Source organism: Spermophilus citellus, assembly GCF_964194105.1.
Source record: "Spermophilus citellus genome assembly, chromosome: 8".
Classification (NCBI taxonomy): Eukaryota; Metazoa; Chordata; class Mammalia; order Rodentia; family Sciuridae; genus Spermophilus; species Spermophilus citellus.
The window spans coordinates 11,392,823-11,464,911 of NC_138189.1; the positions used below are offsets into that span (position 1 = coordinate 11,392,823).

Below are 72,089 nucleotides of genomic sequence, written 5' to 3' on the forward strand. Positions count from 1 at the left end.
AGAAGTGGAAACCATTAATCCTGGTTTACAGATGTGGAGACAGGCTTGCCCCACACTGAGCAAGTACCTGATGGCAACATCACAGCCAGCCGCCCTCCCTGAGCTGCCTAGAGGGGCACAGATCCTTGACATGGGTCATCTGGGTTACCCTGCCTGCATCCCTGACAGCCTCACCTCTCTGGTGCGGATGGCCCCAGGTGCCTCTTCAGGGGGCCTCCATGTCCTCTTTTCCCTCTTCCAGAAAATAGCTGATAGCATAGAGAGGGAAAGTGCACCAGCTTGGGGACGGGGCTGGCCTGTCTGCTCTGTTATTTACTACCTGCAAGTAAGTAAATGACAAATGGCTGAACCCTTCTAAGGTGCAGTTTCTTTCTTTTTTTTTTTAACTTGTAGAATGAGATAAAGTGTGTACTTCACAGAGATCTAAAGATTAACTGAAAGTTAGGTGAGCTTAGCACTGAACATGAAAACAGAAGCTATTAGATAACAACCCTTTATGAGGCCACCGGCCTGCCTTTTCCAACACATTGATCTGATCATAGCACTAAGTATCTTACAAAGATTTTTCATTCATTTGACAGTTGTAACAATCCAACTTAAAATCCCACTTACACTCCTCTGTCCTTTGCCTACAAGATCAGAGCTAAGATCCTGAGCAAGAGTTACCTCACCAATATCTAGCCCCTGCCTGCATCTCCACCTTGCTGGACTGGAGCTTTCCTCCTCACGGTCTCAGCCCCAGGCTGGCAGTTACGCACCTATGTTTACCAGCCAATGGCTGAACCCATGCAGTTTTCCGCCTTCCTCCATGCCAGCCTCGTCCTTTCTTTCCTCCTCATCCACCCAATTCCTACTCCTTTTCCAAAGCAGTCCAAGTACACATCCTCTACAATGGTGCCTGTTTTATTCACCCAATACTTATTGGCTGCCTTCAGGTGCTTGGGCTACAGCAATGATTGTGGCAGAACCTGTCTGAATGAGGCATTCTGCAGTCAAAGAGGCCTCTGCTCATGATTGCACCCCAGTTGCTGGGTTTGTTTAGCAAATGGTCCCCTGACTAGACCACAGATAAGCCACATGATCACAGAGCATTGCTTATTTCTGTGCTTTGCAGAGATTGTGCAACTAATACATATGGTATAAGAAGTCTGACAAGAAGATATTCGTGCATTTTCCTTGTTATGCATTGCACTCGCCTGCTTAACCTTAACATCAGCTATTTCTGGCCTTCTCAGTTTACATTCTTACGTAGACGTATCTAAAGTGAAATGAGAATGTGCTTCCTGAAAGGAGTTAGTTTCGAAATTAACCTTAAGCTCGCTGCTTTGCAGGTTGATCACCTGCAGGAGGTTATTCATTCTGTGATTCCTGCTCTAGTCACTCAACTAAAATGCCCAATGTGCTCTATCCCCGTTTTCTCACCTGCCAAAATGAAAGTTGCATGTTAAAAGCAAAATGCACAGCTACAGATGCCTGCCTTCCTTCACGCTGCATGCCTTTACAAACAGCCTGAGTGCGGGTTCCCTGCAAGGTAGAAATGGGCCTTCCCCTCGCTTGACTTATGTTTACCTAGCTTTTCTTCTTGTCATTTAGAAAGGCAATACCTTGTTTGCTCAGCGTGTCAGTATCAGCTGCTTCCTACAAGCCAGCTTCTCAGGCCACTGAGACCACCTTAGAACGCCTATCTCTTCTGAATGCCTCCCCTTTCCATCACACACATTCCTTGTGCCAGGCCACTCCAGAGCGGTCCCTTCACGATGGCTCACAAGGCCCAGTCTACCTGGGCAGGGAGATGTACTCTCCTGGCTTACTCGGCCCCTTTGCTCCCACTTCTCCAAGCCTGGGCTGCACCCACAATTTGCTCTCTTACTGTGGACTTCCCTGAGAGATGAGCAACAAGGCATGTCTTTAGTTAGGTAAGGGTATATGAACAAACAGGGCTCTGCCACTTCTGAGCAAGTTCAGCGTTCAGTTCAAAGGTGCTGGGAGTCTGACCTCGGACAAAGTGGGGTAGAATGACCTCCACCTTCTCCCCTACAGTACTTTCAGAAGCGCATGTTTGAGAGTTAGGTCTAACACCTCTTCTTTATGTGAGGATCTCGCAGAAGACCCTTTCACATTCCTCAGTGTACTAACCGGGGCTTCTTTGCGTTAACACTGACCCGCCACACTCAGTGGCTTCAAGCCAAAGGCATTTCCTGTTTCTCCCCTCTCACATACAGTCTGAGTTTTCTCAGGTGACCAGCAACTCTGCTCTTCACAAGCATCAGGGACCCAGGCCCTTTCTCCTGAATGACTTGCCACCCGAAGTGCATGCTTTTATCTTAAAATCAGGGAGAGGTCACCACCTTCTCTAGTAGCTGGTAGGAAGGTGAAAAGGATCCGTCACTTAAGGTTTCTGCCCTGAGAATGGCATACATCCCTTTAACCGAACCCCCTGTCAACTAGTCACATGGCCACAGGAGACAGCACGAGGGGCTGGGAAATAGCCCCTAACTAGGAGGCTCGAGGCCCAGCTATGACCCTATGCATATGTCCAGGAGAGATTCTGGGAACAATTAGCAGTCTTTAGTGAAAAAGCACTTTTTAAAAATTTCTAACATTTATTTCTTTTCTACCTGTATTAAAAAATTATTTATTTACTTATTCTAATTAAGTATATATATGCATTCTGATTCATTGTATACTCTTTCTAACATTTCTAACTTTATATAATTATCTTACTTTAATAAGCAGATATAACAAGAAAAAAATCAGCTGTATGTAAAAATGTTAACAAGCTACATTTATCTTAGGGCTGAAACAAGCCTGGGAGGTCACTTGGTATTGCACTGACTTGTTGCTGTCAGTCTTCGCCAGGAGGTAGGGGCCTTGCTCGTTGCTGACCCTAATTCTCAATGGTTTCGGACACTTGGGTTTCTAAACAAATCTGTGTGGAAAAAATAAATATATGAAGTTGAAAATCAAACCATAGTGATTTTAAATTACATTGGAACTTATCACCTCTGCTGAGTTATTAGAAGTGGCAGGACAAATTCTGAGGAGCTAATTATAGCAAGTTTCTTTCATGCTTATGTATCATGAGTATCAAGTCTAAACAAGAAGCCTGGACAACTCATGAACAACATATGGTATTTGCACTTCCATTCCAAAGGAAAGGCTAAGAAGGGTCCAAATCATGCAGGGCCTAAAGCCCTACCCTGAATGTGGCTCCCAGATATGGAAAGCAGCACATGTGTGACATTCAGGACCCCTGCAAATGTAGACACCTTTATGTGCTGAGAGGTATTACAAGGTCTTGGCCAGGTCCAAAACTATCCTTTCAAAGACAAAAATGAAACATTTTGCCACCATCCAGGACAAAAGAATAATTAAGACAAATTAAGATTGTCAAATTAAGACAGTCCTATCATTTGTAAATTAGGAAAAAATTCTTATTGTAGAGTGAGTGGGAAATCCACTCCATCAACACAATAGTAAACGTCATTAAAATAAATTCAGTGACCTTTTTAAAAAAGATTACAAAATTGAATTTATTGAGTTTCACACAAGATGCACTTATAAAATTAGTACTGAATGCCATTATGACAGAAGAAACGAGTATCATCCCACACTCCCAAGGGCATCTGCAAAGGAAACGAAAATCTGAAGATGACAGCACAGTAACAGTCATTCAAACAGAACTGGCAGACCAAAGCCACGCTCTTGCTCTGAGCCGGGCTGTGTTGGCAAAAGCTCTCTCCAAACCATTCCTATTCACCATGAGCGTTGCTCCTTTTGTTGGTGAGAAGGAGATGGAAAAAAGGTTTTAAAATGGGCTACACTGAAACATACACAAAGCAATTAAAATGTTCATTTTTAACTTAAAAATACATCTTGGTTTTGCAAATGTATATCTGTACAATCTCTTCAACATCAATCTTCAGATTTCTTTAGTTTAGTGCAAAACATTAAAATTCACTTTTGTACTTCAAATGAACAAGCCAAAGCATTAAAGCTTGCTTTATATTTTACCCAGGAGAGACAAATCACCCCAAATTTGCCTTTTGCATAAATATACTTGAAACATTTGCATAAAACAATTTCAAAAATGAAACACCAATAGAAATAAAGTGATCAATACCATCTTCTGGACAGTTCTGTAATCAGAAGTGGTCCAATTTTTATAGAAATGCTGAAAGGATTCTCAAGATAAAATGGGGTGGAAACAACCTGTCCTGTAATGTAGGCTGTGACAAGCAGTAAAGCAGAAGTGGAATCTTAATCTCCAATAAAACCAAAAAGCACCCTCTGATTGCTGTTCCCAACATCCACAAATGCCTCCCACACCCAGACACCCCCATTCACTTTTACAAGGGGCCCTCTCCCAGCACAGGCTGGCCTACAGTGTAGGCACGGTCCCTGGCACCTGCCCATGCAGAACCCAGACCCCGCCTGGGCACAGGTGCACTACTGACGAATGAATGAAGAATGCATCTTATAAGCCCAAGCAAGAGGATGGTGCCTGATCCACTTGGAATATTTACTTTGAAACTGTTACTTTAAAAAATCCAGTTAAAGTTGATAGTTTTGAATTTTGTACACTGACAATTTTTCAGCCTATTCAACACCGAATCCTTTAGCTGATGAAATGATTAGTTTTAAAGCAAAACCAGTTAACTCTACCTTAAAGTTAACACTGCTCTGCCTTTTCAGTAAAAAAAAAAAAACAACTGCCTTTTTATAAGGAAATTTCTATTTTATCCTCTGCAATTAAATGAAACACAGCTCACATTTTGCTTTAAAGAGTAACCTGAAAAATTATAAAACATTTTCTCAGTGATGCATAACCTTCATTAATTAATTATTTTTTTTTAAATAAATGAAATGGCTTAGGGTGTTTTTTTTTTCTCTATAAAATGCTACTATTCATCATGTCTTATTTAAGGTAGCCTTTTATTCTGATTAATTCAGATATATCTTCAAGGATTATTTTGGTGGTAAGAAAATTTATCTTGACTTATGTTTAATAATTTTAATGCTTTGGCAGATGAAGTAAAGTCTGAAAACTGTCTATGAAAATGGTGTGACTGGAGAGTCATCATGGTAAGAGCTCCACAGCTGTCCAGGTGTACATCTGCATTTTGAAGAGGCCTGGAGACAATGCCACACTCTGGGAGCCCAGGTGACAAGCCAAGAGCTCTTGCTCCTGGCCACACAGGGGAAGTGCTTGTCTCCGTCAAGTTTCCCAGAGTCGAGGCCGGAGGTTGCTGCTGTTCCGTGATCGGACCTTTGGCCAGACCACATTACTGGAAGAGAGATACTAAGATTTGCTTGCCATTAATAATTTAAGTTTTTAAATAAATATTCAAGTGCCATGTTTAGCATCGGTCTGTCCTGGCAGCACAGCACTTGCTGCCCAGGGCCAGCATCCTCAGCACAAGCCACGGAATTCAGTCAATTCTGTTTCCACAAATTGTGAACCTGTCTATCTCTAACAAATCTTTCTTTGAGGATCTGTGTTTTAATTCAGAATTTTCTTGTGTTATGTCCTTTTCATCACCATCTGGAGTTGTCAGAAACTGATCAGAACCGCTGGTCACAAGTAGTGGTATGACATTTTCCTTCTGATGAGCAGGCTGGCTGGTGACTGAGGCAGACAGGTTTTCCTCTGTGGAAAGTCCTATGGAAAAGGAGAGCCACTGAATTAGAAAACAGGTTCCCCTCAATTTACAGTAATCATGAGCTCCTCAATACCTGTGTTTTCAGTAGTGCTGAAAACAGTGTCCATCTCCCCTCTTTGGAAAAAACAAATGACCAAAGTGCACACTGGATAAGCAGCTGTGATTTACAATAAAACTCAGAAGCTGCCCTACTGCTCACTCAAGATTTTCCGGAAGGGTGCATTATTTTGATCTCGTCACACAAAAAACACTGTCACCCTGTTCTGAAGAGACCCAACTCTGATACCAAGGCTACTTCCTAAATGGCCGTATCCTAATGTGACTGTGGCCAGATCTGAAAAACAAGCCTTGGCTCCTCCACGCAGGCTGCTGTAGTCATTGTAGCTAGACAGAGGGCAGAAGCACTGCTCCAGAAGTCCAGGTCAGTGGGGAAATCCACCCATCACCCAGTCAAGTCCCCAGTGTTTGAATTAAGCCACAGGGATCCCCGAGCGTGGCCCTGAGGACAGTGGGGCTGGGCTTGGGCATGTACATTTAATCCTTTTGAGATTGTCTTCTTTGGGCCAAAAAAGGAACTGCTCACAAACTGCACTTATTACAAGTGCGATGAGTTTTGCCATCTGCATACACCTGTTGAACCACAGCCATCATGGAGGCAGTGTATGCACCCAGCTGTCTCTTGGGGTACCCTCCCTCTAGCCCTGCTGTATTCTGTTTCTTTTAGAATGAACGGGGTTAACTCTGACGCTGTCTTGAGCACGGCCCCCATCTACCCTTTCCTGCCTGACTTCATCGCCCTCCAGAATGGACTCTTAAGTCTGTGGTCTCCTGACCTCTAGGACATTCTTTGCAGACACTGGTCTAATTTGTACTGCCCACTACATGAGCCCTGATCCGACGGCCTCACATTTTATATGCTTCCAAGTTTTATCTGCCCCTGTTAGAACCCTCTTTAAACAAGACTGACACTTATTAATTTCTTACTATACATAAGAGAACGTGTGCAGACCCACTATGAGCTATCTAGTTAGGTGAAATAAATGCAATCTTACTAACAATACTTGATATATTCTTTTTTTTGTGTGTGGGGGTAGGGGATTAAACTCAGGGGCACTGAACCACTGAGCCACATCCCCAGCCCTATGTTGTATTTTATTTAGAGTCAGGGTCGCACTAAGTTGCTTGGTGCCTCGTTTTTTTGCTGAGGCTGGCTTTGAACTCTCCATCTTCCTGCCTCAGCCTCCTGAACAGCTGGAATTACAGGCATGCGCCATTGCGCCCCGTTCAATATGTTCTTTATAATGAAAAAATTAATTGCAACTTTCTATTCCAGCTGTTCAGCTCCCCATGAGGCACATGCAATGAGCACAGCCTTTGCCTCTGCCCAGACTCTGGCCCAGCTGTCTCCCCTGCCGTCGAGAGCTCCCCAGTTGCAATACAGAGCTGCCAGCTCTCTGGAACCTCCTCAGGCCTCTGTGACTTCAGGTAACGCTGGCCCCTTCCCTCATTATCCTTCTCACCAGACCCCACATGGCCTATTTCTTCTCATCTTTCAAGATATAGTCCAGGCAAGGCCACCTCCAGGAAGAATGTGCTCCCATGCCCATCAGTCCTCTCACCCATCTGGTTCTCACTTGTGTCACCTCCCACTGGCGTGGAGGTTCACCTGCATTACCCCGCACACACTGGCTCCACGCATTTAAAAATAAACCATATAAACTCAAAGTCGTATGAGCTGACACCTATGTTAAGAGGGATGCCATCCAATGCAAACATTGAGCCTGGCCTCTGCCCTTCCTTGGAACCCTCAGGCAGATACCTGGAACCACCCTTGCTCTCCTCTCTTCCTCACACTGTATCATCTACTTACCAGAGTCCTTCCCTCATCTTCCAGACCTACCAGAATGTGGCCAGGCCCTTGCTCATGCCACCAGACCCTGCTTTGCCAGGCAGCCTCCGCTCTGCAGCTGGCCTGGGTTACTCTCCTGAGTCTGCTCTCCACCAATTTGAGAATGATCCTCTGGGAACACCAGCTGCACGTCCACCATGCTAAACCCTGCCTTGGCCCCTTCCCACTCTGAGACCAAGCTGAGGTCTCACAAAGGCCTGGCCTTTGTTGTCCTTGAATGCACCAAGCAGCTCTGCTCAGCGCCGTCCCCACAGCCACAGCTCTTCCCTTTGAGGGTCCACCTCAGCTCTCTGCAGCTTTCCACCGAGCCACCTGGCAAGGTGTATACTTTTTTCTTTCCCCTCCTCCCGACCATGTAGCATAAGCTCCACCAGAGAGGGGCACTGCCATTCCCTGCAGATCTCCTGGACCTGGCATGTAACAGGCTCAGAGGTACCTACTGACAAATGAACGAGCCAATGTAAAAACTCAGATCTCTGTGTCAGTAGATCTCTGATATAACTGTTAAAAAACCCAACTATTTAAAGTGAAAAAATTCTTTAAAGTCTGCTACACATTGTCAAACAGCGACTTTCATTAGAAAGAGTTCAGACAACTGGCTGAAAATGGTTAGGGGTGATGAAAAGCAGCACATGTACCTTGAGAGGGTCTGCATTTGTTGTGTGGTTTGCTGGATGGTTTGCCCGGAGCGCTGGCTGGGGGAGGGTCGAACAGCTTGTCCTCCATTTTGGCCTCCTTCACGTACTGGCAGGACTTCCCCAATAGCACGATGCTATTAAGTATTTTCAGGGATATCAACCTAACAATGGAAACAAAACAAATGACCGATGTTAGAATTCATGGAAACACCACGCCTGCCATCTCCTATTATTGCTAACAGGAAGGTGGGCCTGGTGAGAAGGGGTGGGCCTGTGAGCCAGGACCTAGCAGAGGACACAAGTTCTTCAACCAAAGCCCAGAGTCCCCAAGGCTTCTGTCACCAGGGAAAACTTTTGATAAAGTCCTTAGTTCTGTGCCATTAATCATTACCAGTTAGAGGTTTTACCACTATTAAGTAATTTAACATTTATTCTCTTACTACAAAACAAATACATTTAATACATGCAGATGAATAAGAAAGAAAATTGAAAAATAATGTCAATCTCTGTGGCATCTGGTACCCTGTCCTTCAGTGTTTGCTCTGGGCACACATCCTCTTATTCTTTCTCACTGTGCAGAAATGGGGCCCTCACAAAGCAGGAGGGGACTGGGAACCCCCAACAGGACCTAGAACACCAACATGGGGTCCAGCGTCTGAATGGAGTCCTGCATGGACCAGAACTCTAGTTGGTGATTTCTGCACACACAATTCTAACTAACCAAAGGTTTTCAGGTATATATACATACGCTTCACTTCTAGTTTTGTTTATGTGAAAAAAAAAAAAACCACTACAACAATTAACTTGTTAAACAAAGAGGAGAACAATTACAGCAAAACCACTTGATAAACTTGGCACAAGCTGACTCTGAAGAGTGATGAGAGAATCTGTATGAGAACAGGAGGATCTCATGTTTTTTAACGTCAAAAATCTGAAAAGAGTTAACTTAATAAAGTAATATTGTCCCCTCCAAGACTCATGCTGAAATGCATTCCCATTATGAGCTATTATGTGGTGGGACCAGGGGATTAGGGCTCTGCTCTCTTGAATGGGTTAATGGGGTACCTCAAGAGGGAGTCTGCTATTAAAGCCACTTTGATTAGGTCTCATACTTGCTCCCAGTCTCTTGCCATGTGATGCCTGCATGGCCTCAGGACTCTGCCAGCAAGAAGGAATCATCAGATATGACCCCTCAAACTTGAACAAGAACTGTGTGACAAAATAAATCTCTTTTCTTTATAACTTACCCAGTCTGTGCTATCAGCAACAAAAAACAAACTAAGTAAAGCAGTTTTGTGTTCATTCAATAGTAAATGGTATGCAACCTGATCAGAATTATGTCTTGCTGTGGGCACCACCACCACCAGCCATTTAGCCTCAACCCAGATCTGTAGGGTGAGGGCCCAGATAGGCACTGTAGGTGCTGGCAAGCATATTTATTGCTCCAGGTGCATGGGGGAGAACTGACTGTTTCCTGGCTGCTTTGACAGAGTGTCTTGTGCTGCACCTGCCACAGACCAGCAGTATGTGGGTAGCAGGCAAATGCAGAAAACACTCAAACATGTAACTGAAACCTAGGGATGTCCCTGGAAACCAGACTTCATCCTTGATGAGGCCCTTTGAGGATCTATAGCTGAGATGATCTTGCTCTGCTTATTCACCCCTGCCCCCCACTCCTCTGGAGATGCTCAGATCTGAGCCCCCCAGACTAACACTCCTCAGCACTGGCTCCTATGCAGGGTGGGGACAGGCTGCTCAGTTTTCTTTTTGAGTACTACACCCTGGTCCCAGGCTAGGCTACTTGTATCACTGGTTCACTTCTTGAGAAAACCGACAGCGACAAAACTGCCATTTCATATTGTTATTTTCTTCTTACCTTTTATGACTTATCTTAAACAGTGTGAGTTTCACTTACTGTTTATCTTCCCCAACCAGAATATGAGCTACCTCAGACCAAGAGATCTGAAGGTAAGGTTTAGCCAGCAGATGAGAAATGCCATTCCTGCTTCACTCCTGACCTCATCTGACACGGCGCTGGAGTGTGCTAATAGTTAAATGTGGCAATACAAAAAGGTCAAAGATGTTTTTAAACATGGAAAAAAGTCGGACTACAAAGGTTGACTTTTTTTCATAAAAGAAAATATGGGGGAAACATACTCTTAAGCAAGAAGCGCTTAGAGTAAGCCTCCACTGAAGAGTAAAATAAAATCTAAAGCACATAGAGAACAAACGCATGATGTGGGCACTACTCGCTTCCATTGCATCTTGCATTTATTTACACTTAAAATCATTTTCAGGAATAGGCCATCTTACCCAAAATAGAAGAGTATGACACAGGCATATGACAGGATTCCTTGCACTTTAATTGAGCTTGTTACAACTCTGATGAGCTAGCCAGAAACACAACAAAACACACAGAAAAAACACAGAAGGCTTATTAGTTAATGTTTAAATAGAAGATTTCAGCATGCTGATTTCAACCTGGTTGGCACATGCCTGTGGCCTTGCCAGTCCCTGTCAGGACCTGCCTGCACATGACAGCTTCTGGTGGACTCAGTTTCTTCAGGCAAGTCTGGGATGTGGAAAACTGTCGCTGATTTTCTAAAGGCAGATCTTAACCTCGCACACATGACTGACACCTCTGCTTGTACCTGACAGATACACTGATCAGCTGATTTTTATAACTACTTCTGGAAAGCCTAAATGAATTCATCTTCTCACCCTGGTTGCTACCAGAGCTGGATGGACCCACGTGGTGGGCACTTCCCTGTCCACCATCCTTAACTTCTTCAAGAATTCCCAATAACTTGCAGGGAGCATGGAGAAAAGGGAACCTTAGGAAGTTCATACTGTTTAAAAAATCTAAACACTATTAACAAATTACTTAAAGGTTGGAAAAACTTCTCTTCTGGATAATTACAATTAAATACCTATTTTCTTACTTATCTTGCATTATCCTTGGAATTCTGATGAATAAATCTGGTTGCACCAGTCAAGAGGGAATGTTTACACATTTTAGATGTGCCCACAGATGAAGGCCCAGTGGGGCGACTACATGGAAATTGAGAATCAGGAGAAAAACTGTGCTCATCCAGTAAAGTAGAGCTGTTGAATGGAAGGGTCTAGCAGGGTGTCTCAAATATCATCAACATACATTCTTAAAGATATTTTAAAAAACAGGATTAGTTAGGGGGAATGGATGTGTTCAATAAAGTTTCACTATGAGAAAACAATGGAAGCCCTCCCCTGTAACAGCCTCTAACAGGAAAATGACTGTTGCCATTCAGTCAATACATTCTGCAAAGTCAGGGAATCCACATTTACCCTCGCAACTGCATATATCACATTTCCAGTTGTAGAAAACAAATTAGAAAACATATTCTATTTTGTCAATCTCTTAAACTTTGACCCAATATTTTTTCTTTAAAATCTTCCATTTTTCCCAAATTCTAGGAGTTCCTTTTCCCAAGCAAAAACCTCCTGCTTTGTAATGGAATAACAAGCTATTTAAGTAATTAAAAATATTTAGAATGTGGTTATCTGGAAAGTCACATTGACATTTAAGTAACATAAAATCTATTCTTTAACCATCATCTGAAAAAGGATAGGCAAGCTGGTCTAAGATTCAGCTGGCTGCCCCACAATTTGCTGATACATTTCCCAGTTGATTTGCCCAAGACTATTTTATATAAGGGAACTTCAGATGCCTTTTGGCAAAAAGATGGTCAAGTTTGTTTTGACAAAGAACAGGTAGTCAAGAAGGAACATAATCAAATACAGGTGCAGTCAGCAAATCTTAATTAACATTATAGTCCAATGTAGCTAGCAACTATTTACAAGACTGTGCTGAGAAGTTCATTAGAAGGATCAGAGGTGGCAACTTTTTTAGGGTTGATATGAATTTCAGAACTATTTTTATTTTAAAAATGGTATTTCCTATGCATAACAGCATGAATTTTCAATAAAATTTTTTTTAAAAAACTTTAGAAGTGGTGATTACAGCTGGGTGTGGTGGTGCATGCTTGCAATCCCAGTGGCTCGGGAGGCTAGGAAAGGAGAATCTTCAGTTCAAAGCCAGCCTCTGCAAAAGCAAGTGCTAAGCAACTCAGTGAGACCCTATTTAAATAAAATACAAAATGGGGCTGGGGATGTGGCTCAGTGGTCAGGTGCCCTTGAGTTTAATCCCGGTACAAAACAAAAACAAAAAACAAGCAAACAAAAAGAAGTGGTAATTACAGCAGATACCAAATATGCCCTCATTGGGCACACTGTAGTTGGCTTCTAGTGTTTTAATAACCACAAATGCCATTGCAAGTGCTTAGCCTTGCCCATCAATCACTGCATGCCTTTCATAACTATCTCCTTAGGATAAATTCCTAGAACCAGAATAACTGCATCAAAGTTGAATACTGTCAAACTGCCCTCTAGTAATGTTGGATCAACTTATATTGCAACCACTATGCATTCCAGTGGTCATGTCAACGTCCACCGCTAGAGATATCTGTTGAAAAAGAAAAATCTTTGCCAAAAGAACAAAAAAGAATATCCTCACTTTTAGAAAAGCCACGTATAAAAACAGTTCCTTTTTTTACCACTTAATCTGAAAGAATAATGACATTATTTAAAAAAAACAAACTTTTCTTCCAAGTTATTTAATTTTTAGATCCTATCCCTCTGAAGCAAACTTACTGATAATTTATTAATGTTATATAGTGATGGCTATCTCATTTAAATACATACACACACACTGAACTTACTAAAACAGCCAGTGGGAGAGGAATAAAGCCCATCCTTCGTGCTACCGAGTCACTGTAGTCAGTGTACGCCTGCAGAGAAAGGAGAGGAGGGTTCAGATTCTCTGGAATTTAACCAGCATTTAAAAAGTACTGTTCACTCATCCCAGCAAATGTTATAAACAGGTGAGGCAATAGACAGGAAGAGAACCTAGTGCCTGTTCTGTAATTTAATAAGATGATGTGGAAATCTAATTGTTCACAAGAAGTTTTAAATGCAAAATTGTGTGTTACAGTGCTATAAAAATCATCCACTATGTAATATAAGCACTATTGCTGTGTAAATGCTTATGTACAGAACAGAGGTAAGCAGAAATGTAGTTTTCCTTTAACTAATACTTTGTGCTAAATTTAACCATTGTTGTTAAAGGGACTATGCCTTAGATAAAATGCTCACATTTTTCTGTCGGCTACTAACAAGGTCAAAAGCAAGGCTGGCTCTGTATTCACTGTAGACCTAAAGACAAATAAGAGAGAAATATTCAGTAATCTCATGCAAATATACCATGTGGAAAGATTTAGACTTTGTAAATAAAATGTTCAATAATTAACCAGGAACAGATGCTAATAACCAGACCTCTGAACACAAACTATTTGTCTTCCTGAAGTAAAGGTAAAACACAGCCTCAGTTTCCCCGAACTACTATATGCATAGGCTTTTTAAAGGTTTCTTTTCAAAAAGGAATAAATATTCAATGATTATGATCCAGAGAGTTTAGAATTTTGGGAAGTGAATATTTTAAAAGTAATGTATGTGTCAAAAAGAATTTTGAAATTTTAAATGAAATGAAGAGTTTAAAAAGTTATGATTGCTGAGTGTGGTGGAACATGCCTATAATCCCAAAGACTCAGGAGGCTGAGGCAAAAGGACTGCAAGTTTGAGGCCAGCCTCAGAAACTTAGTGAGACCCTGTCTCAAAATAAAAAAACAAAAAGACAAAAAATGGGAGGGCGGCTGGGGATGTGGCTTAGTGGTTAAGTGCCCCTGGGTTTAATACCTGGTACAAAAAAAAAAAAAGTTATGATAATCACCTTCTTAGAAAAATGGATGCCAACATTAAGATAATATTGTTAGGGAACAGAGTAGTGGCACAATTACAAGTGCACTTACAAACTCGTTTCCACTAAAAATTGCACAAAATACCTGAAGCCTATTAAATTTGACTTCAGATGCAGAGAAAATGATCCTATGAAAATGGAATTACTCTACTGAGGCCAAGAAAGGAAATGGTAAAATTGCTTCATCAGTAAAAAAAATTCCTAACCATATTTTCTTCTAGTATATCAAATCCTTCAGAAACTCACAATCAAATCTTTGAACTGTAGCAACTGCATTCGATTTTGAGTCGTTAAACAATACGTGTCAGAGTAAAACTATAAATTAAAAGTACAACTCAATAAAATCCAGAAAACTATTAAACTAATACTCATTTAGGACAGAGCCAGGAACGTCTCAGGAATCTCTTCTATGGTTTACTATTTATCAATAAGCCTACAGCCCCTACTTCCGGAAATTCTACAGAGTATGACTGCAATGTAAAACAAATTCTTTGAAGTTTCATCAAGTACTTTCACAAGAAAAATATATGGTTTGAATTTAGGAACCAACTGATAATCACAGAAAAAAAAAATCAATTTTGAAATAGAAAATATTTTAAAAGCTACCCTGAGAGAAGTTCTGATGTCTTATTTTTAAAATAGACACAAAATGATTTTAAAACTGAAGTGGACAGATAGTGATAGTGGTAACACTTTATGAAGATTTTGAGTTGGTGACATCTGAGCTCAACTTCTAGCTGAGCTGCACATTTCCAAAGCATGGAACTAGGGCTGTTCAATACTGAAGCAAAACCTTTCAGTAGTGTAATAATTTTTACAAACTTAAAATTACAATATTAACTTTAAAGTAGTAGTCATATCCTATAATCTCCGTAAACACAATAAACCTAAATTCATTAAGAACTTCATAATATTAAGCAGTAAACTCTGAACACTGAATTGCTTACAGAAATACATACATCTGCAGTAATGTCATTGAACTTGGTGATAAAGGCATGCTTTACAATGTCCACAGCAATTTCTGAGGTAATCACCATAAAGACATCTGGAAACAGCACCCAGAGATGATCTATACAGTATAGAGAAAAGACAGATAAGTACATCTCTTAATATGAGCAGAATCCAACCTAAAATCTCCACAGGGCAAAACTTAGTATTTCAGTTAAACCTTTATCAAAAACCCAACATTTTACCAATTTTAAGGGGAATTCATCCAACAAATAGTCACTCAGTATTTTCTGTGTTCCTAGCACTGCTTTGTCCAAGGGCCATGTTGCCTTTGAGGAGCTGACACCTGGGCATGACCAGGTTAGGCAGGTTCCTTAGGAAAGCCTTTTAATTCTATAGTTGCCTCAGTTGACAGTAAAGCGCTCACAGAGATACGCTGGAGTCAACTGAGCACATCTTTCCTTTTAGATCACTATGATTTAAAGATATTTAACGATCATTTATTTCACTGTCATATGGATGCAACTTCTTATTATCTGCTTACATTTTTGATATTTACTAAAATATCAATTTAGTACTAAGTAGCTGATAAAAATAATACCCACAGATAACCTCCTAAGACCTGGAGGAAGGACTTAAGAGTGGGACAGAGCAAGAAAAGGATGGCTGGAAACGCTGGTGAAGACTGTTCTGAGTCTGGCATCATGGTGAGGCTCCGGAAACCAGGGGACCTCTTTCAACAAGAAACTCTGCAAGTTTCTTCTTCTTTATTTTCTGCAGGTCTGGTGACATCTGAACTCAACTCCAGCTGCGCTGAACACTTCCAAAGCATGGAACTAGGGCTGTTCAATACTGAACAGAGGCCTGCACTACTGATACACATCCCCAGCCATTTTTATTTTTGAGACAGGGTTTCTCTAGGTTGCTGGGCAAGCATTGAACTTGTGATCTTCCTGCCTCATCCTGAGTAGCTAAGTTCACAGACATGGGCCACAGTACACAGTTGTTTTTAATTATATTTGTTCCAATTCCCTGATCTACAAAATAAGGATATCAGAAGTTGTTTACATTCCATTATTATGAGAATTAAATAAGATTAGAGTATATAGCAATGTTCCTGGCACACAAAATAGCTTGTTATTTTTTGGTTATTAATTATCCTGGGCACTTAGAAAAAGCTTCTACAAATGGTATTTTGGTTTTAAAAAAAGCTAAAATAAAAGTAAAATGAAGGATCCACCAATAAGCACAGTGTCCCTTTGATCATTTTATCTTCACAGTACTGATGAAAGAAACTTAAGATAACCCATTGAAAGTCACAGTACAAATTCGAACATTACTTTGCACGCGGAGGTGTTAAGAAGCTTGAGTATTTGTCCTTTTGTGTAACAACTCTGTTCTGGGATTAATGACCCCACCTGGGGTCCGATGGCTATACATACCCACTCTGTTTCATGAATACTGCTGGCTGACCTACTGATACTACCATTCATTAAAAGATTCCAGGTACACAAAGGATGTGTGTGTGTGTGTGTGTAGGACATTCCCTGCCACAAATTACGTGGCTTTTGGGTATATTTAGATTAGAATGCATACCACTTAAGATCTATCATTTGAGGGGCTGGGAATATGGCTCAGTGGTAGAGCGTGCAAATAGCACATATGAGGCCCTGCGTTCAATCCTCAGCACCACATAAAATAAATAAAATAAAGGTATTGTGTCCAACTACAACTAAAAAATAAATATTAGAAAAATATTTTTAAAAATCTATCATTTGATGTTATAGTTTCTTTAAGAATGTAACTTCTGGAAATTTATTTCCAAGATCAAATGTATATTTCATTTTGTATTTCTTTCTGATTTTTCAAAGGTACCTGGAAATAAGCAATGAAGTAAAATAAATTAATAAAAGGTATTGGATGCCTAGAACATCCATGATATTGGGAGTGATAAACAGAATGCAAAGCATGGCCAGCATCGTTAAAAACTGTTTTTTTTTTTTTTTTTTTTTGTTGTTGTTGTTGTTTTTGCAGGACTGGGGGGGAAAATTCTAAATTACTTGAGATATCTGATTGTTTCCCACCTAGCCCACTTCAGTATCGTTAACAGTCTATTTTTTTCTCCCCTACCCGAGTCCGGCATTAAATGTCTTAGCACTTCTGATATTTGCCACAGTCCCTTGCCTTGTGCCTGGCCCTCTGCACCTACTTGGATAGTGTCTGCTGAAGGAGGGTGAGAATTCATGGACTGTGATAACTTCCTGTGAGCCTGAATTCAGAGATACATGAGGAACAAAAATCTAGTGCTTTACATTATAATTCTTTATCCCTATTCGGCCTAAAAATTAATAGTGAACAGGTAAAACACAAACATTAAGGAAGAGCACAGAATCCTCCAGTCAACTGTGAAAATGTCAGTGTGCAGGTAACCACGGCTGAGTGAGGCCCAGGGCTGACTTCAGAGCAGAGTCTGCTCATCCACCACTATGCAGCCCCAGAGTCAGAGAGGCTTTTGGAAAAGATAGAATCCAACCACACCAGAAATCCCTCCAAAATTCTCTGTAGTATTCATTTTATTCCATGTGAAAGAAAGATTATGGTTTAAGAGTAAAATCAAAAAACACTAAATTTGGTAAGAGCTACTTACCTGGATTCCAAGAAAACTGCTCCATGTTCCTTAAACATACTATCAGCAAAAGCACATAATTTGTGAATCGTTCCTTGATATCTGAAAAACGAAAACAAACATAAGTACTATAATTCATACAGATAATAACAGTACATATGTAAAATAGTTCTGTCAAAATATGATGAAATTATTATGCTACATACAACTGTCTGCAAAACAAACAAACAAACAAAAAAACAAAAATGAATCACAGAATCTGTGAGGCACTGGTTCCAGGAACCTGTATTTACAAAATCCAAGAGGCTCAAGTACCTTATATAATAACAGTATAGTATTTGCATATAACCTACTCATATCCTTTCATATACTTATGTAAATGCTCTGTGAATATTTACACTGTATTATTTAGGGAATAACTACAAGAAATAAAACCTATAATATTCCAACCAGATGTCATTTTTTGTTGCAGAATATTTTTAATCTGTGATTGGCTGAAACCTTGAGTGTAAAACTCAAATATTGAGGGATGACTGTACAATACACACACACACACATACAATGATGCAAAATTGATAAGCATTTATTTCTTTTGGCAACATAATTCTTGTCTAAAAATTCAAGTTTTCTTTTTTTTTTTAAATCTTTATTTTATTTATATGTGGTGCTGAAACTCAAACCCAGTGCCTCACACATGCTAGGTAAGCGCTCTACCACTGAGCTACAACCCAACCCAGAAATTCAAGTTTTCTACATAATCAAAAAATATTCAAACCATTAAACTGTTCAGACTTGGTCATTATTAAATCTTTCCAATGACCTCTGGGGCCTTATGACAACTGTTTTCATTTTACAAAAGGAAAAAAGAAGCAGACAGTAAAACACAAGAATTTAAGTAACATAAACCCCTCATGTCCCAGACTATTAATCTGGCAAACAGTAAGTACACAAGTACTGCCCTGATGAATCCCTTGGCTAGGAGAACGCTGGCATCACAACAGCATTTCTCAGAGTATATGTAGAACTTTGGGGGGAAAAAAAAAACAATTAGATTTCACAGTGATACTTACCATAAATTAGTATTGTACATACTAATACTACATACTAATTTATGATAAATATCATTGGTCAGAATGAATTTAATACAAGCAAATAATTAAATTCCTATCAAATGCTGGTTTTCATATTTCATCTTTCAGCTGTTATTTTCTAAGATACTATGTAGTTGAGTGATGGACAAACTCGATCTGGCTGCAGTAGGTGTGCATGCCCATGTGGGTTTCTGTGTAATGGTGGGGGCTGTGGCCAGAAACAAAGCAGCCCACTTGAAAAGCTCTAGTATATCCTTTAGTCATTTCCATCTATTCTGCCACCTTAGCAATACTGTACTCTGTATTTCAATTCCAATTTCATGGCCTATCATTGGTGCCCTTTTCTTCCACAGCAGAACTCTGGCCTCTGGCCATTACTATCTGTGTCTTCCCTAAATCCTCAGAGTCTTCAGGAGGTTGCTGAGGCCTTCCTTTGCAGAGTAGCTCAGTTCTTTGAGATGGGCTGGAGTTGCACCTCTATTGCCTTGAAGCCAGTGGGCACAGACTGCTGTTCTCTTTAGGAATTCTAGTGTTGTTCTTTATGTGATACCATAAAGAACAGTGAGTCTCAAGGTGCAGAGCATAGATGTGGCTCTCAAAAGGCAGGATACAAATAGAAGGAAGTACATATGAGGTTTTTAAGTATGTGAGTTTTGGCTAGTTCTAGATCAACACATCCAATTTATTTTGTGATTTCAAAGGGGACATAGGTTTAACTAAAGTTTGCCCTAGAATAATTGCTATCAAAGTGTGACACAAAATATATTCTTTGTCATTTAACTACAGTTAATTTTAGATTTTTAATTCATGGGATTAAATTTCTCAAAGGTACATTGGAATTGGAATTCTGTACAATTAACTATTTACAAAGTTGTCACTACCTATGTGCGACAAGGCCTTTCTAATTTTCATAAACAAAATTAACAAAGAAATTTATTTATTTTTGACCTGTAGGATATGGCTTATTACATAATTCTCTGGAAAGAAACTGCCTTGCGAAATTTAGAACATCATTTGAAACAACCCAAAGGGACTTTTATGAACTCTAATAAAATAAAGCAAAAACAAGAACAACATTTAAATTAATTACATCTGATTCTTGAACACATCACACTACTGACATGGAGAAAATGTGCAATCATTCCAATTCTAAGCATGCTGATGAAAAGACAAAACACATCTTACTAGGGGGATACTTAAGACAAAAATGATTTTAGAAAAGCATATTTCAAAATATGATAGACTTATAAAATTCTGGTAGACAAATGTGATTTTATAAAATGAAGAATATGCACGATGTTAAGTTTAAAGATTAAAAAGGAAAGTACCACCATAAATAAGTATATTTTGATTTCAAGAACTCATTTATTGCGCACAGCTCAAATGTTTTTTAAAAAGTTTTTGTTTGTAATAAAATCTTATATAAACAATGAAATGAAAATATATTTATATACCATCTCATTTCCAGAACAGTAAGGTTTTCAATAAGATTAAACGAGTACATAGATTAAAAATCACAGCTTCTATAATGGGAATGTTTTCTCTTGCCCTTTACCAAGGAACTTAAAGCAGTGGTAAGCAACCCTTTTAGGACATCCCTGACATTCTAATCAGGCAGCTCCTTTGCCCGCTGAAGTACCACTAACAGATACACATCAACACACTTAGAGCTGCAGTCCAAATGGGAAATGAGTGACTACCCCTCCCCACAACAGCCTTCAAACTGATGGCAGGCTTCCAGGCTTGTTAAGAGGATTAACTCTCCTGAAGGATCATTCTGAATGCAGTTCACTATTAGCAGGCAAAATTTTTCATTTTAGGCTTTCAAATGGAAAAGCCCTAGGTCCCACATTCAGTTGGTGCTTAAAATGAAGTGAGAAAAAGGATTAACTGTTAAAAGTCTGGTTTTATTAATTAAACTCAATTTCACTTGTCCTCAGACAATTCCTATAAAGAAGATGTATGTTCAGCTAATGTTGGAGGAATAAAGTCATTTTAAAACTCCCAAAGTCTTCTACATTAACCTAGGGTAAGAGACAGAACCTTATGCTACATATTTGGTAGCTCAACTTCTCAGGGAGAAAAAAATAAATCACAGGAAAATGCACACACAAAGATACAGTGCTGGGCACACCTCGTGGTGTGGCCATGACCTAGTGCAGAGAGGGCAAGAGCTGCAAAGGGAGACTCCTCATCCTCCCCTTTAACACCTAGTACTATCTGCAGTATTAGCATGACTGCCTAGGGCAGATTCTTGGGGTTTTAAAACTACCTTAGTATAAAGTTAATTTCTTATAAGAAATGAAGGAGTACAATGCAGATACTTTGTACTATAACATTAAGTATTTTATTTAACAATAAAAAGCAAAACTTTTTGGTCCTAATTACTAACCATTTTAATCTGTAATAAACTCCTGAATTTTTTCTGAGCTGATATGCGTACCTGAACAACATGTCAATTTTTTTTCAGAATTTTAAAAAAATGAAGTATTGAATTTCTAATCTCTCTATGCTAAAAGGTTGTAATTTGGGGGATCTGTTTATGAAAGAGAGAAAAGAGATACTAATGTTACAAAATGCTAGTGGCCAGATTTAAAAAACATTCACAATTTCCTTATAATTTTAAAGCCGAGATATATGATGACTGAAAACTTTTAAAACTTAAAATCTATGTCTATAAAGGGCACATACTCAAAGCAGGCTATTGATATAAATTAATAAAAACATAATTTCTGCAAAAAATAAACTTCTTACAGTTCAATCAATATGTACTATGGTTAACTATAAGCTACTAATCTGACAACAAATGCCTCCCTTGAGCAGCCTCCTTCTCCTTCCCTTTCATTCAGAGTCACAGCACTTGGCCCCACACGTGAAAGGAAAGAAACATGAACATAGAGACAGCACCTTCTGCGCTCAGAGCTCTGAGGGCTAAGGCTCATTGTGGTCCATGAAATCATCTGGACTTGTTTTCCATTTGCTCTTGTGATTCCTTGCCTAATTTTCTCCTACAATGTAAACAGATTATCTTCATCTGCTATTATTTTCCTTGTCAAGAGGCAAAATTACATAGTGAAATACACATCTTAAGTATACAATTTGCTGAGTTTTGAAAATGCTTAATCTGTGTTGCCAATCTTCTAATAAATATGCCAAAGAATTCTCTTACCCAGAAAATTCCCTTATACCCCGGGATCAGTGCCTGTTCCCAATCAGAAGCCAGTCTTATTTCTATCATAAACTAACTGTGTCCGATCATAAACCTCAAATAAATGAAATCCAATAGTATGTACTGTGTGTGTGTGTGTATGTGTGTGTGTGTGTGTGTGTGTGTGTGGTTTTATTTTCCTGAACACAATGCTTTTGAGATAGACATAATAGGATGTATAATTAGTTCATATTTTTTTCTTTCATTGTTGAGTAGTATTCTATGGTCTATTTTCCTATTAATAGACATTTCAGTTTTTGGCTATTGTGAATAAAGCTGCCATAACAGTTTGCAATGCTGAATTACAGCACTGCTGTTTAACTATATCAAGAAAGAAACTGCAAAGAAATTTTTCAGAGCAGTTGTAGTATTATTTTACATCCACACCACACTGCCTGAGTGTGTCAGGTAATCCATGTCCTCATTAACTGCAGGCACTGTCTGGACACCAGGGATCCTGGTGGGTGTGCTATGATCCCTCCAATGGCTTTCCTTTGCCTTTCCCTGGTGATGTTTTTTCTAATAATGCTAAATACCTTTTCATGGGCTTCTTGGCCATTCATACATCTTTTACAAAATGTCTGATCTAGTCTTTTGCCCATTTTAAAATTATTTTTTCATAACTGATTGGTAGAATTTGTAATATATTCAGGAAATAAAAAATATGGTTTGCTGTATAGATATCACTCTTTCAATAGTTTTTCATTTTCTTAATTTTTTTTTCCTGGTACTGGAGTAGAACTCAGGCACTTTACCACTGAACCACATCCCCAGCACTGCCCCTACCCCATTTTTTCTGATTTTGAGATAGGGTCTTGCTAAATTGCTGAGGCTGGTCTTAACCTGCAATCCTTCTACCTTAGCATCCAAGTCACTGGAATTACAGTTGTGTGCTACAATGCCTGGAATTTTTTCTTAATTTTTTAATTGTGTGTAAGTCTTTAAAGCTCAATTTATTTCTTCATATGGTTAGTGCTTTTTGTGCATCCTCTAAAAATGTTTGTCTACACAAAGATTGTGAATATATTCTCCTAGATTCTGTTTTAGTGTTGATAATGTTCTAATGTTTTATAGCAAAAAACCATATTAAATTAACTTTTTTAGGAGGGGGTAGGGTCAAAAATGTTTTTTAACCTTTATCCAAATCAGCTATATTTATGGCAGTCAACCACTTTGAATCAATTTTAATTAGAACTGCAATAGAATCTAATTGTACATACCACTATTTGACATTTGAAAGAGATTGTTCTTTTCAAACTTCTTGAAAACACTTCCTTTAATTTCAACAAACTGAAATGGAAAACAGAAATATCTTTATCATTGTAATAGTTTCAAAAATCGATTTGCTATATATAAACACTTCCTGGAGAATAAATATTATACAGAACAAAAAACTTCATTTCATCTACAGTATCACCCCACAGTACTTTATAATCCCAAATGTAAAGTAGAACCTCATACTTACGTTATTAGACATCATGATAGTGAGCAGGGACTTGTTGTGTGAGTTAAAAGCTACATTGAGCGTTGTTGCCTGAACCATTATGAGAATCGCATGCAAAACTAATGGAATGTCAAGGAAAAACCCAAAATATATTTCCATATTATTGACAGATAACACTAGGAAATTCTGAAAGTGAATAATGGAGAAATGACCATGCTTCCTAAACCAAATATATGTATTTTATTGTCTTCATAATTCCCCTGTTGGTTGCAGCTGACAAAAATTTGATAAGAGAAAAGGAATGCAATCCACATGAAAGAAGCCAAAGCAGAAAGGAGTTTCTGTGCATCCGTTTACTTAGACCCCAGTCCTCCTAACCAGTACGGTTCTGCTTTTTCTTCATCCCTGGAACATGGCACAATGCTTGTGAAACATAACCTTAAAACAGCTGGAAAAATAAATGGAATAAATTATCATATATACTGAAAGAAGAGACTTAGGAATATACATTCTGAATTAAGGTAATTTGAATTTAATAAGAAAAGAACATAAAAGCTGGTCTGGAAGTGATTGTCTTCTCTTTTCTTCAGGTAACATGGATTGTTAAGATAGCAAGAAATGTCTAAAAATTAATATGCTTTTTCATCTGTCATGCAGAATTCATATTACATATGGAACAATTAATACGTTATCTAAAATGGTAACTGCTTTACTCCACTAAAGCTGGAACAAGCTTCTGCCCTAACAGGTATCTTTCCACTTAGCCCTTAACTTCTCAAATATGAACCCAATTTCCTCTAAGTGTCACTAAGAAAGACTGTGAGTGAGTCCTAACTTCACATGGAACTCCAGAGTAGGCATGCTTGGTGCGTGAATATGTGTGGGTATATGCACACACACACACACAGACTTTAAACCAGCGATACAAACACACATACATACATTCTTATAAAGAATTCATGCCATAAAGAATATTACTCAGCCATAAAGAAGAATGAAATTATGGCACTTGCTGGTGAATGAATGGAACTGGAGACTATCATGCTAAGTGAAATAAGCCAACCCCAAAACCCAAATGTTCTCTCTGATATACAGATGCTGACTCGCAATAGGTGGGGTAGGGAAGGAGGGAGAAGGGGAGGCTCACTGACTGCAGAAGATGGAATGGGGGAAGGAAGAGGGGTTGGGAATGTGAAAGACAGTAGAATGAATCAAACATAACTTTCCTATGTTCACATATGAATACATTAACAGTGTAACTCTACATCACGTACAACCACAAAAATGGAACGTTATACTTCACGTATGTATGATATGTCAAAATGCATTCTACTCTCATGTATAACTAAAAAGAACAAATAAAAAATAAAATTAAAAAAAAAAAAAGAATTCACAGACTTAAAGATAATGCCAAGAGCCAGGGCTGGTGGTGCTCTCTTGCAATACCTACGACTGGAGGCTGAAGCAGAACGATGGCAAGTTAGAAGTCAGCCTCAGCAATTCAGTGAGATCCTGTCTCAAAATAAAAAATAAAAAGAAGTGGGGATGTGGTTCAGTGGCACAGCTCCCCTGGATTCAGTTATACCATGAACAGTAATTTTCCAAAAGTTTAAAGGGTCGTTGTAAACATGAGGCTCTTTAAACTCATTTCCAATTTCTAAAAAGGAGGCAGGTATTTCAACTTAATCTTCTGGATACACACATACATCTTTAAATCTATGAAACAACAATCCAAAAAAAAAAAAAAAGGTAGAAAACGTGCTGACTGCTGGAATTTTCAACAAATTTAAAAGGATACAGACATAAAGAACAGCCATGAAAAAATGAGGGATCACTCCAATGTGGGCTCTCTTTCTCTCCTTAGGCTCGGTTGCTGTCCAGTAGAGGGCATCCAGGATGTCTTGTCCAAATGATGAAAACAGGCGGTCAGCAACCTACAGAGAAATGGCAAAAGACACTTCTTCACATGCCCTAAAACATGGTACAATTCAGTGTCACGAATCATCTGTGGGCTGTACGTGGGTCACTGCGCATTGAAGCTGATGAATAGAGACATCTGGTGTCTGGGAATGGTCAGTGGACATTTCCTCTGGTCAATTGCCCAGGGACAATGTGAATCTCTTTCCTACTTTGCCATGGCCCACACAGCACCTAGATGGGTGTGACCTGCCAAGATGTCAATCGATCTGCTGACTGCAAGAGATTACAAAGCAAGACTCCACCCTTGAAACCTTATCCCTGCCTTAAATAAACCACTTATCCCCTTAAATAAACCACTAAAGATATTTTCCTTTTGTCTAGTTCCAGAACCCATGTGGACTAGATCTATCAGGGGCTTTGTAGTCTGTAAATATATTTCTGAGTATATGTGTTTTGTTACTTGCTAATTACCTGAGATTGTAGGTGGCTTGGATTCCTCTGGGCAGAAAGAACCCCACAAAGAGACATTGGCCATCATCCTCTGCCCTGAAAATTCAGATGCAACTCAAATACTCAAGACCTGCCTAATGATTTTTTTAAATACTAGTACTAGGTAAAGTAAAGAAAGGGGATCTTTATTTACTTATTCATTCATAATTCTTTATTCTCTGGCACATAGTAAGTACTCAGATATTTTTAGGATTTGAATTAGAATTTGTCAATTTGCTGTTAATAACAAGAAAAGTCTTATATAGTGTCAATAATGAAAGTGGACAGGTACATCAAAATCGTGGTGCCCCTGGTTTTAGCACTTTAAACTCAGCTTCAAACTTAAATTTAAGGACAAATATATCAGCTGACTCACTCTATGCACACCTAATATTTGTAAACAATGCAGTTGTATTTTGCTTGTCATTTACTATATGGAATTTAAAATCTACAGATTTACTTCCTAAAGACATTTCAGGTATTGCTCTCCTTGAACTCAGTGTTAACAGATACATGAGAAGAGGGAAGAATGGTATCATGCCACCTGGGAGTCAGCCAAGTGCCACCTCCTACGAGAGGCCCTTCCCAGACCGCCCCATCTTCTTGTGGCCCCCACAGCCTCCACGCATTACCTTGGTCTTTCTCATCAGCCTTCATGATTTTCTTACATTTTCTTGTTCACTGGCTCTCTCCCATCATACAGCATAAGCTCCAGAGAACAGGCTCTGCCCACCCCCATCTGAGAGGCCTAAGACTGCACAGCATGCAGGCCCTGCAGTTGAAAGTACTTGCTGACAAACACTCCTGAGGGAGCTCTGACCACATGCCAGACTCTATGCTAAACTCTTTGTATTGTCTCATCCAGTCCCATAACTTCACTAATATCTCTACTCAACAGATGAAAAGTTGATTATAGATAATTGGCAATCAGTAACCAAGCCCAGAATAACCAGGTAATAAGAGAAAGCATCAGGAATAGATCAAGAGGGAGTCTGTCTCTAGACCTAGAACCTGGACTCTTACCTGCTACACTTAAGCCATATCATCAGATAAAGTTACAAAATTAACTATTTAAGCCATTTAAATTGGCAATTTGTGCATCCTTTTCCCTGACTCACTTTCTAATAACAGCAACAACACTACCCTGGAGAGGGCTCTGTTGAGTGAGGAGATGCACACATGAAGTTTGGTGGCAGGAGAAGCCCTTATGCCCTGCAGTCCCTATGAGGCTGGGCAGTATGGGAGGTCAGCAGGGCACTGGCAGGAGAGCAGCTCAGCAGCAGCAGAAGAAGGGCAAGGCTCAGGCCTATGTTTCCATGAGAGGGTGGGGAGAGGCTGGGCAGCCCTGCTTCTCAGACTTCACTCATCCCCAGCTTTCAGCAACCTTTGCCCCTGAGGGGGCAAAGCAAGTGCACAGGCAACCAGCCTACAAACAGGAAGCTGGGTGTACACAAGGACAGCGAGGCTTCCATGGCTTCTGGAGAGGCATGGGAAGCCCTCACCTGCGTAGTAAGGCAGCAGGAAGGCCTGCTGCCCCATGTCACTCCACCTGTCCATTTGTCAGGGGAAATGTCCTCATAGTAAGTTAAAAGACAGACCTTACAATGGTCTAAAAACCCCAGGTGGCTGGGGATGTAGGTAAGTGGCAGAGCATATGAGACCCTGGATCCCCAGCACCACTGAAGAAAACAAAAGGTATAGGAAAATGTAATTTAAATTTCAAAATTATTATATAATCTAGTATAGCTTTTCTAAAAAAACTGATTAAGAGTCTGACTACAAAACAAAGTATTTTTTTGTAAAGTAAATGTGTAACTTCAATATTTTTGTTATAAATGTATGTTTTTTACTTTAAACTGTATAAAGTGAAATATCTTTTGTATTAAAAATATGAAGTTTTTACAGAAATTGGAAAACTATAAATTTCAAAGCAATTTAAAGTGTAAATCTAGTAGAGCAAAAATACATATAATCACAGAATTTATTTATAGTCTTTAAAAAGTTCTAGTAAAAAAACACAACATGGATATCCAATGAACTTGCAGAACAAATTTCCCTGGCTTTTGACAGTGTACATTCTCTAAGGGTGCTCAGAAACATCCACAGTAGGAAAATTCCTGCATGCTGGAGGATACATCACACCCGTGCCTGCTGCCCCAAGTGTGTCACACAGCCAGCAGCCCAGGCATCCCCTCATTAGAAGCACAGATTCTCCAGGCCCACCCCAGATCTACCAAAGCAGAATTACAATTTAACAGAGCCCCAAGCGACTATCACATGTTAAAGGCCAGAAGCACCTTTACTAGACTCTCAGGCACATTCTACACTGGGAGACTTGAGTCATGTGCAGTGGCCACGCCTGTGCAGACAGCAGGCTAGACTGACCCTGCAGGGTCACAAGCACTCTCACCTCAAGCATGTTGTAGATGATGTAGAGCTTGATGACAGACTGCCCCCTTATCAGGTGGTACATCATAGAGTAGTCGACATAGTGCATCATGAAATAACAGATCACCAAAATGACGCCCTTCAAAATGTCACACACCTGGGCTGGCTGAAGCAAACGTCTGTCCCTGAAACATACAAGAAGTAATGAAATATGAATCTTACTTTATGTGTTCTCAAAATACACAATCTTTACTGGACATATACTAGCAAAGGCAATGAGAATTAGGCTGACCTTTTAAAAACTTCAAGCTCACAAGGAAAGTCATACTAAATGACTACCTGACAGTATAAATTTTTCTGCCTACAGAATACAAAGATGTTAAGCCAGAATTACAATGAGAAGTTAGGAGTCTTCTTCACAAGTGAACAGAGGGCAGGTACCTGCTGACAGAGAGCCTTTAAGCAACCGTTTTCCATGATGACATAAGCCTTCCACCTACTGAAGCACCATCCTGCTGCGCCAGCCCTCTCTACAATGTGAGCATTCTGTGGGCACCAGTCTGCACCTTGTACTTTTTATTCAAAAGCATAACAGGTTTCTCCATCTCAGTTCACAAGGAACTCCTATTTCCACAGCAGCACAGCGTTCCCCAGGCAGATATACTATCACTTATTTAACACACCCTTGACAGATTTCCAATCTTTCCCAAGACAAACTATGGCATAATGTACATATCATGTCTCATAGATATATCTAAATATATTCTTGAAGTTGGAGTTTTAGGGTTACATTCACTTGATATTTTGATAGAATCAGATGACGTGCCCTCTGTGGGGTGTGCCCATGTACTCCTCTGCTGGCGATGTGAGGAGGAAGCCTACACTCTGTGTGCATCCAACATTGTGTGACAGGCTTCTGAGTCTGCCAATCTCGGGGGTGAAAAACAGTATCCAGTGTAGTTTCAAAGTTAATTTCTCCTAGTAGGAGAATGAACATCATTTATATAGAGTTATTTACCTTGCCTGTGAATTCTCTACTATTTTTTTGTACTAGTTTATAGGGCAGTTCTTATACTAAGGAAGTTCTCTGTGATGTGAATTGAAATTAATTATGAAACTTTTCATAATTAATGAGAAGAATCACTTCTTAATTCTCGGGTTAGAGTATGAAAATCTAAACCTAACCTAACATGTCCAAGTAAAACATTTAAATAAGACAGAACAAAACATAAATTTAAAAAGAAGAGATTTAAGGTCTCTTTCATTGGATACAGAATTCTCTCTGACGAGGGTGGGAAAGATACTTTCTCCATGTCTACTGTAGGCTTATTCCTCAAGATGAAAGATTCCTCGGACTCCCTTATTGGCAGCTTTTATTGTATAGTACACTCAATAAAAAGGCCTGAGTATTTCCCTCAGGAGCTGCACAGCCTTTTATTTCTAATTTTGGCAACATTCCAAGCAACAATACCAACCAGGGTGAGCTAATTTATTGATCAGTCTCTGGCCTCTGAACCACCTGATTACACCTTGGCACTCCTTGCTACCTGCACTCTGGGGCTCTTTCCTAACCGCTGTCCACCTCCACACCAGGGGCTCTTTCTTAAGTGTTGGCGAGGAACCTTTAAATCTTCCAAACTATCACCTGGAATACTGCTTTACAAGACCATGTGATGGGTTCCAATTCTGTGAGCAGTTGTTACAGAACCTGTTTTCTACAATGTGAACTAAAGTTAAGAATGACCTTGGCTGATCTGTTTACATACAAAACACGGGATACTGCAAGTCCTGAAGAGGTGCAAATTCAGGATGGGTTACAAGTGGCTAGGAAGACATTCCAATGAGCCTACATGGGAGAAGGGTCAGAATGTGTCAGCTCACACATCTTCAAACAGGCATGAGAAACCTAGTGAGATGATTCCTGGTAGTCAAAGTCGGGGCCCTGGGTAAAAGCATATCAAGGACACTGAATCAATCCCTGTTATATATTGGGATACCTATGCCATACTCTTTCTTTTCCCCAATGTTGCCCCTTTCTCCCACACAGATTCCAACCCTTGTTGTCTTGTAGACCCCCAAATGAACCCCATCTCCCATATTCTACACACCCAGCCCAGAGCATAGATCTCTGCCAAGGGTTACTTGATAGCTCAGGGAATTTCCTGCCCCTACCCACACAAGACTGAGAAAGAAAGAGCTACTTCTGTCCAGAGTAAACACATTTTTAGTTCAAATGCTGAGAGAAGGAGAACTGTGAACCCTCTTAAGTTCCCTGGCTCATGTGTGGCCATCTCCACTCTGATGGCCAGGAGATGAAGTGAGAGGTGTCAGTGCAGATGGCACCCAGACCTCCTCAGAAATGCCTGTGCTGCTCCTCCTATGACTCATGCACGGCTCAGCACATGCTGCTCAGCACATGGCAGCAAGCGTAAGGCCTTTGGATTTAAGGACTACAGGTCTTATGTTATAATTAAGAAAATGGTGGGAACTAAAAGTAGGCTAATATTATTTAAATTTCACTGATGACCAAAATGATTTTGTTTACTAACCAAAGTAGAAAACTACAGTTAGATAGAAGTCTCTTTTGGTATATGCCCAATTGCATTTTTTAAATAAACATATTTGCAACAAAGAAACAATTTGGTAGCATACCTAAGAAGGAAGATCATTGGTAAAACTGAGATCTACCAAATATTGGAAATATATATCAAAATAATATAAAACCACACTTTTTGAAACAAGATAAGTTAAAATTAAGAGTAAACAACTTTAATTTAGTTTTATCTTACCCAGGTTTAAACCAGGCTGTCAAGACAAAAGAAAGTTGTAAAAACGCTTTATGCTACAGTTCAGTTACAACAGGGCACGCACCATTGCAGGCACTCCGCAGAGACCCCTGTGAGTGCTCACAATAGTCCACCACTATCCCAGTTATACAGATGGGTCAGAGGCAACTGAGCAGATGCCTGTGGCTCACGGTGAACAGGGTGCTCTGTGGTGGGGCAGGGCCAGAAGCTTGGCAGCCCGGTTCTAGAAGGCATGCTCTTTACAACCATCTATATTCACAACTTTTTACAAAAGAACTTTTAAGCTTACAGGAACCAACAACTCAGTGCTTTCTCTCTCACTAAAATTTAACACTATGCAACTTACCATCTGGAAAAACTGATATACCTCTCATTTTATTCTTTATTTCTAAAAATACAGGTAAAAACCTAAGATGATGTGTTTCCACTCAAACTCCTTGCTCTAAAGAAAATCTTCCACTGCTAACACTGTAACTGGCTGCTATAGAGATGACCATGATTTTCAAAATTAAGGAATAGTATTCAAATAAAGAACAAAAGAAGTAGAACCCTTAGGAAACAAGGGTCTTGTTTTCATCCAAATATCCTGGTTAATGAAACGGAAAAGTTGCAAAAATAAAACACTGTTTCTAGGTGGCCTTTTAAGATACCTATATGTATCATAGCCTAATAAGAAACCTGACTTCACAAATAAGTTTACTAAGTTACAACTTAAACCAATCACAGTATTTGTTCCTTCTTTGCCAAGATATTTTTAGATGACTATCTGGAAACATTTCAAACCCTGTAAGAAGCTTATCTATAGCCCTGCCAATCAACTTGGAATTGGTCTTTTGAGTACTGCAGGCTAACCAACGTTTTTTTGTTATAAATGGCTGTTAAATGGTATTTACTGGCAATTCCTTTTGCAAATATAGAAAATCCTAAGTGAAACATGTTAGGCAAAGTAAAACTCACTAATCTAATTTATGGGTTTGGCTGCACGTAATCAAGCAACATTAATAAGTTGTTCACCAGAACCTTAAAACATTTTCAAAATAAAGACATTCAATAGAAGTTTAATTTTCTATGTTCCTAAATTTTGCCTTTTATTCCTACAATACTTCTATTGCTCTCTTACTAATTATTACAATTTACCATTTTATATTGCATAATTTACCATCTTAAACACCTCCAGTTGTTGTGGAGGGCTCACAGGTATATGGTGACAAAGCTACATGTGGGAGAAGATGATTTAGGTCAGGCTGTTCCTCCCTCTCTAGAGTCTACTACTAAAGTAACACTGGTAACGGATGGAAAGATCAAGAAGGAAGAGGCAGTGACAAAAATGAGCAAGGAGAATGGGAGAATCCTATTAATTTAAATCATTGTTGAAACAGGCCAGGCTATCAGCATGAGTTATTTCATTATAAAATACACAAACTGGATCTTCCCTTTCAACATTTCAAAACATTTGTGGTATAATTGAAGAAGTGAAGAAATATAAGACCTGTTAAAATAAAAAATCTAAAATATTTAAAATGGTTCATATTTTTGAAAGATAAGTCCCTTTATAATTTTAAAGTAAATTGGAATAAAGTACTAGGAACAAGATGTTTCCCTTAACTAGGAAACTGAGTTATTGTCAATATTAAGCATGACTGATATATAGGATTACTCAGCACTTTCACTGAATGATTAAAATCTGTATTTGGACCTTAAAATAATTTCAACCTATATTAGAAAACAATAATGGATTTTATAAAGCTATGTTCAGTAATTTGAAGTAATGTAAAACAAAGTGTTTACATGGAAGCCCTGAAGGTGTGTCACCCACTCTGGTGTTGGGGATGAAGGTATCTGCTGTCCAAACTAGATCAGCATGTGCAATTAAGAGCGTTTCACCACGCAATTTTCATGTTGGGAGAAATTATGGTCAAATTCTTCATTAACAAACATGTCAAAGCTATAAGACCAAGTAAGGATGCTATTAAATGATAGGGAACCCCTTTCTGCAGCATGTTTCTGCGCCCAGATGGTTATGTTTGCCTATGCTGTTACTTCTGCATCACAATTATAATTCATTGTACTGATGTCGAGTTGGCCAAGAGTATAGAAGGAAAAATCAGGGTTTACTCACCACAAGGAGTCCCTGTGCCACCACCTTCCATCCTATAAAGGAAGTGAAAGTGCTCCTCCCTTCGGTCTGATTTACGAAAGAGAAAGAAAGAGAGAAGGTTGTAATGTTGCTACGCTACTTAGAGCGTCATGGTGAGGAAATGGGACAACAAAACCTGAGGTTAGAAAGACTCTAGCATAACACACTGCTCTCCACCGGCAAGCCCTGCAGACCAGCCCTGGTCAGAGGAAGCAGCAGGCGTACTTCCTCCCCAGAGAGACACAGTGCTCCCTACATGTGCTCTCCTGGTGGTGCCAATCACTTAGGCCAGAACCAAGGCTTAAATTTGCCTGGAAAGAGAAAACCTATTTATAATGCATACGTGAAGTTAATTTGGGGCAGAACTATCCTGAAGGAGGTAAGGCACATGGAGCTCATTAAGAAACTCAAGCATTCGAAGTTCACAGTTTTCTTGGAGAAAAGTGTTTTTCTATGGGGTCAACTCTCAAAAGCAAAGACACTCTTGTCTCTTAAAACAAAGAAAGAAAATTTTTAAAAAAGAGTCATTGAAGCCTCAAACAAGAGTTTGTGCCTAAAACTGGGGAGAGGGATCAGAAAATTTGCTTGTACATGTTTTATTTGTTCTAAGTAAAAGTTTCCTTTTACTGCAGCACCTGTTACTTAACCCTACCCAACTCACCACTAAGATGCTCTAGTAAAATGTTTTCAACAATAACTACACCTCCTGGCACCAAATTTTGTCATTTCCTTTATAATCTCCATCAACTTTCAACTCAAATGTGACTGATAATTTTAATAAACAAAATAACATCATAAAATTTAGAAGAAAACGGGGCCCACAAAAATGCCAGGTAAATTAAAAATACTTACATAGTTGGCTAGTTTTTATTTGCTCTACAAGTAAATTTGGAAAATGATGGTTGATATCTCATTAGCATAATATAGACCAATCTGTTTTTCTGAAAAATAAAATCCTATCATTCTCCCTCAGACACCTCACATAATGAATCACAACTCATCACAAATTATTTGTTTTCCATGTCCTCAATCATTAAAAGATCACCTTAATTCAAAAAGTTTTGAAATATTGCTTTTAAAATGATACTACCCTATCTAGGAAAGGGAAGAAATATGTAAATGAATCTGCTTTTAAAGAATCTAGATGTATTTCTTCTTCTTCTTCTTCTTCTTCTTCTTCTTCTTCTTCTTCTTCTTCTTCTTCTTCTTCTCTCTCTCTCTCTCTCTCTCTCTCTCTCTCTCTCTCTCTCTCTCTCTTTAAGTCTAATAGAAAACATTTGGGGCAAAAATTTTCCAAATTCACTAATTCATTAGAAACAGATTCAACTAATTATTTTTGAGATCACTGAGGACAGATGTACACTTTTTATAGAGGCCTTCCTTTATAAACAAGACACACGGCTACAGACTCAAGATAATTATCCTGTCAACTCAAAATGGACAAAACTGACAGGATCAGAAGCTGGCAGAAGGCACTGTGGTTGAACAACTACAATGAAGGCTGTCTTACTAAAGGGGCTGCAGACTTCTCCTGGTCCTCTCCCTGGGTCAAAGTCAGAGGCTTTGCTCACTTGGTTGTTACCTCTGACAAAAAAAACTAAAAGCAAAACCAAAGCTAGAGCCCAAAACCATGGCAATTTTTCAGAAGATGTGGAAACAGATTTAAAGATTAAATTAAAAGATTAAAAAAAGCCTTTCCCAAATGCCATACCAGACAGAATTCTAAGCCGAGGCAGCAGGAACCTCAACTATGCAAAGGCAACACTATATCTCTACTATGGATGTGCTATGGAAATAGTACTATAGGCTGTAGATAGCTAGTTATCATGTCACCATTTGATGAGTTTGACAAATACACTTTTCCCTCTCTTTTGAAATAATTTAAAAGAACTAAGAGACTAGAAAGATAGTTTTTATGGTAAGAAGATTGGAATATGAGAGAGTGAGAAAAAGAAAACATTAGTTAGAAAAAAGTACACAAATAACTCCTTTGTTGGTTTCTTTAATTTCTTCTTTTCCCTTTGAAATAAAAGTCAGACTGAAGGAAAGAGCACTTTTGCTTGCTGAAAAAGATGGAACATAACATAGCTATAGGCAAGACAAGTCAAATAATCTATAACAGAAGTGGAGCACATTGGAAGGAAAGCTATAAGAAGGCAGAATTTGGCTTTCTACATAATCATTTTGTAAAAGTAAAATTTATTTTTATACTCCTAAAACATTTGAAAAGTCTTAGACTTAATACTAACAGTAGCTTTGTTTAATATAACTTTACACATTCTCATGTAATTTTTGTGTTTTTAAAAATAATGCTCATTAATTCACATTCTCCTATGCATATGCCATGGAAAACAGATGTATGTTCGTGTTATAAACTGGGCATGTGTAATTCTCACATACTTCAATGCTAAGAAAACTAAGTCCAAATCAGATACTGATCATTATTTATCTCTTAATTTTTACTCTGATCTTTCATACACGTATTTAGCTATGCAGTAATACTAATTGTGTAAATAAAAAATTATTTTTAGTGCTATGAAAAAACAATGCTCAGAGAACTGTTTTCTAAATTGCTCAAAGAAGATAAAATTGTAACACATATTACTGTAAGTACATATTTGTCATTTTGATATAGCTTCCTAAAGGCATTGAGATTTTAAGGTAGTATTTTCATATTCTGTGTCATCTAACCTACCCTCACATAGATTATTCAAGAGTGCTGAAATTTTGTTACATAATTTTAACCGAATTTCATATTTCATCTATACCATATAAATATTAATAAGTGACAGCATGAAATGTAATTTTTTAGTTAATCCCAATTGCATAGTGGAAGCTTAAGTGAGTAACAGACTGCCCTCTAGTGTCCTTTCAGCTGTTAAACCTCGGAAACAACTAAATGTGATTCAAACTAATTTAGATTGTAAAGTCTTTCAAACTAATATTAAAAAACAATCATTTTTATGTGCTAAAATATTAAAATATAATAAGGTTGGATCTAGGAGGCATTAGTCACTCAACAAATAGGAGCAGAAGAGTTAAGATTCCTATTCCTTGCAATACCTCTTTTAGTATTCAGAACAAACAAGACTTTTCTAGTGCTACTTAAGTGCCCTGCTTCCCTAAGTGACAAGGGACACACAGAAATGAGCCCGAATGTGGCAGAGAGTAGATGACTGAACACAATGAGGTTTCAAATTAATGCTCCAAAAGAGACCCTTGGGAACACTGGCAAATCACTGTCACTCCATGTGATCACCTGTGTGCTAACGGACGCAAGAAAGGAACCCGCTCTAGAAGGAGGAGTTGATTAAGCTCTTCCCATGCTTCATCTCATCATGCTAATGGTCATCCAGAACACTCTAAGTCTCTAAATGCCATTCACAAGAAGGTGGCTAGAACACAAACTGGCTGACCTTGTCCATCAGAGGATAGTGAATAAGTCATCTAGTTCATAACATAGATGTGAAAATCCCCACGTATTATTTTGTCAGGTAGTTTAATCTGATTATATCCAAATTTCCACAGATTTATCCTCTTTATGTAGCCATAGGTGAAGATTTTGCTAGATTTTGTTCTGGCTTTCTGACAAGGTTAGTAAAACATCATGATTTTATTGAGCTCACAACAGTAATAAACATGAACTGAGGTGAGGTTTTGTTACTATAAAAAGCACCATGCCACAACTGTCTTGTAAAAGGTGCACTCATAAGAACAAGGCCTTCTCAAAAAATAAATAAACTATTAGAAATATCTTAAAGCTAACAGTTAAATTCCTAAGATGATTCTCCCATCTGATTAACTTATGGTTAATAAAATATGTAACATCATTCACTATTTTTCTGTAAAGTGAGACAGACGAATATGTAAAGTATCATACATACCACAAACACAAGCTGAATTCTTATAACTTTTTAGTCCAAGCAATCTTACAAAGAATAATTTTTATTCTTGTCCCAATATGGTCACCATGATCATTAAATCATTCCTATTTACAATGCAAAGATTTTCATATCAAAACACTAATTTTTGAAGAAACTATATATGTTAAGTTTATGCTTGTTTTCTCCTTTGAAGATTTTAGAGATTGTAGTTTAAAAAAATGTGTATATATATATTTCATATATATATATGAAATTTTGTATATGGACAAATATTTTTATAACTCAATTTCCATGGTTAATCCATTTTATTAATTATATATACAAAGAAAGAGTCACTACAGTAAATTAAGTTTCATAAATTATTGTCCATTTTAGCAATCTTAAAACTTTTTTCATAATGAAATGCATTTAGTAAAGTGATGCAAGTTGGAAATGTAACTCAGAAACTACACCAAAAACCAAATAATAATGTTAATTTAGAGTAACTAAACAAGTGGAGGCATGTTGACATAACTACACAAAGAAAGAAACCTGCAAAATCAAAGTTTCCTTCCAGCCTTAAGACCAGTAAGCACTAAGCTTCACACGGGCTCAACACTTTTACCCTACTCTGATTTGGTAGAGGAGAAAGGGAGAGAAGTTGGTATTTGTCTCCTATGAAACAGGCATTATGCTAGGGTCTCTTTACATCTCCCAGTCTTTGTGGTAAAGATACTGAGCTTTCAATATCCCTTTTTAAGCAATGAGAAAAACAGGCTTAGAGAAGTCAGGTGTTTGCTATAACTAACCAGCTAACTGATGTTGGGTTGGGCTGTCCGACTCTTCCCATGAGGACAGTAGCCTGAATGAATTTTTCTGCTGTCACAAATCAACGGGGGAGTCTCACCTGTAATCAATAACTAAGACTCCACAGGCCACTAACACAGTGATTCTGAGATCAATAGGAGGAGGAACCCTGCAGCAAGAGCTCCTTAGAAGATTCTGGAATCACCCGCCTCCTACCACCCTAACCTAGAACCCAACTCTCTTTCCAAAAGGACGCCAAGCATGCCCAGGGACTTGGAGAAAATAAAGGCAGAAGCAAATCTTTAACTCTCATCCTGGGCCTTCATAAAGTCTCCTGTAATAACGTTTTATTGGCTACAGCAAAAGTTTTGTTTCTGGGAAAAATATGCATATAAAATGTATGATATTATATAAACATATAATACTCATTCAAAAGATAAAAAATTAATTTATGCACTAAGGGCTAAGGTGTGAATAAAACCATAAACTATCCTTATTCTAAAAACCCTATAACTAGTAAAAAATAATGAAATATTTTAGACACTTGATAGTTAAGGATCTTAAACTTACCTTAAGCCGTAGCAAGGCAGAGTAAGGAGCCTGAACAGTGCCAGGAAAACTCTCAAAGGAAGCAGAGTGAACACATACAGAAATGCATCCAGGCACAGGAAGATGCCAAAAAACATGAGCTGCATTTTAAAAGGAGAAAAGGAAAAAATAAGTCAAATATTCTTCAAACAGCTATAGATAAAAATTTCAAATAATCAGAAAATTTCTAAACTTGATAAGAAGTTAATTTCTTACAACTTAGCTCAGGATACAGGAAATTAATAATTCTACTTGGGCACATGAACTACATTTTAACGACAGTACTTTTTCAAAGTCAGGTTTGTATTTCCCCAGAGTCATTGGTTTGCCACCTATAAGAAGTCACTCACTCAAGACAAGTTGCCCTGGCCATGGCTATGCCTCGTCTGATGGAGCTTTCTGGGTACCTCCTCCCACTTTAAAGATATTATAGAAAACTTTTTAGGTAAAACTTCTTACCTCTTACTTAAATTTGGTATTTTCTATTTACTGGAGTGCTTTATAAAAGACTGAAAGAGTTAAAATACTATTTATGTTAAAAACGTGAACTGATTATTAACTTAAACACAATTTCATATACACTGAAAGCTGCTGTATTGGGACGGTCTTATTCTTGTTAACTTAGGGAGTAGCAGCTAACTTTTCTTTTTTTTTAAACTCTACCACTGTTCTTTTTTTTTTTTTTTTAATCTTTAATTTGAACTGGCTTAGTTTTTTTACAGGAGCACATGTTAATTTTTTATTGATTTTATTATTTTTTTTAAATACACGACAACAGTGGAATGCATTACAATCCTTATTACATATATAGAGCACAATTTTTTGTATCTCTGTATATAAAGTATGTTCACGTCAATTTATGCCATTATACATGTACTCTTCCACTGTTCTTAGTCACCTGCCAGGTCCTTTCTAATTTTTTGGTAACATTTTACATTAAATCTGGGACTATATTTTACAGGAAGATAGAGTCTTGGTGGTTTGCTGAAGAAGACAGCCCAGGCTAGTAAACTCTGCTGTTCTAGGGTGGTAGCTTTCGTCAGGCCTAACACACGATTGGAGTCTGCTTTACCAACCCTCATCGTCAGACTCTGCATCCCCAGTCAATACACAGTCCTACCTACAGATGATAGCTAAACTTCACACTGCAGTAGGCTACACTGGGGCCCACTCAATTCATCTGTTAACACTCTAGCCTCCAGGAGACAGTCTTTAAAGAGGTAGCATGAGGTTAAAACTTTGTTAGTATGGGCCCAAAGGGAAGACCATGTGAGGACGCAGGAGAGGTGGCCATAAGTCAGCTAATGAGAGGGGCCTCTGAGGGGACCAAACCCACTGCATCTTGACCTCACCTTTCTATTGTCTAGGCCACTCAATCTGTGGTACTTTGTTATGGTAGTCCTGGCAAACTAATACACACATCTTTAAATAAAGGCACACGTTTTATTAATTTTTGATAAGAGTGTCTCAAAAATATATTACGCAAATATGTGTAAACTTCTTAAGCTGAATATGTAGATCCTAATAGTTTTTGTTCTGTTTTCAACAATTCAGACTCATGTGAACAACAATGAAAGTACAATGTTAACCCAACAAGTCACATGCCACAGCGCAGGGGAGAGTCCTTGTTTTGCATCTGTGTCCCTGATTTACCTACAAAGGAGAGGTGCATAAGACTGAGTAGTGGTTCTTATTTATTTTTCTTCTGTCAATGAGAAGCCTTTCCCTATCTTCAGATGGACTGCCTGGTGGAGCACCCAAAGCAGAAACTTCTGGAACCTGTGTTCCCAGAAGGCCCTGTGGTGTGTGCGCAGGACACAGTGCATGGGAAAGGGAGCAGGTAGCTGTCTCCATGGCTCTGGCTGGGCCAACACCCACTAGCTGCTGTTGTGGGCCTAGTAATGTGCAAGCCCGTGGGTACAGTCAGCTAGCGGTCTGCATGGTGCTAAAGGCCGTGAAGACAAACTGTGTGTGCTGAACACAGGATGGCTGACAGCCAAACCAACGTAGGGAGACTGAGAAAAGCTCCACAGAAGAGGAGACCCTGAAATGACATCTGAGGAGACGAGAGCATGTGCCCCACAGCTAAGAAGATGAGGCCTGTGGGAAGCGGGCCTCCTAGGGCACAAGGCATGGACACGCACACAAAGGGGACAAAAAAGATTTAAAATGTACTGTCACCTTTTGCCGTCTTAGAGGAACCTGAACTGGAATCATCCATGGTCGGCACAGGGACACAAGTCAGAGGACCACCCTTCCACATTGAAAACTTGTATAAACCCTGGACAGGCAAGTGTGCCCACACTGTGCTGGACCTAAAACTGGACCTCCGAGAGCCCTGAGCACAACACACCACCACATGAAGTTGGAGGAAACAAGTGGCTCCACCTGAAGAAGTCATTGATGCACACAGGAACACACGACAGGAAGAAGAGCACCAGCTTTTTAGGGTCTGGTGAAACAGAAATGTGCCGCAACTCCAGTACCTGCTGTTCTGATGTTACGTATTCTCAGAAAAACAGCACTTTTTAAAATTTTAGGCAAAACTTTCCTAAAAAAGCAAGCAAGAAATAATTCTGAAAATATTCATCTGTGAAGGATGTGAAACCGCACTGTATCAAATGAGCCACTCTATGCAGGATGGTGTCTGTGCCTGCTTCTCACTTAGCACGCAGAGACCCAGAAAGCCAACAAGTTGTGTGTGGAAGGTGTCTGGTGCCACAGGTGTTCTGGGGGGTGGCAGGTGCTCACTGCTTCATCCTCTAACACTCCTGAGGTCATCATCACCAGGAGCTCCTAAGGCGGAACACATGCCCCAGGACATGCAAAGGTGACAAGAACCAGCTCAAGCTTGATGCCTGACCCCAGGCAGGCCCCAGGCCCTCCCTAAAGTAGTCTGAGCAGAGCAAAAGCTCTTACTATTTCCATCTGTTATAGAGGCTACAGCAGTTTTCTTTCTGCTTACTGGTCTTGCCCATTGCTTGGTGTCATATAAAATACAGAAATAATAGAAATTTAATGAGTCAATTTTATAAAGGGCTAGTGATTTTACATATTTAGGTTTGCAGCTAGCTTTGTTATTAAGAATTAAAAGCTTTGAGAACATATTAATAATAACAATGTGCACTTCCATACTGTCAGCTAATTTGTATGGCATCTTGATAAAATAGGTAATTACTATTTCCTTTTCATTTGGACAAATAACCATAACTATTCAGGCATTCTTAAGTAATGGCTAAAGAAAATTCCTCTCAAACATACAAGGTGTGACTTTAAGTTAATGAAATGAGCACATATGCCTTTGCTTCCCTTTTGAGAAGCACAAAAGTCTCCTGTTCTCCTTTAATTGCCATTTGAAACTTCAAAATAAATACAACATTGATGCTAAAATGCAAGAAGTACAATTACAATGATTTTGGAGTACACCTCTTCAAACGCCGGGCTCCCTAAGTGGTGGTCACTCTCCTCCCAGGCCCCAATTCTTTAGGTGCACTGCACTGCCTCACCTCAGCTACCTGGTAGAGGGCTCTGCTCACTTCACTTGTTTTTCACCTTTACAGGGAAGGCCTTATAATGAGCATGTCATCTGTGAATTAGCAAGTGCATGTCTAACAAAAAGCAGAAAACCAAAAATATGGCAAAGAACCAAAGCATAATGAAACACTCCAAGGAGAAATAGCAAGCTGGGCTTTTACCTTTTTGCATTCTGTGTTAGACATACATCCTATCTCAGGGATGGAAGACAAAATGCTACACAAGATCTTTTGTGAAGACCTTCCTAGGGCTGGCTCATTCTTTGATTTGTCCCTTTACCTCTCCCCTCACCATTTATTGTACAGCTCTGACAATGCAGACTGAAAGCTGAATAAAAACACATTCACTACTTTAAGAAGGTCAAAGTTCTACAGAGGAACTTATTGCCCAAAGAGGATTCAACTTTTAAAAACAACACACAGTCAGAAATGCATTTATATTGCAATTCACTATGCACAGATTCACAAACACACCCAAAATATCAAAAGAAAAGCTTCACAAAAATAATACTATTATCCTAAGAAATGCAGATTGATGTTTCCTCTCCCTTTTTAAAATTCATGACCCATTAAAGGTGGTAAACCAGTCTGAAAATCGGGTCCCCAAAAAGAAGCAGGTTGAGATTTAGTTCCCTGCCTGAGAAGCTATCACAAGCAGTGGAGATGGCTCAAGCTGGCTCCAGGGAGCTTTGCAGAGGGCAGGGAGCTGGAACACTTTGGCATATTCTTTGTACAAAAGTGAATTAAAAGCTCTGAGTTACAAATCACAGGCACACGATTTAAAAATCTCTTAAAATCCACTCTCAGAGGAGAGATTTATCAAATATATATGCATATGAAAAAATAATTATTTCAACATAATTGTCTGCTGATGAATGAGGTGATTCTTGCTGTTCCTATAAGTGAAAACAATCAAAGGACAGAAATGTTCCCGGGCCTCTGTCTCTTGGAGGCCTTGTCTGGCAGGACTTCAGGAGCCTCTGCAGCTGCTGGGCTGCAGTCTGCCGGTACATGTGGTCTCAGTCACTCTTCACCTCTGCTCTTAGAGGCAGAAAGCAGAACCCCACTGCCTACAGTGAGACTCAGGAGTCTGCCCAAGTTCTTGAGCAGCCCGGCAGGGCCAGGGCACCAGGCTGCAGAAAACGGAAGCACTACTGTTACTACTGACAATTGTCATTCAAGTCTTCCAGACTCAAACTCACAATGGATTTGCCATTCAATACATATTTTTAAAATATGTATTGAAGTATTCAATACATATAAAATATGTATTCACATAAGTTTTTAACATCTGATCTTCAATGTTGAGAAAACGACAAAGTGGAAGTGCTTCGGTGGTACACAGGTCAACAAAACATTGTGTGCCAGTAAAAATTTCTACATCTTGTTTTTATCACATTTATTTTGAATCAACTACTGTTGCTCTTACCCACTTGAAAAACTCTGCCTCAAAAGAAATAAACAAAAATGCCAGTCTGTCCCCATGGAAAATAGATTTTTTTTAAAAAGTCTTTATTTTCCCTTTTGAAAAATCTGTCTCCTTTAAATAGCATTTGAAATTTCAAAATAAATAAAACATTACGACTAAAATGAAAGCAGCAAAATGGTTTTGAAATTCACAACCTATCTCTTCAGAGCACATAGATCATCTTCTGGAAATTCTCAATGCCAACTCTCCCACCATGACTGCCACCACCCTGAGGACCTCAGGTCTGTGTGTGGTGAGAGAGGAGAAAAGGGTCTCAGAAAGAGGTCCCCTCTCCTGCCCCTAGTCTCACTCTTTATAAGCTCGAGTGTGTGCCATAGGATCCAGACCATATCTTGCTCAATCCTATACTGGGGAACAAAAGGTCTTTAGGAAAGGCCTTCCCTGGGACTAACTAGTTGTATAGTAAGTGCCAGTGAAGGGAGTAGTCACGCTGCTCTGGAAACCAGCTGAAGAGATCGGGTCTGCGCAGTCTGTCTGTTGTGTGGGGGGTGTGGGGCTCTGGGGAACAGGCATGAGGAGCAAGAGCCAGGAAAGCTCTCCCACGGAGGAGACAGGATGGGCACTAGATTCTGCCAGGCACAGTAAAGAGGACCAGAATTCCCAGGCAAAGAGAAGAGCATGCAAGGTGCAGTCCAGGCTGTGAGGCTAAAACGTTAATTATTATGTAAGAGGGATGAAATGATCTTCCATTAATTCCTAAGGAGCTCAAACTTTTATCCTATGCTCCAGAAATCTTCAACACACTCACAGACAGGGATCCATTACTAGAGAATGTCAAGCAGAATGGGCTGTCAACAAGAAAGTTTACAAACCACTGACTTTGAAAGCAATCGCTTCCAGATTCAAGGACATTTCTATCTAGAATCATTTTCATTCACCTGAATTTAAAATATCCATGCTTCCGGGAGATCTACACTCTAGGAGACAGCCAACAAAACAACTAACAGCCAGACTCTTCTATGATAGGCAAGGCTACATAAACCTCTGTAACTATGGGAAACCAAGTAGTCTTGATAAAGGACTTCCTACTAATCACAATCCGCATCTGCACACATTTAACAGGATAGATTTCATAAGCGGAAAATAAAAAAACTTTTTTTTTTTTTAATTTAGAAAGAACATGCATACAGAATTTTCCTACTTCTCTTATCTCCAATCCATGTTGAAGACTTACTCCTCTGTGACAACCCACCTGGCTGAGCTATTTATTACATGGGATAGACAGGGCAGTGAAGCTCCTGGGGAGGGCTGGAGTAATGGGGGAGCCTTCATGCCCCATTGCAGGCTGAGTCAATAAGCAGGGTCCTCAGAGCTGCAGAGTAAAAGGAAGCCGCTGCAGGCAGTGATCACACATTTCCCAGATTCACACACCTACATTCTTGGGCAGTGATCAGTGGCATCACAGAAGGTGACAGTAAGCAGATGGACAGGTAAGAAGGGAAGTATCAGTTGGAGTAAGGGATCATAGTGGCCTGGCAGAGCGCAAAGCAAAGAAAGACAGAGGTTAAAGATTGTTTCCAAAGCTAACATGACAGAAATAAGTTACTAACAAACACAGCCCCACAGTGCCAAGTTCTCACATGGTCTTTAAATACCTCAGTGAAAGGGGCCCTGAAATTTTTCTTCGCTGGCTTGTCCAACATGCTCAAGAGCAAGCAGGGCTTCCCCATGCTGCAGAGGATTTCACCCGGGCTGCTCCTCCCTCTCGTTGGAGTTTCTGGAGGGGGCTGGGGCACTGTTAAGAGAGCTAAGACAACTGCAGCAGGAGCCTGGAAGCTGCTGCCACCGCTGTCACAGCAGGAGGTGACACACCTTGGTGCCAAGGAGAAATCCAGCCATGGCTGCTGAAATTCTGTGACATCTGCACTGATTTCTTCTGCTTCTAAGCAGCCGTGCAGGGGGACATCTAACAAGGGTAGGTTACAAACAATGGCTGCATCATGAGAAGAATTTAGAGGAATGATACTCCAACAAGTTTTCATGAAATTAGAAACCAAGCAGGTGCCTAAGAAACCACTGCCATCAACATGGGTGTCACTAAGCAGACTCTACTCATTTCACAGTGAGCCCCAGGACCTCTATGGTGAAACAGAGGTTAAAAAAAAAAAAAAAAAACAGACATTCCTACGTTTTCTTAAAGTGTACCTCCATCTAACTAACAAGAAGGCAGTTCCATGTGATACTCTGATTAAGTTCATTATTTTGAAAGACTCTGGGATCATTTTCCCTGGATGTTGACCTCTCTAAAAAACGGCACTGAGTTCTCCCACTTGAGACTCTCTTCCTGGGAATACTTCCATGTGCAGGCAGCCCCCAATGTGCACAAGGGAAGGACTGCTGTGGACTTCAACCTCCTACAGGACCCACCATGGAGAAGACACCCACTGAGATCCCCAGGCAGAGAAGGTTTTGTGAGCTGCTCAAGGACTCACAGCTAATTAATTAGAAGCCTAGATCCCAAGCCAGGCAACCTTGCTTAGAGGACATTCTCTTAACCACTTCTCCTCCCAGTTCTCCATTAACAGTGTGGGGAAGGGTCATTCGATCTCCTTGGATATAAAGACAGAATATAAAGTTCACCAAGTGAACCAAGAGGTATTAGCAGCAGATCTGGGATAAGATGCTAAAAATGTGTGTGAGGGCTGGGAAGAGGGATCTGGTGGAAATAGAAGTGCCCCCCTCAAATAAGAAGTTCAAGCATGAAAACAAAATATATGAAAAGTTGAAAATACTACTTCAAACTAGTTGCCTTTACTAGATGTCAAAGATGAGTTGTTAGTCCAGCGATGAAAGCACACAAAAATTTTTGGAGTTCTTTTCTTTTACACTAATAAACAGGTTTGGTAGGAGATACGGAGTTGATTTTTCTCTTGACCTTAAAGGACAAACATTAATTAGATGTTTGTGGTATTTACAACCTTTATAAAAACAAAGCTCTCTAATTTTCAAGTTTCTCTTCCTGAAAATATCATAGCAATTTCCAAAAAAAGATAGATACGATATTATATATTAGAATAGACAATGTAAACTAAAAGGAGACCAATAGAGTTAAAATTAATGTTTATAATAAGAATATTAAATGAGAGCTTGCTTATATAAAATAAAAGTATTAAAGATACCAGAGTAAATTCATGCTATTATGTAAGACATTTTAGCCTAGAATTAAACTGTAACCTAAATCTGCTTTGTTCTAAATTTCACTTGGCCTTAGAAGTTTAGGAGACCAATGAATGGATAAAGAAAATGTGGTACATATACACAATGGCATACTACTCAGCCATAAAGAATAATGACATTATGGTATTTGCTGGTAAATGGATGGAACTGGAGACTATTATGCTAAGCAAAATAAGCCAGTTCCCAAATATCAAAGGACAAATGTTTCTCTGATATGTGGAAGATAATCCAAAATAAAGTGGTAATGGGAGAAGGGAGATTAAAAAAAAGAAGAAGAAAGAGAATTTTTTTAAAAAGGGAGAGGGAATTTTTTCACAATATAGGAAAGAACAATAGAGGATGAAGGGGATGGAGGAGAGGGGAAGAAGGGATAGGAAACAGGAAGAACAGTGAAATGATTCTAGCCAAACTTTCCTATGTGTATGCATGGATGTGGTATGATGGGTCCCGGCATTAGGTGTATACACAGGACACTCATTAAAAACAAACAAACAACAACTTCCCCCCAAAACTGTAAGTGGATTTTAGAGAGATTGGCGGAGTGCAGGGAAGGGAGTGAGGAAGGGGGAAAGTGCTGGAAACTGAATTGGAGCAGGCTACGTTCCATGCTTTTGTGATTATGTCAGGGAGTATGGTGTTGTATATAACTAAAAATAATTTTTAAAAAGTTTAGGAGAAATTGCTCTAAACTGAAAAATGTAACAGCCTTTGGTCCACTTAAGCTTTAAATCTTAAGTGTTATAAGAAAACAAATTTTCCTAAATATGCCTACAACAAAACCCTTTTTCAGAGGAAAGAAATGATTCAGAAAATTACTACAATTGAATGTTGTTAATTCAACTTTTCTGATGCTATATATTTTACATTTATATAAATGAAATAAAAGTTTCCTTGACAATAGTAACCCTTAGAATGTTCTCTAATACTTTTCCTATTTTCTTCTAAATAAAAAAGAAATCCTGATGGGCACTAATCATACAGATCACATGACCAACAGGGTCTGGAGATGGACCCTGTTTAAAACACCTGCGGATGCTTAAGTCTCATCAAGACCTGGGGGCATTTCCTCACAAGGCAGTTGAACTTCACTTGCCTCTGGGAGGCCTCAGAATGGTGACTGGATGCTGCCACTGCTCATTAGTTTTGCCATGGGATGGGCAACCAAAGGGGTTGCTCTTTGAGGCAATGCTCTGGCTGTGTTGCTGAAGACTGAGGGCTGCAGGCAAATCCCTCTCTGTCCTCCCCAGAGAAAATGGGAGTTGGCACTGCTCAGATGGGTGGAGAAAACTCCCTGGGGCTTTGGGGGTAAGTCTGGCCAGGTAAAGGCTGAGTGTGCTGGCCTTATCCTGCATGAACACAGGCCTGGGCAGACTGTCCCTGCCCCTACCTCTGCTGTGCCCTCACACTTCCACCTCATGGCTTATCTCTCACTTCAAAGTATGTAAGAACTGATTTCACCTTTAATTTTCTTACAAGCAGAAGAAACTTTGCTCTCCCCTCACTTCCACCCCCAGACAAAATCTTAGACAAACCCATACATAAAATGCAGCTGGAAGGATGTGGCAGAGTCTCGTGTGACCCTCCATCTCCTGGCTCACCCTTCAGTCCCTTGGATTCAAGTAGGCCTCTACCAGACCCTCCGCCTCCCTAGAAAAGCAGCAGGAACTAGTGCCCGAGGCTCTCAAAGGCTATCAGACCACTGTGACATCTGTGCTCTCGCCAACCCTCCCTTGCTCACTTCACTAAATCTCGCCACAATATAGAACTCCCTAAAACTGCAGCAAGTGGCACTCCAGCAGGAGCCCATGTAAAGAGATGCTTCTGAAACTCACTCTACCCTTAGTCACCCTCTACCGCTCTGATGAACTGTCAGATAGAAAAGAACATCGGCCACACCCAGTGGGTCCTGCTTCCCACTGCCTACCATACCCCATACCTCAGTATTAGCCTGCACTGACAGAGCAGACCAACAAAGCTCCAGATAACCACTGTTCACAGAAAACATGATTCCAAAAAAACAACTGAATCATTACAAGCTTTATGTTACTGTAAAAGTATGAAAACAGGTTTCACTATAGCTAAGCTGGATTATTTCTTACTCCTTTCTTCTAGCAAGAAAACACGCAATTAATTATTTAGACTCAGCAATTCTAGCAGCACCTAGAAAAAAAAGAGAGCTCTAGTGTCCTCTCTTATCAGCCCTGAGGGGTTGAGACAGGCTAGGGACAAGGTGTGGGAAGTTTTCTGATGCTGTTACTAAGCTCACCTTCACAGTGACACTTTTTATGATCGTAAAGCAAATCATCTGTCACTTATATCTTACATATGGGGGCTTCTAAGGGAGTGAAATCTTAAAAAGGCTGAAATTAAGTGATTCATCATGTTGAGTGGAAAAAATACTGCTTCTAGTGAAAAAAAATGAAGAGATTATGAGAGTATAGAAGTGGAGAAAGTTATTTGGATAAACTACTTACGATAGTTTAGTAGGTAGCAAAGTTAAGATTCTGACAAAATTGATTATCATACTGTCACTGGTTCTAACATTAACAATTTAACTTTTTAATGTCTCCTCCTATAAGGGAATTCCTACTTCCCCAATATACTTAATTACTTATATCATGTCATTTCCAATATTTTAGAAACTCAAATGAAGATCTTCACATTTTTTTCATAATTAATACTTTGACATAAGTTTCAAAATGATGTCTGGAAATGAAAAATAAAAATGTACCTTTTCCAATTCTCTTGGTATTCGCATACAAGTGTACACTCTTTCTCTTCTTTCTGTATACTTGGCCTCGTTATGTTCGAGGAAGTACCCTCTTGTTAGTTCAGCACTGAGGAACCTCAACAATGAAAGCTCTACAGAAAAAAAAAAATGACACAAAACAAAAAGAACAGTGTTTATCAAGGAACATACAGGCTAGCTGGGGCCACAGTAATACATACATAAAACAAAGAGAGAACCAATTTATAATTCTGTTCCTAGAACCATCTACACACAGTGAGCAGCAACTGGTGCTGGGAAAGCTGTGTGTGGTGTGAACTGGAAACGCCATAGCCCATGGAAAGGACTGCTTCCTGAGAGCCAGGAGACTCTGAAAAGAGTTTCGAGAGCCTGGTCCTGGGTCTTAAGAGGGATACAGGACCTGGACTGATGGACAGATGGCAGAGGAAAAGAGCAGCTACCAAGAATCTATCAGGTGAACATGCAGAGAGTCCACGGGAACCAGGCTTCCTGGCAGGCACTGCCAGAGGCCAAGAGCCACACGGTGTGAACCCCAGGAACACTGCGCACACCGTGGCAGTCGCAGATCTGCCTCAGAGATCCTGCACAAGCAGCCAACCATGGCATTTCCTGTGTGAGGGCTTACAACAGGATGGTCACAGCAGCTGAACCAAGCCACTGGCATTCAGACCGGGGACACCTCCCTCTCCCAGAGTCTTCCTATCCACCCAGCTTCCTGTTCCTCAGAAGCAAATCCAGCCAACAGCCCCTAATCTCAGTTGAGGAAAGCAAGGCCAAGACAGGCTGAAGTCTCTCCCCCAACTACAACTGGAGGCTCAAAATGGGGGTCCTAGGGGTATGCCTGGCCCTGACTCTACCCAGAGTTACCCTTCCCCGACAGCCCACCACCTCAGCAGCGCTTCTTCCCACTCCTACTCTGCAGGAGACCAAACTCCTTTCCAGAACTCAGGATACCAAAAGGTTTCAAACTGCTCTCTGGCTGTTCCTGTGCTCTCTTGCTACTAAATGGAGTAATGAAGTTTCCTCCCAAAATGACAGAGGAAGGTTGGTTTCATTTATGTGTATTTGCTTAAGGAGCTGCATCTTGCACTGAGTGCCAGAAGCTAGGCTGTGCGTGCGGGGAAAGTGTTGATAGTCAAAAACACCCTTAGAAGAGGACTGAGCTGTCCCTGAACAGGAGGTCTGAAACAACTCACTCCTCTGGGACTGGAAGAGATCCCTACTTCTACCAGCATCGTGTTAAGTGACTTGTTTTATGTCTTCTGTAAGTATACACACACACACCTTTAAACACTACATTCGTAGTCTGTTTGAAGAGTTACTGGCACCATATTTAAAGATGATCTTATGAACACAAAAAGTAGAATTAATCAAAATGTCCAACCATTAGAACTGCTTCATAAATAACAATGTTATCAGTTTTAAAAAAAGAGAGAATTGGAAATCCAATGGCAAAAGAAGAGAACACCAGTTTCTTAGGAGAAGAGACCCCCGACTGGGACAACAGTTCTGAGACTGGGGAGGAACTTCAGGTGCCCACTCAGCCAGCCCTGGTAGATATCCAGCCTCTACTCTGTTTGTGGGTCACAGTGATGGTAAAGGGTGGCCCAGCAGGTGCCTGAACCGCAGCTCCTGACAGAAGAGGTGCCATGGTGCAGTCACAGCCAGGAGGGCTCTAGGTGCTACATACAGACGCACATAAGTACAAGGACAGAAGCTGGGCAGCCTCAGGGTCTGAGACAGAGGTAAAGGCACTCACACAATAACTTTAAATTTAAAAAAGCAAATTAAGTAAAAAGGCTTAGATAGCTACCTAGTTTATTTGGAAAATGATCTTCCACAATGGTGTCTCCCTTGGTGCATGCAGAGGCCAGCTTTTACCATAATCCACTCTGTTATGACCCACAAGAAAAGCATGGAGTCAGCAACGAGAAGAAGGGGCTCCAGACCGGCCCCCTCAATTTCACAGAAGAGAAAACTTATGCTCAGGCAGCTCTGTGACACCTGCTTCCTGCCTGCCTTCCACAGAGATCACTGAGGGACTGACCATGTCTGTATGGATGCATATGAAAACCGCAAAGACTACCACAATGTCTTGAACCACTTACTGTTCACTTTATAAGTTCTACAGTGTTCACCACTTCTGGCTTGGCCGGTATCTAATGTTTACTGATGCTATTTCTGCAGTCCTGTTTCTATGGTTGAACAATAAACAGTTTCTGTAAGAAACAAAAGTGTTTCAACTACATTATAAATACCTAACAATAGTTGGAGTTCATCTCCAGAAATAAGAATTTTTATTAAAACTAATTTTGCACCACAACAGAGAATGTTAAAACATCAAATGATAAAAACATAGTTTGACCCCCCCATAACTATGAAACAGGTTCTAGAGTTAAGCCCATTTTGCAGATGAAGAAACCAAGGCAGAGAGAAGCCAAGGAGGTCTCTACGAAGTCTATTCCTAAGGACGTGCCCTTCGTCACTATTTTATGCTGCCTATCACTGTCAGGTGCTGTGAACAGGAGCCTGTGTTCTTTCTGGAAAACTAGACATCCCCCTTTCCCTGTGCTGCCACAGCACCTGGGCTGACTTCTGTGACACCGCACCACTTACCATTCAGCTGCCTCACAAGACCATGAAGTTCTTGAGAGCAATGCTATGTACCGCTATATTCCAAATGTCCAGCCTTGAGCGAGCTCTGACAGAAGGGGTTATCTCTGAGCACAATAAATGCTTGGCTGATGGGATGGAGAACAATTCTAGAAGATAGGATAATGTAACTCTAAGAAACAAACAAAACAAAACAACCCCAAGCCTCCAGGTATCAAATGTCTCAAGAGCTTTCCCTTATCTCCTCTCACCAACTCTTGGAGAAGAGGCTCTGTTTAAAGGATCCAGACACTTCATGTGGAGGCACAGAACAACTTACAAAGGCCTTGCTTCCAGTACTTCAAGTAATTTTCACAACGATTAAGGGGGCAATTAACGTCATTCACATTTTACAAATGAAGAAACAGAGAAAGTTGAGAAACTTGATCAAAGTCACTGAAAAGTTAAGGGCAAAAGTGGACCAGAACCTAGATCTGAACCATGTTCAGCATGCTGTCTCCCCTACATCCTAATCATCATCCATCTATCCAGCAAACATTGAGAGAACATGACCTAGTCCCGAATGGGTTTTGATTCCTGTGGAAGGAAGAGGACCGCACTGCCTGGCGCCCAGTTATCAGGCTGACCCATCCCTCTGCTCTCCCTCACCCTTGCAGAGGCTGTATTCTGCAGTATGTTACCATCGTTGGCACACCTGTGACTTCGTTTTGCTTTGTTAAACATTGTTCTCTAGCATTCTGCATGCCTGTCTCAATTATCTGCCCTGTGATTTGGGGTATCACTTCCTGATCATTATTAAGGAGAGCTATTATTCTTCGCCTGTGGGTACCACCCTTCAAGAACTCTGCCAGAGGAGTACACCTCAACTTTTCCTGTGCCTGGTGGCATTTCATTCTTTCTTAGCAAAGGAGTCGTTCTCATTTGTTACGCCATACATCTACTTTCCATTTTAAGAGCATTCTTTTCCAAAATAAAAGAACCCAAATATTTATTTTCTGAACTTTTTAGATGTCAAAAAAATTGTTCATTTATCCAGATCTTAAGAAGAAAAAACAACATTCAAAAAACTCTATTAAAAATAGGGATAGCTGGACGCAGTGGTGAGGCTGAGGCAGGAGGATCCTGAGTTCAAAGCCAGTCTCAGCAACAGCGGGACCCTAAGAAATTCAGCGAGACCCTGTCTCTAAATAAAATATAAAACAGGGCTAGGGATGAGGCTCAGTGGTTGAGGACCTGTGAGTTCAATCCCTGGTACCAAAAAAAAGGGGGGCGGATTTTAGTATTTAATTATAACGTAAGTGCTTCTACATTAGAGCTAAGGCTTGTCAATTATGAATATTTAACATAAGAAAAGTAATATCAATCATAAATGCAAATCAATTCCTCCAGCATATTTTTAATCAATTCTCAGCTTTCCCCATAGAACTCCTCTATAATTCAGTTAAGCTGAAAACAAATATAGTGTGAATTTCTTCTTCCTCACCTTTAAAAGAATTATTATGCTTAATTATTTTCCAAGACAGCTTAGAAATAACAACCTAGGTAAAATAAATATTAAAAGCAATGAGTAATCATAAATATATTTATATATTCAGTAATATGTCTAAATATATCATTCTTAAAATAGCATTGCACAGTGAAAAAGTAAGTTGGAAAGTAATACTAGTTAACTGTTAAGAAAATATGAACCATGCAAATATCCAGTTTTTTTAGCTGAAATATTTTATAGACTCTATTATGGTTACATTAAATAGTAAATGTAAATTTATTACATAATTTATTACACACCCTATGAAAGGCAAACTAAAAACTAGACTTTGGGGAATCAATATAATACCAATTCTGTCCTTTGAATTCAAATATAAGCAAAGGAAACATTTTTCATATTATACTCAAGTTACTATGCTCCTCAAAAAAAATGTTTATAGTCTCATTTCAGAAAGTAAAGAACAGGAAGAATATTCATGAATTTAGAGATGGAAAACAGGTACAAAATTAAAAAATAACTTTTCCAAGGACACAGATTACAAAGTAAAGGATTAAAAAAATGGGAAAGGTATACCAATAATATGATTGTTAATTGTTTAAAACATATTTGCCACAACGAACCACAAATGAGCTACTAGGACTGAATTTTGAAGGATAAACTAAGTTAAAATTAAATAATTTTAAAAAGATAATGAACTGATCAGAGACAAAAGAGAATAATTTTTCACTGTCTGTTTGGCTTACACATACTAATTAGTAAATCGAGTGAGAAGTTTAAAAGCAGAACAATAGGTTGTCAGAGAAAAGGAGCTAATTTTACTTATCTGTAGCAGGGTTGTGGTAATTTCTCAGCCATTTTCTAATTATTTTTATTTTCCTTTGTAAGTAAGAAATTATCTGCCTTTAGGTCACAATTTCAGAGTTAGTGGCCTTTAGTCATCCATTAGGATGAGTTGGGACCACAGGGATGATCATATAAATATTCTATGGAGGGTAAAGACTGGTTAAATGAAAACATATTTCAACAGGAAGAACTTACATTTTTCAATTACACAAGTAACAAGACATGAGGAATACCAATAGTTAAAACCTTTTTTTCCACTGGAAATCTTCTGTGAGGATTCCTAATAAGGAGGTCTGTTGGCTTTTCTGAGTTTCAATCATTCCTCCTGCCTCTGCCCAACCTCTTACAGTAAAGCAAGAGGTCCAATGATGGGTAAAGCAAAGAAGAAAACCAAGGACAGAAAACAGGTCTGAGCTGCAGAAACAATAGTCACCATGGAAAAAGAAACAGCACTCACTGTTCACCCAAACCCAATTCAGCCTTTTTGTTTACAAGGCAGACTGATCCCTATGAACCCAACAGTTGCCTAAGGAGGCTACTGCTTCAGCCTCACTGGCAGGTGTCACACTTATCTTACACTGAACCTTCTGTTAGGTCTCCACGGTGACTACGCCAACTTAGATAATTTAGGTACTATTTAGTAGTGACACTACGAAACAGAGCCAAATGGATTAGGCAAGCCATCTAAGCAAGCACTGGCTACAAAGCAATTCAATGACTGAACAAAGCCAAGAACACAGATTGCCTAACTCTCAGTCCCAAGGTGACTTGTTGGATGCCAATACCCAAAGGTGAATATGGCTACCCTTTTCCCTCCCAGAATTTCTGTGGATGAATCAAAGGGGGGACAAGGCCAAATCCATGATGATATGTAGTACTCATTATCTGTTCGTATGTCAAAAAGCAAAATGGAAAAATACAGCATTTTTAAGAATAGGAAAAAAAGAGAACCAAAGAAGTGAGAATGCAATTCTGGATGACCATCATCCCCAGAGTCCAAGGTGTGACCACTTTTAGGAAAGCTCAGTGGGTGCCCTGCTGTAAGGTGTAAGTACTAACATCAGAGTCAAGCTTTAACCTACTGCCAAGTGGTATCACAGTCAAAACAGAAGTTTTGAGAACTAAGTGAGAGAAGAGTTTGAAAAGAAACAATAAGAAAACCACACCTTATGTAGATAAATTCAGTTGGTATGTACATAAATTTGTATATTTATTTTTCTAAACATATAAATCAAGACAATCAGGAACAAAACCAAAAACAAAAAAATAAAGCTTAAATTCTACATTTTGATTTATTTTACTCAGCTGGAGAGTATGGATAAGCACTTAAATCATACATTCACTTGGGGAATCCTAGGCTGTTAGGACTGATGGACAAATATCTCATAATCAAAGCCCCAAATTCCCTGGAAGAAATGATAAAGGGGAGTTTGGAACTAAGTGATGTTTAGGCCAACAAGACACTAAGATATGACTTTCGAAAAGGAAAAACAAAGGCTGACCCAACTTGCAGAGGGACAACAGCACACTCATGGAGGACTTACTAGGAAGAACAGACTAGTGGTAACACCTTCAGTGTGACTGCCAACCTTGGAAGACTCCTCTGACTCAGGGAGAAATGCTTTATGTCCAACACTGGGTAGTGCCAGTCAAAGGCCCTCTGGCCAGGAAAACAGTGTTCTAAATTCTGGAAAGGAAGGGAAGATTACAGAGCAGAGAAGGGGCTGTGCTGGCAGAGCAGAGTGAACAAGGAAGAATGGCTAAATGAATTCTAATCTAGGGGGAAGCTTCCACCAATGCAGCATCAGAGTTACATGTAGACATGAGCTGCAACAGGAGCTCTAGACACCAGGGGACAGAGGAAGGAGATCATGCCAAGGCCCACTACAACACTAGTGGCTGGGGCCTCCAGCTGACATGTTCTTGGGAACATGCTCACCTAACTCCTAATCCCTAAGGCTAGTGTGACCTAACAAAACAGGAGTGACCACTGTCATCTCTCCTCATAAAACTGATGGAATTGGGGAAACAAGGAGGACCATCCCAACAGCTAAAGCTCTAGTGAAGACTCTAACCATGGGTTAAAACCCGGTCAAACATCTTCAGTACACCACGCTCAGGGAACCATGCTGGTGAAGAATGGGTGGAGTATGGGATGAAGTGTATGGAAATCCAGGTATCCAGACCCATCCCAGGTTTCCAGTTCCATCTCAGAAAGTCAGGGAAGGAGAATTATGTGCGATTCTACCAGCCCAAGGTCTGTGCTCATCAAAGGCTCTTGATAACTTCATTTTATCTTCATGCAAACAACAAACCAGCTTTTAAAATGTTGGCTTTCTTAAATTCAGAAATATTTTAAAGAAACTAAAGTGAAAACTGGTCAGATTTATTTCAATTTGCAGAGTGCTTTCAAAAGTCAAGTCTAAGCAAACAGGGAGCTGAGAGATTTAATGCTTTGTTTTATATCCTACGAATTCATAGACTCTAGCAAGCAAGTGTTTAACTGACAACTAAACCAAATAAAGAATTGTTGAGAAATTTCAAGTGGTTAACTAAAAAAGACCAAACAAGGTGCAGTCTGTATTTAAGTTCTCAAAGATATGAACCTATTTAAAAATGTGTCCAGTTCAGAGAATTAGCAAATCAATTAGGATCTCATCTGATCAGCCTCTTGGTCTTTTAAGTACTCCAGTAATTTCAACATCCAAGAACAATCAATGATGCATCAGCTTTATAACTTAAACACTTATGTGTGTGAACTGCAAGAAATAACAGCTAACACAGCCTCTATTCAGCTGTGTCAGTCTAGAATCAAATTTTTAATTGGAAGAAATTTAATAGACTTATGGTTCAGCTTGCTGTCCAAACTTGGAATTATGTAAGAATTAAAACACTCTAATTACTCTATATTCCATGAAACAAATATCTCTAGATCTTTTCTTTTAAGCTCTATCCAACTGCAATATGAATACAAATGCAATTAAAAAAAAAAACCTAAAACGCAAAGAAATTGTAATATGATAACATGCTTAAATGTGGTTATAGAAAATCGGGTTCAGAAGTGATGCAGATTTTCTCACGTGGATATAATCTTTTTTTTTTTTTTGGTCCAAGTTTTCAGTTCAGGAAAAGTTCACGTGAAACATTTTTTTGAGGAGTGCTAAATATTTCTGTTCTGGGAAAAATAATAAACTATTGAACTTCACGGTCATTGCCACCCTGCTAGCTGCGTGTGTGAAAAATCTATTTGGAGGGCAAGTTAACAGGTTTCTACGGCTCAAGTTCCTTTAAAATACGGAACAAAAAAGTCACCTTGGGTGAGCACGACTAGGAAAGCCCTGCGCTTCCCATTCCGGGCTCCTGGGGCGGCGATGCCCGCCGGCCTCCGGCTGGCCAGGCTGAGGGCGGGCAGCGCTCCCGCGGGGCACACCTGCCGGGCGCCGCCGCGGGGCCTCGGCCGCGCGCAGCCCGCCCGAGAGCTGTCAGCGGCCCCAGCAGCCTGGGACGCCGCCGCTCCACGCGCCCACGGCCCGGCGGCCCTGGAGCAGCGACGCCCGGGAGGAGCGGGCCGCAGACCCCGCCGCCCGCGCCCCTCGCCCCGCCGCGGCCTACGCGCCCGCCCGCCGGCTCACCTGCGCGGCCGCGGCGCTTCTCCCGCCTCCGGTCGCTCTCGTAGAAGCCCAGCGTCTCCGTGTGCTGAGGCGCTGGAGGAGGCCCGTGGCTGCCGCTCCCGCCCGGCTGCTCCGCTTCGCCTCGGCCGTCCCGCTCCTGGCCGTCCGCGCCGCCACCGCCACCTTCTCCCGGGGCGGCCGCGTCGCCGACGCCCGCCATGTTCCGAGCACAACAAACTGTCCCCACCGCCTCCCTCCAGCCGCCGGCCCGGCCTCCGCCTCCGGCCGGCCCCCTCCCCGACTCGCCCCGCCCCTCGCCGGAGCCCGGGCCGCCGCCGCCGCCATCCGTAGCCCGCCGGCCGGCGCGCGCCATTGGCGTCAGCGGCGCGTGCGAGGCCGCGGCCGCCGCCGCTGCCGCCACGGCCGCCGCCATCTTCTTCCTGCTTTCGCCGTGGCGAGCGGCGGCTTCCCTGGTCGCGGCGGGCTCGGCCGGCCGGGACGCTGGGCTGGGCTCCATGCAGCCGGGCCGCGCAGCCGGGGAGAGCGGGCGCCTCCGGGATTCGGGCCCGGGACCCGGCGGGAGCGGTGCGGGCGCGGCGACGGCGGCGTGCGGTGGGTCGGCTGCGGAGCCCGGGGGCGGTGGCCGCGGCGCCAGCTGCCCGCCGTCTGCGGGGTGTCCGGCCGCCCGCCCGGGGCCCCTTTTGCAGACTTGGTGCCCGGAGTGCGCCGGCGCCGCCCGCCCGGCCTTGGCAGCGCTGGCGCGGGCGCGGCGGCTGGGGCCGGGCTCCAGGTCCTCGACTCCCGCGAGCGCTGGCCTCGTGTGTCTGCTATTTTGTCTGCATCTCTCCTGCATATTTATGGTCGCCTGTCACATTGCCTGGCCGTTGACAGTTTCCAAAGCACTCGGGCAAGGAGCTGGGGGGAGCTTCACTACAGGTGGGGCAGCGGAGGGAACGCCACCCGCGGGGGACTCGGCCCGACGTGCGGGGTGCCTTGTGCGTTTAGCGCGCTGCGGACGCGACTGTCGGGAACCGGGCTGGATGGCCCTTGCCCACCACGGCGTCGGAGCTCCGTCACCTGGGCGCTTGGTGGGGCTGGACCAGTTTTTACCCGCTCCGGCGTGAGAAACCCCCGCCCGCCGCCGCGCTCCTGGGAGTGGAGTCGTCTCGGGCTCGGGGACCTTTGCCACCCGCTTACCCTCTTAGGGCTGCGCGCCCCAGTCGTGGGTAGTGGCACCCGATTTCCCGTATGCCATTTAGCAGCTCACCTGTGCTTTTGTAAACTTTGATTAGCAAAAGCAAAACTGATCCCTCCCAGACACCAAGCTGCCAGGAAATTTCCCTAGACCTGACAGCTCTGCGTAAAGCAAAGTCCAGCTCGAGTTGGTTCTCGAGAGCCGGAGGGTCCTGCTGTTGCAGGGCAAACACCACGTAGCGAACTCTAGCAAGTTCAAAAAGGGGGCTGCTCTGGGGAGCGCGCGGAGCGGGTGGGGGGGGGGGGTGGCAGAGCCGGGCGGTCTGACCGCGAGGCTGGAGGCTGGGGTGAGGGATCCAGGCGGACTTTGAAAAGCCCTGCAGGTGAAAGCTGACCCTGGGAAGGGGATCCTCTGAAACAGATTACAAAATCCACACTTTGCTCCTGCTGGCCTTCCTCCGTAAAATTCTGTGCTGGTTGTATTTGATTAAAACGGAACCTTAACTGAATCAATCGAAAACAAATGCCCTGTTCAGATCTTAATAATTGTTTTGAAAATGAAAAGGGACTCACAACTTTGTGGCCTTTAATTCTTTTCTGCTCAAATTTTTCTCTTTAATTTTTTATGTGTAAAATCATCCCCCGTTCCATTACACCCTGTCAAGAAGGAAATAGACTTTATTGCTGTTTATGTCAGATTCCATTTGGTGTCTCACCACATTTATTGGCTTGCTGCTCCTGACTTTAATTCTGACTGGAAGGGAAGGAATCCCAGTTTTTGTTTCCTAAGGCAGGTCGTTGTATGAATGGACATATCTCATTTTGTAGATCAAGCCTGGGGAAAGACATTGTGTCCCCAAACCTCTGCCTAATTCTTTAAAATAGTTAGCAAAGGGGAAGGGAGCAGCTATGTCCAGGCTAGGTACTGCAGGTGTTCTGGGCAACAAGAGGAGCAAAATAGAATATGGGGAAGTTGATGGATTTGTAGCCTCTTTGCAATTGTGTCTTTTCTCTAGAGTACTGTTTTATCTGACATTTGGAACTGCACAATTTTAAAAACATAATAAAATAGCCACCATAATATTAAAAATTCTTAATATGCTGGGCACAGTAGCATATGCTTGTAATCTCAGTGGCTTTGGAGGCTGAGACAGGAGGAACACAAGTTCAAGGCCAGCCTTAGCAACTCAGTGAGGCCCTAGGCAACTTAGCAAGACTTTGCCTCAAAATAAAAAAACAAAAAGGGCTGAGGATGTGGCACAGTGGTCAAGCACCCTTGAGTTCAACCCCCAATACTAAAAAAATTAAAATGTAAGTAATTTTTCAATCAACACTACTCTTGTGTAGGTATGCAACTTACTCGAAATTCAAGAAAGGATATTTTCAAATATATATTCTGAATTCTAAGTTACAAATAGCCTTAAGAATTTACACAACACAGAAGGACCAGCAAATCTCTGAGGAAGATAAATAGTTAACATCAGTTATAGAAAGAAGATACAGGCTTAGATTTATGACTCTGTCATTTAAAAAAGGAGTGTTTTAATTTTAAACAGTAACCCTCCCCATTAAGGAAGCATCAACAATATTCTGTGGTTAGCTATAAGATAAAACTAGATTTAGATGACAATGAGGTACAAAAATTCAACTTGAACATTCTGCAAGTAATAAGCATAGTATTGTACTATCTGTTAGTGAGAGAAACACTTCATCCATGAGAAACTAATAGAGGAATATTGGATGTGAGTTCAGAAATAAATTGAGATTTGTCTCATAGCTGTATCAATTATGTGGCTGTTGTGTTTTGAAAATTTCAAAATACAATTTTTAAAAGAATGGAAGCTAATGACTAGTATACACAATTTCCAAAAATAAATTGCATAAGCATAAATTAATTAAAGATTTAATAATTATGATTTTCTGACTAAACAAAATATATTGAGTCCATTGTTTATGAGCCAGAGAGTCATACTCCAAAACACTATCTTCATGGAGCATATAAACTCTTACCACTTACTGTCCAAATCATTATGCTCCACCATTTCGTAAAATAATGTTCAAAGAAAGATATGTTTTTCAGCTTGTATGTGTGCATACTTTCCTCCCAGGAATAGCACTGACAGACCAAGGAACACTGGGTTCATCATGAGCACTGGAAAATATACCATCTCGTCCACATGTGTAATTACGTGACCCTGGAAAGACCCACTTGGGCCCTTGGTGTATTTCACTGGTAAATAGGGCAATATCTCTTCATAATGGAAGCAAGAAAAAAAAATACGATTTTTCTTTCCTCTTCACAATAACTTTTGAGTATTTCTTTTCATTTAGACTATGAAATTTTCATTTTTCAACTACAAAGGGGTTTTATCTCTTGATATATTGCCCCTAAAATGTGTTTGAAATTAGTTCCCTACACTTTAGCTGAGTAGCAAACCTTCAAATACTTCAATGAAAGACCTCAATCATGAAAAGGCCTGGGTTTTCTCTAACTTTCCAACTAAAGAGTCTTGACCAAATGAGCATAGATGACCCCTCTCTGCTTGGGTTTTCCAACTGAGAAGCATTGGACTAGACTCTGATGGCCTCTTCTAGCTCAAAAATTTTGTGTTAACATCTATACAAATCCCTTTTTAGATTCTCAGACACCTGCATTAAAAAAATAGCTGGGTAGGTTTAAACTGTCAAAGTTTATAGGAAAGTAGAAGTCATTTTGTATTTGGGTCTAAAATATGAATGCAGAAATTCAAATGCAGTAATTGTATCGATAACACATCAGAGTCATGTTAAGTCTTTATGCATCTTCCTTATATTCTATGCATGAGTTTGCTATCCATTCACCTTAAGGGAATAAACTGTTGAATTCTCACTGACCTCTGGTCTCTAAGGCTGTAATTCTCATCCCAGACCTCAGGGTTTCTGCATTTTGAAACAAGTTTTCCTGATCATAACAATGCACTCTTAAGAACACTGCTCTGGTGAGGTTTAATAGCACATGAAATAGTATTTGAGATGAACACAGTACTATGTAGTTCATTTTGGTAGTATAGATGGAAACAATAAATTGAGTGGTTTTGGTTTCATCTGTATCAATTGAAACTGCATTTTGGTTGTACATTTCTATTTTCTGAACCATAAAACCACATGTCTAATTCACAAGCTGTAGTCCTGAATTTAATTCATTCACCATTTTATCTTCAAAGAGTAAAATAAGAGTTAAGGTTTGTAAAAAATCTGAAAAGCTTTGCCACTGATGTTCAAAGGAAATAAAATATATTACTGGGCCCAGAGCAAGCAAGCCCTTGCACTAAATTTATGTAAGTTTATTTCATCTCTGGGTTTTAATAATAATATTTTCTGTCTTTTGACTGATATTCATTATGTTTTATTTTTTCTGGGCTTTATTCCATGTATTTCCAAAGTACATCAGCTCAGTTTATTTCTTGAAGATATCTTTGATTCTAATGTACCTATTACCACTTAAATAAAACACTCATGAGTGAAAAGCATTTATCTGGTGAGAATGGTGGCTGAAACCTTCATAAGTTAGACTTACTGAAAATATACTTTGTTAGAATGGATGTTTTATAAAAGATTCTGGAGACCTATAAACAGATTTGTTTTTGAGCTGGGGATGTGGCTCAAGCGGTAGCGCGCTTGCCTGGCATGTGTGCGGCCCAGGTTCGATCCTCAGCACCACATACAAACAAAGATGTTGTGTCTGCCAAAAACTAAAAAATAAATACTAAAAATTCTCTGTCTCTCTCTAAAAAAAAACAGGTTTGTTTTATGTAATAGAAGTATATGAAATAAGTTCATGTTCTTTTGGCTAACAGGACTTTAAATTCATTATGAAATATATGCTTATTTTGTATTGGGTTTTAAATTTCTGGGAAATTCAAAATATTATTGAAAAGGACTCTGATGATGACAGCAAACTCTTAATTCCAGGTTCCTCTCTTTGAGGAGATACAACATGGTTCATTTCTCATCATGATAAAAAAAGAAAAAAAAAACCCAGAATGTCATGTTGAGAACTGTCTTAGTTTGCAGAATAAAGTCAGATCTTCCAGTAAACTTGTTAAAAGTCAGCAATCCTCCTTTATTATTCCAGCTACCAAAAACTTCATTTTAAAATTCAGGAGGCAAAGGAGATTTTATTTACCAGCCAGTTCATGTTGCTAGCCCTTTCAGAATATTTTATTATCTTGTTTCCGTTATTCCCAGTGGTGTGTGATTTGCTGTTTCTTTTGACCACTCATCAAGTAATAATTGATAATCAGAAATCTTCATGTAATATTTAGGATAAATTTTTATCTTTTCCTAATTGAACACTCATGGATTTTGATAACTGAGTAAAATTTCTCTTTACTTTTCTGCCTTAAAGTTCTTTTGGATTGCAATCATACTTTTATAATTAGCTTTCTTTCTGCTCATTGATCAGTGTTTCCATTATAATATTTTTCCATTTCTTTTCCTGTTTCTGAGATAACTGAAAAGTGAATGCACTCTCTGGTTCTTATAAAATCTATTTAGGTATCATTTGCTCTTATGAAAACCTAAATATTTGTCTCTCTCCCTTTGTCTTGATTACCAAAATTATTGCAGATGCATAATAAATTTTCAAATTCTCAATCTCCTTGATTTCTCCTTTCCAGCTTTTAGAAATTTGTTTATCTAATTTCAAGGCTTTACATTTTTAAATTACTCATTTACATTCATCTATTGTTTTTCCTTATTCCATTTTAAATTTATGTTTATATGTAAATGCTTCTATTGTTTCTGACACTTTCCAACTTAGTCTCATTTTCAAGTAATGAACAACTTTTACCTGCTTCGCTTCTATCTTCATGCTTAATAAATATTATAATTGTTAAATGTACAGTTTCATAGAGGAAAACAGTTCTGTGGTTTTTCCAACAATAAAATAAAACGTATTGTGACTTTTTCAAGCATTATTTTCTTGAGACAGTTTTGTTCTTCTAATTATGTTCTGCCCAAGATGATACTAACATTAATTAATTCACAATCCCCTGAGCAGTATGCCCACCAATGATAGATATATGCAGGTGTTAAAAGTTGAGCATGGGGCTGGGGTTGTGGCTCAATACTAGAACATTTGCCTGGCAAGTGTGGGGCACTGGGTTCAATCCTCAGCACCACATATAAATAAATAAATAGATAGATAAAGATTGTGTCCATCTACAACTAAAATATTTTTTAAAAAGTTGAACATGTATAACTCATGAATATTTGCAAAGAAAACTGAAGCTAACTCAGACACCTATCATTATTTACCATCACAACTTTTTGTCTGACCTTTCATCTATATATTTAGCTGGGTAATGACACTAATTGTAAAAATTAAAATTTAATGCTATGAACAGTTTTTAAATATTCACTTTTGGTTTTTGTTTTAGTTCTGGTATTTTACAATCTGATGTAGTTGGTTCAATATTCCCTTATGAACAATACTGTTTTATGCAATTTGATTTTATTTTTACAAACTTGATAAACACATAGTTTCTAATTTATCTTAATGTAGTCAGTAAAATCCGACTCATATTAAGAAACTAAAGTTTCAAAAATACACTTATTCTGTTGACTCTGGGCAACTTAATGTTCTCCCCAAATCTGCCGTTGATTTCCCTTTAATATTTTAATAATGTCCCATAGAGGAAGCCTACTTGGTATGATTTTGTCTCTAGGCTGGTGTTTGAAGGACAGTGTTTTATGGATTGTGTAACTAGTTCTTTGAATGCATTTTTTTGTATTAGGAATAGTTTTTAAAATAACTAAAAAGATTTTTTTCTTCCAAATACACATTTATTTAAAATTTAAGATAGGCAGCATTGGTTAATCCTTCAGGGATATATATAAACACACAGGTGGATTCACTCATGCAAGCATTTGTTTTTAGCTAACTGATGGTTTTCTCAAAACAACCTATTATGTTGCTTTTGTGTCAAAGTAAAATTTTTTTTGAGACTGGAACGTAGAGTGTAATTTCCTATGATGGCAATAGGCTAGAAAAGGTCTCCAGCGAGGGAATAGAGAGTAACAGAGAAAGCTATGAACTTGGGGTTGGGTTAGAAGGTCTGCCACACAAGTCACAAAAACTAAATGTACTCTTGGCTTTGTCTAATCCATGCAGAAGAGGGCAAGCTAAATTGTTTTGTACTTTCCTTCTATTTTTTTAAATTATGTGATTTTTAGGTACCTTTTGGATTATTTTAGGCTGGCTTGGCATTCACTTGTGCTGTTCTTTCTCTTCTGAAGGACTCAAGTACCCTTTCTCAATCATAATGTTCATCTTAAATTTCATACCATCAATCTTTAGACTTTCGTATTTCTTTTTTCAGTAAACATTTGTTGACCATATTTTGTGTGCCGGTACTGTACAAAACCAGAGAAGAGCAGAGTAGATGAGATGTGCTTCCTATCCACAAGTAATTACATTGCAACGTGACAGGTGCTCCAATAAAGGAATGAGTGAAGTAGCATGATAGTTCAAATGAGAAACTCACTAATTCTGCTTTGAGGGAGCCAAAAGGATGGCGTAGGAGGAGGTGGCATTTGAATGGGTCTAGGAAGATGCACATGGAAATGGGGCTGAGAAGGGAACTGAGGCACCTATAGGCCCATGTTGGAGCATGTGCACAGTGAAACAGGTGGGAAGATGCGTGGTGTTTGACAGAATTCAGGAATGAGTTTCATTTTCCAGGACTAAATCTTGGAAAAAACATTGTGGAGCATGGCATTTCCTAGACAGAAGAATAGGCAAGAATTGTCAGGAAGTGGAATGAGAGACTAGGGGATTAGGAGATAGCCAATACTCCCCTGGTTTTCTTCGCAAGTTGAAGGATAACAGGTTGTTATTGAACTCAAGTATATTGAAGTTTGCTTGCAGGTCTCCCAGTAATAGTTGGGTAGAACAATTAGAACAATAGTCTGTGTTCATTGATCATTTACTTTGTATTTGTTTATTCTAATGTCCAAGTCCAGTGTTTAGTTAGGAAATTTTACCAATTTTTTTTTTCTGAGAACCTAGCGAAATCTGTATAGAACAAGCATTTTTCAAAAATTATTTTGTTTGGCTATAACATAGTTAATCAGTACTAAGGATTAAGTTTATGATAGGAACTCAGATATTTTTTAATAATAGGCAATGTACTCTTCACATATAAAATATCACATTTAACCTAGAAATTCCAAATCAAACCATTTTAGACAACTGAAAGAATAAAATGGGATGATGACTTAGGAAACTGCTTTTTGTAAACTTTTAAGTTCTAGGTTATTGTGAATAATTAAGAATACCAGGAAAAATACAGTTAAACTTTATGTCTGACTCTCGGCCTTCTCCCTGAACAATTACAGGGAAGGGGAAGAACTGTGTGTCAACTTGGAATCAGATTCTCTGTTTTGTGCCATTTAATTTAGACACTTATTTTAATGTAAGCACTTTTGCTTTTACTTTGGCAATCAGCATGCAATTTTAATTAGCACTTGGAGCACAGCAGAATACATTGATGAGGCACAAGGCATGAAGAAATACGTTCCTAATGGCCTGCTTGAGGACTCTGGCAACATTCAAAAAAGATACTCTCAATATAATGTGCAATGCTTCTGAGAAATCATCCTCATTGGCATTTATACTCATACGTTTAATCATTTCAGTGTTTTGAAATGTCAAAATATTGGCATTAGCAGCTTTGTCATCTATGCTACACTCAGAATATTAATTTCTCAAGTTTATTCTGATGCAACAACTGAGGTATAAGAAAACTTATTTCCTAAATCTGCCCAGAATTCTTTCCAACTTTGCCAATCAATCTCTTATACCACCTTTAAGCCCTAGCTGCCTCACCCCCATCACGGTCTTCCTTCACTTCCCTTTTTCCCAAGGCCATTCTCTTCAGAATATACCCATTGCCATGCAACTACAACTGCAGACTACCCTGTTGTAATTATTTCTTTAATCATTCTCTCTCCTGTTGACTCTCAGTGCTGTACTTGTAGGCACTGTGTCGCCATATCTGTATGTTGGTTGAAAGGCACAGTGCAGTGGAATAGAAATAGCATGCACTTATAGTAATGCTGATATAGACTGAATACTAACTGCTGTTTACTTTCTCTGGAGACTGGAGCAAATTACTTAACTTCTTTGAGCTTCTTTAAATAAGGATAATGATACCTATTATGTAGGATTATTGTGAAGATTAAAAAAGCTTCGTGCAAAAACGTATAGAGATGTTCTATTAGTCATTGGTAATTACAAGTAATACAGCCCTTGTTACTAGGGTTATAAAGGTGAATAAGCCATGACCTCATCCTAAGGACTTCATAATTTAGTAGGAAAGAGGTCAGAAAATGGACAATTGCATTATAATTCTCTTTTTTTTTTTTGCAATATAATTTTTGATGGCGATGACATGGTCCTTAGAGTAATCTTATGAGTGGAGAAAGACAGACTCAGCTGCATGCGCCCAAGAAGAGTGAGAAAGAAGCAAAGAAGTGGAGACAACACACCGACAACACAGAGTTGCTAGCAGGGAAGTTTGCCTGTGTGTTGACGGGCTTTTATTTTCTTTTAACATGGGAGAGGCTTGAGCGTGGCTAGGCACATGGTCCAAGGGGAGAGGATGAACATAGAGGAGAGTGGGAATGGGATCCCCAAGGAGCACAAGCCAGCCCCTTCCAACTGGGGGATCTGGCATTAGTCTTGCTGTGGACATTTCCATATCTAGCGAGTCCCCAGGAGCCACATGCCCAACAAGATGAAATTATGGATCAAACTGGCCCATCTAATTGGGATTTTTACCTTGGCTTCCTTATTTGTCCTCTGATTCTTTATAGTAGGCCCAGAACTTTTTCCTGAACTGCAACTACCTGCTTAATACTTAAAACCTTCAGTCAAAGGGGTCTTATCTATTATCCCTAACCCCACAGTATTGTCACCTGCCACAACTCTTGAATATTACTACTTTTGAGAAAGTTCTGTGACATCATGCCCTCAACATCAGATGTGCTTTAATATCTTTGCCATCTCACTGGGAGCAGTGAATTGTGGGCTTACCACATCTACGAAGATTCACCCTCAGCTCAGATGTACCAAAAAACAAAGCCCTCTGCGATGACCCTGCCCACTTACTGCTCTTCTCATTTGTCCTGAGACTGCATAAGTCATGGCAAAATTTGAGTTTCTTCAAAAATAATGGGGCACTTGCCACCACATACATGGTTTGGGTGTCTGTCCAGTGAGGGCTCATCTAGCCATTTCTGCATGTCATCACTGAGTATTTGCTGGGCACTTCCCAGCACTAGTCATAGAGGTTATGACATGAAGAAACACAGTGCCTACCCTTGGGATGGTCCTGGTCCAGCAGGCAAGATTGTCATCATTGCAATGTGGGCAGGGTAAAGAACCAGTTAGGCTAGGTAAGAAGGAACTGGTAGATTGCCTTTTTATTTATTTATTTATTTGTTTGTTTGTTTATTTTTGGGGGTAGAATCTAGTGACAGTCTGGTGAAGTCGGTAGAACATAGGAAATGTGCTCTTCTTACCGTAATGTGATTGCTTCCCCTGCCAGATCACACAGCTCCAAAGGTTAGCTTTATTTTATGAGGCTGGAGAGGTTCCAGGACTGCAATAACCTTAAAAGAAGCTTGTCGGCTTGTGCAGTGGCCAAGATCAGCTGCTGAATCTCCGGGGCAAGAAGAAAGGACCATCTCTTTCAGTCCCTCTTTGCTCTCAGCTAACGTTCCCCTTCCACCCTGTTCTGACCCTGTTTTTGTTCTTCTTGTTCTGCCTTCAGGATAAAGTGCAACACAATTTTGTTGGCTGTTCTTAAGTCAGGTGTGTTTGTTTGACCTCTGAGGAAATGATTTCTGGGCACATGAATAAAATAAAGGTGCATTGAGCTGTTCTATCCTGCATCTTTCCCTGACAGGCTCTCCAAGCCTCTCTCTTCCTCTGCAGTGTCCTAATTGCTCTGATGGACCACCGTCTCTGGATTTATCCCTGGCACCCTGTAGGTGTGGGCCACTGGGGACAGTGAGGGTCTGGAGAGGCTGAGGAAAACCAGAGATGGCCTGCTTTTGTTTCCTGGCACCACATCTCTAACCTGTTTGAGTTCAAGTTATGTAAACTAGACAGAGGAAGAATCAGACATATTGTGTATAAATGTCATCCCCAAAGTTGAAGTGTACATTAAACACTACAGTAATATGACCCATCAGCCACTTTAAAATGAACTTTTACATCCCATGGTGGTAGACTTTTGGAAAAAAGGAAAGGAAAAGAAATTCTCAACCCTTCCCCATGCTCTCCTTCTCTCTTTGACACTGTGTCCTTCAGTTCTTTGACCTAATTCCCCACCAGAGAATGGGGTGGGAGCCATCTGGTCTTGGTTCATGGTCCTCACAGGTCCTCCCTGCACAGCCCCGTCAGGCTGAGTGATTCTGTTTCTGTTTCCCTCCAAACTCCCTGGCTTGGAGCTCGGGCTCATGCAGGGATGCTGATGGAGCCCGCTGCCTAGGGGATTATGGCCACCTGGCCATTCCTGGCCTGAGTCTTCCCTGCTCTACTGGAATGGCAGACACCCTAGTGTTTTTTCCCCCTTTTCCTCACATTCCTATAGGGCAAGGCAGGAGGGGAGCAGTGAATGTCAGATGGACAGGCTTTCATTTTCTGTTCTTCTCACCTGTCCCCTGTGTCAGTGAGCCCACATGTGCATACAGTCCCCATTGGGGAACCCCTGGAGTGTCTTCAGGCAGCATCTGCCATACAAGCCAAGGCACTCATGGAGAAGACAGTCTCCCTGAAGAGCTAGCACTGTGATAAAATATGTAAAACTTAAATAAACAGTATTGGCTAATGACAAAGAATCCTGGCAAGACTAGGCCACTAGAGGTAGAATCTGTTGACAGTCTGGTGAAGTCGGTAGAACATAGGAAATGTGCTCTTCTTACCCTAATGTAATTGCTTCCCCTGCCAGATCACACAGCTTTTGGGGAAGTGGTGTCTTGTTTGTGCTTCCCTTTTACTGTAGGTTTATCACTTCCTCCTGGCTACTCCCTTCTTGAACTATATTGTATCCCCTTCTCTAGCTATTCCTTGTCTCTTCCCTGCCATCAATCAGGATTCTTTCCCATCATACCCCAGAGCTGGGAAAGCAACTTGGAGGTGGAGCAGACACTGGGAGGTTACTTTGCTTTGGGGATTTGTTCCAAGGACCATACGTCATGGTCATTCCTTGTTTTGACTTCCTCCTGTGGCTTTGTCTTTGTAAAACATCGCCTTTGGATTTCTGCCAAGCTGTTTTCATTGCTTTTTAAAATTTAATTTTATTAGGCTTTACTAACATTGATTGTAAACACTCCTTATTAGAAACTGTACAAAAAAATAGCATCTATAACTAATCAGGAAGAAGGCTGGATTTGTGCCCATGTAGATGAAGAACCTGATATGTTTTGACAGTTATATCCACCCAATACGTCAGTTTGGTATCAACCCACAGGAATATGAACACATCCCTAAAGCCTGACAAATCAATTCTTCCCCTATATTTCTTATCCATCTTCAAAATGAGACAAATTTCCTCTCTGTATTTTTAGTAACCAGACTGATAATCTCTCTCTAGGATTTATTGTGCCTCGATGTGTTGAATCTATTTGGATTAGATTTTCCCAAGGTAACCACATGAAATCCTCCTTTGCCTATACCCATTATCAATACTGAAATCCAAATAGATTCTCCCAAATCCTGCAACAAACTCTCTACCTAAATTCTGTAATTAGGAGTGCTGCCTGCTCCCTAGTTTATAAGGAACCTGAGGGGGGAAGAGGTCTGATACTTGCCCATGCCAAGAACCTCAAAAATTTAACTTTGTCCTTAAAAGAAACAGGAGTTTATAACCAAAGTGGCATGGCCTTTTTTAGTTGTAGATGGATACAATACCTTTGTTGTACAAGAATTGTCCCCAATCAGAATGGTCACTGTGGTTTAGGACTGGTGACTCCTAATATTCATATACAAAACAAACAAAAAAGCAAAACCACTAATTTGGTTCATTTGTCCATAAAATAATTCCACATCAGAGAACTCTAAGCAGTGTAGTGCTAACCCTCTTACTACATGCATTTCTGGGTTTCTCTCTCTCGTCAGAGCATCCATTCTTCCATTGTTAATTCTGAATTAGAAGAGGCTACTAAACATTTCTCTAAGACTTTAGAAAAGAACTTTAATGACTTTTCTCCAAGCTTTGCAAACTGAGTTCCCTAACCCTGCTTCAGTAAATTTGCAAAATAACAAGTCTTAGATACCCCATTGATTCAACAGAGTGGTTTTGTGTGCAGTTATTGGAAAAAAAAAGTTGCTTCTGTGTTCATAAGTCAGGGATTGTTGTCAAAAATTTAAAAGAGCTTAAAGAACAGATACAAGTTTTTCATCAAATAGGGGATGTCACTTCCACTGATTCGTTGAAATCAGTGGGAATTTCTGCTCCAGGGAGGTTTCCAGTCATTCTCCTCCTAATCACTGTACTTCCTTCTAGCGTGCCTGGCATCCTCTCGTGGGGTTTTAAATGCTTTCCAGCAGCCATTCCCACACCAGATGGTTACCATCAGGATCAACTACTTGAGGAACTTAGCCACCTGACCAGGGATGGCCATGGAGTTGCTGATGACAGTGACATCAACCTTTGTCCCAGTGCAACTATTGATGGTGATAATGTCAAAATGACTCTCGTCCCAGTATCTACATCTACTCCCTCAATGGTGGTCATTGATGGTAACGCTGTGCCATCTTGTCACACTCTCAGCTGGCTGAGAGAATAACCAAAATTGGGAGATTGTTAAAGCAAATAAAAATGGAGATAGTCCCGAAAAATTCCCCCCAGGCAAGCCCGGTTAGGTCTTCAAAATAACCTTAATCTTGCTTAAATTGTAAACATAGTCAAAACTTAACTTGGGTCATTATTTATAAATGTGAGTATTAGAGAAAAGCCAAAC

The 72,089-nt window shown here is 40.0% G+C and overlaps 1 protein-coding gene across 2 annotated transcripts; it reads right to left on the reverse strand.

Annotated features, from left to right (window-relative positions):
- Positions 1 to 3,506: 3,506 nt before the first annotated feature.
- On the reverse strand, positions 3,507 to 58,707 carry TAPT1 (transmembrane anterior posterior transformation 1). 2 transcript variants are annotated; one of them, XM_081303508.1, is made up of 14 exons: positions 57,903 to 58,707; positions 49,308 to 49,438; positions 38,360 to 38,478; positions 28,198 to 28,360; positions 25,177 to 25,312; positions 23,400 to 23,497; positions 23,155 to 23,224; positions 17,657 to 17,737; positions 15,021 to 15,130; positions 13,401 to 13,460; positions 12,968 to 13,036; positions 10,524 to 10,600; positions 8,211 to 8,371; positions 3,507 to 5,662 (listed from the first exon to the last, which is right to left on the reverse strand). In XM_081303508.1, the coding sequence occupies exons 1-14, from the start codon at positions 58,396 to 58,398 to the stop codon at positions 5,433 to 5,435; spliced, it is 2,001 nt and encodes a 666-aa protein (XP_081159634.1). In that variant the 5' UTR covers positions 58,399 to 58,707; the 3' UTR covers positions 3,507 to 5,432. The 2 variants fall into 2 exon arrangements, with proteins under 2 accessions (XP_081159634.1, XP_081159635.1); XM_081303509.1 differs by lacking the exon at positions 49,308 to 49,438 and having other exon boundaries at positions 57,903 to 58,371.
- Positions 58,708 to 72,089: the final 13,382 nt, after the last annotated feature.

Excerpts from the sequence above, each read along its gene's own strand:
- TAPT1 (XM_081303508.1), bottom strand. The coding sequence starts at position 58,398 with ATGGAGCCCAGCCCAGCGTCCCGGCCGGCCGAGCCCGCCGCGACCAGG. Across the intron at positions 49,439-57,902 it reads GAAGCGCCGCGGCCGCGCAG|AGCTTTCATTGTTGAGGTTC; the intron begins GTGAGCCGGCGG and ends TTTTTTCTGTAG. Across the intron at positions 10,601-12,967 it reads CTCTCCCACTGGCTGTTTTA|CTCATCAGAGTTGTAACAAG; the intron begins GTAAGTTCAGTG and ends GTTTCTGGCTAG.